Source organism: Amphiura filiformis, chromosome 2 (genome assembly GCF_039555335.1).
Source record: "Amphiura filiformis chromosome 2, Afil_fr2py, whole genome shotgun sequence".
NCBI lineage: Eukaryota > Metazoa > Echinodermata > Ophiuroidea > Amphilepidida > Amphiuridae > Amphiura > Amphiura filiformis.
The window spans coordinates 81,552,494-81,624,582 of NC_092629.1; the positions used below are offsets into that span (position 1 = coordinate 81,552,494).

The window sequence follows — 72,089 nt, forward strand, 5'->3', positions numbered from 1 at the left end:
TCCTCGCTTATAGTGAATGCTTTCCCAAGCCTAATGCTATTATCTATCCATTTCATTAACCTTGTGTTTCGTTTAAATCTTTGATGTAGCCAAACCTCATCCGTGGACAGAGTGAAAAACGGGTACATTTCTTAAAGAGGGCATATCTTCAAAAATTGTGAGCCGATTGAAAGAATTGTTTTGGTTTATTAAAGCTAACGATTTAAGGTTTCTTTACATACCAAAATATATTTGATCAACTTTTCAGAAATAGGTGAAAAAGAGGGCGCATTATTAATTGGATCAATCAGCAACATTTGCAACAAAAAAATGGGGTGAATTATTTGCAAAGCTCCATTCTGATTGATGATTAAAGTGAAGATATCACGTAATTGACCAATCAGAGGCAATGTTAGATCGGCGCGGCAGGTAGTGCTCAGGGGGTTCATTAATAGGCTATTCCAGTTGAAATCAATCCATACATCTGTGGAAGACTTGACCTTAATCTCCCACAAAGGGAGCGTGAATGACTATGAGATTAAGGTCATATCTTCCAAGTGGTGTATGGATGTCAGCTGGCATAGCCCATTTATTTACCAGGTTTTATATGGTCCCCCAGTATCACAGGTGGTCTATCATTCAGCAGTGGATTCTGAAATGCTTCCTTGATGGCCTCATGTGTATTCAACACAACGACATGATAACCGAATACATTCAATCTGAAAATATCTCCGTATTTGCGTGCAGTAGCCTCGAACAATCGGTGTGGTTCCATTGGAGACATGTACTTAGCAAGTACAAGGTACGGCAGTGACCCGAGAATCGGGATACTCCATGGTCCCGGTGGCATGTTGCGTGGTCGTCTGAAGATCCATGATATAATGAGGAATGTTGCAGAACATAACAGAACTGAACGCAGATTTATGTAATCAGAGATGTATTCCCAAACCATAGTTATGAATTTAATACGTGAACGTTGCGTATACTTCTGTTCTACAAAATATCCGTGGTATTCCAAGCCCTTGATTAAAAATAATAAACCTATAAGGCAGCGCAGTGCGCATTATATCGTGTTTTGTGCCTAAATTACTAATAAAGGTCAATCGGAAACCAGTGAGGCGGGTTGGTCCAAACAATACAACTGCAATCAAATTCAACAGTACTATTAACGCACCGCCAGTTCGCCAAAAACAATGACCAATAGATCGGTCTGACCATGAACAGTCAGTGTACTATGGTGGTATATGTGTGGAAAACTGGAAAACCGGTACAGTTCCGGTAGGTCAATCTCCGACACGATCTAGTCCGTATATTTCCGATTTATTCCGTATCCATTAGGTGATAAAGATTTAAGGGAGATTCAGGTTCCTGCCCCAGCATGACTGATGAGGCTCCATAGTAAAGACTTGCAAGTAATAAAGTTCCAATATATTCTAGAGCCCCGCACGGCATGAAATCAAGTTAGGGTAAATTTAACAAACTTTGACACCACAAAATATATCAATGAGTAAATCAGTGTGTATCGGAGGGGAGAGGCTGAAAATTAGAGACATTATAAAATAAGCTGTATCCATGTATTTTCAGCCGTGTTAAATCCGGTTTTTCGAACACATATGCCACCATAGTGCATATGCCACCATAGTGCATATGCCACCATAGTGCATATGCCACCATAGTGCATATGCCACCATAGTGCATGCATTTTAATGCCCGTACCAAGCAGTGTCATTCCAAATCCTTATCTGTAGTAGATAGCATACTTCGTTTGTCATCCTCACCCTTATCAGTAGTAGATAGCACACTAGTATGTCATCCAAAACCCTTTTCTGTATAGTAGATAACATACTAGTATGTCATCCAAACCCTTATCACCAGTAGATAGCATACTAGTGTGGCATCCACACCTTTATCAGCAGTAGATAACATACTCGGTATGTCATCAACACCCTTATCAGCAGTAGATAACATACTTCGTATGTCATCCACACCCTTATCAGCATAACATACTTCGTATGTCATCCACACCCTTATCAGCAGCGGATAACATTCTAGTATGTCGTCCACACCCAGGCGGAGAATGGCATGATCGAGCCGGCAACTTGTGAAACCGCCCGGCCGTATGGCATTTTCCATATACTTGGTTAGTTTTGTGGGGTTAATTATCGAACCCCAACGGTTTTAGCATGTATTTATATTATTTATTAACATAGGCCTATTTGTTTGTGATATTTCACATTATTATAATCTACTACAGATAAATCCTTATCTGTAGTAGATAGCATACTTCGTTTGTCATCCTCACCCTTATCAGTAGTAGATAGCACACTAGTATGTCATCCAAAACCCTTTTCTGTATAGTAGATAACATACTAGTATGTCATCCAAACCCTTATCAGCAGTAGATATCATACTAGTGTGGGATCCACACCTTTATCAGCAGTAGATAACATACTCGGTATGTCATCAACACACTTATCAGCAGTAGATAACATACTGTCATCAGCACCCTTATCAGTCGTTTGTCATCCTCACCCTCATCAGTAGTAGATAACATACTAGTATGTCATCAACACCCTTATCAGTAGTAGATAGCATACTAGTATGTCATCAACGCCCTAATCAGCAGTAGATGGCATACTTAGTATATATGTCATCAAGACCCTTATCAGCAGTAGATAACATAATAGTATGTCATCAACACCCTTATCAGTTGTAGATAGCATACTAGTATGTCATCCACACCCTTATCAGTAGTAGATAGCACACTAGTATGTCATTCCAAACCCTTATCTGTAGTAGATAACATACATAGTATGTCATCAACACCCTTATCAGCAGTAGATAACATACTAGTATGTCATCCACACCCTTATCAGTAGTAGATAGCATGTACTTCGTTTGTCATCCTCACCCTTATCAGTAGTAGATAGGCCCACCGTACTTAGTATATATGTTATCCAAACCCTTATCAGTAGTAGATAACATACTAGTATGGCACCCACACCCTTATCAGCAGTAGATAACATACGGTACTAGTATGTTATCCACACCCTTATCAGCAGTAGATAACATACTACTATGTCATCCACTCCCTTATCAGCAGTAGATAGCATACTTCGTATGTCATCCACACCCTTATCAGCAGTAGATAACATTCTAGTATGTCATCCACACCCTTATCAGCAGTAGATAACATACTAGTATGTCATCCACGCCCTTATCAGCAGTAGATAACATACTTCGTATGTTATCCACACCCTTATCAGCAGCAGATAACATTCTAGTATGTCATCCACACCTTTATCAGCAGTAGAAAACATACTAGTATGTCATCCACACCCTTATCAGCAGTAGATAACATACTAGTATGTCATCCACACCCTTATCAGCAGCGGATAACATTCTAGTATGTCATCCACACCCAGGCGGCGAATGGCATGATCGAGCCGGCAACTTGTGAAACCGACCGGCCGTATGGCATTTTCCATATACTTGGTTAGTTTTGTGGGGTTAATTAGCGAACCCCAACGGTTTTAGAATGTATTTATATTGTTTATTAACATAGGCCTATTGTTTGTGATATTTCAAGCGTTTTAAAATTTCAAAATAATCCCATTCAATCACACGGTTGACGATGACAATTTACTGAATTTAGAGAATGCAATGCGACCACCACCTGTCCACACCCTTATAAGTAGTAGATAACATACTAGTATGTCATCCACACCCTTATCAGCAGTAGATAACATACTTTATATGTCATCAACGCCCTTATCAGCAGTAGATAACATACTTGTATGTCATCCAAATCCTTATCAGCAGTATATAACATACTAGTATGGCATCCACACCCTTATCTGTAGTAGATATTACGGTACTTAGTATGTCATCCACACCCTTATCAGCAGTAGATAACATACCCCGGTACTTAATTGTATGTCATCCACACCGTTATCAGTAGTAGATAACATACTAGTATGTCATGCACACCCTTATCAGTATAGTAGATAGCATACTTTCTCTTCTCTTTTCTTTTCTTTTCTTTTCTTCTCTTCATTTCTTTTCTTTTTTCTTCTGTTGTCTTCTCTTAACTGTCTTTTCTTTTCTCTTTTCTTTTCTTTTCAGGTTTCTTTTCTTTACTCTATTTTTTCTTTTCTCTTCTCTTCTTTTCTCTTTACTTTACTTTTCTTTATTTATTTATTTCCTTCATTTTTCTTTGCAGTAATTTTGATTTTGACCTTTTGCGTGTCTTCCCCCTTTGCGTTGCGCTAGACCTCGCGCCTTTCAATCTATGTTTTCACGCACGACTCCGCGCGAGACTCCTCGCGCGTTTCTGTGCTCTCCTCTTCCTTTGTTTTCCGGCACGCAAAAGGTCATCACTTGATAAAGGTCTATGACCGAAAATTCGTGTTTAATTTGCTACGCAAATAAATTTATACAAATGTGGTTTGACACCAAATATTTCTGCTATTGGACTCTTTTACTTATCATCATTCAAACCTACGCAGCCACTACTTTTTTATTGTCTTATACATACTAGTATGTCATCCACACCCTTATCAGCAGTAGATAACATACTAGTATGTCATCCACACCCTTATCAGTAGTAGATAGCATAGGCTACTTAGTATGTCATCCACACCCTTATCAGTAGAAGATAGCATACTTAGTATGTCATCCACACCCTTATCAGTATAGTAGATAACATACTAGTATGTTATCCACACCCTTATCAGCAGTAGATAACATACTTCATGTCATCAACGCCCTTATCCGCAGTAGATAACATACCAGTATGTCATCCACACCCTTATCAGCAGTAGATAACATACTTTATATGTCATCAACGCCCAACGCAGTAGATAACATACTTACAAGTATGTCATCCAAATCCTTATCAGCAGTATATAACATACTAGTATGGCATCCACACCCTTATCTGTAGTAGATATTACTTAGTATGTCATCCACACCCTTATCAGCAGTAGATAACATACTTAATTGTATGTCATCCACACCGTTATCAGTAGTAGATAACATACTAGTATGTCATCCACACCCTTATCAGTAGTAGATAGCATACTTAGTATTACCTCAAATCACTTTCCGTTCCTTCCTTAAATTCTCTGTCCTTCTTCATATTCTTCAATTTCTTCCCCTTTCTTACACTTCTTCCCCCTGTGCATAAATTGCTACCCCACAATCAACATGCAAGTTGTTGTTTTTCCCTCCTTTTCCCTCTTTCCTTCCCCTTTCCTTCCCCATCCCTCTTAGACTTCCTTTTTGTTCTTTCATTTCCCTCTTTTTTATTTATTCAGGTTTCCTCTCTGTTGCTTTTCCTTCCCTCTTGACCCTTTCTTTCCCCATTTCCTCTTCCTTTTCTCTTCTTTCCTTTCCCCTTCTTTCTTTTTTCCTTCTTTCCTTTCCTTTTCCCCTCTATTCTTTTTTCTTCCCCCTTGCCTTTCTCTTTTTCCCCCCTTCTCGCTCCAAAATTTCCCCCCAGATTTTTCCAGGGTGGGCGAGTCGCCCACCCTGCCCACCCCTAGCTACGCCACTGGGAACACAGGCTACATCAAGCGTTACAATATTCACACCGTTATCAGTAGTAGATAACATACTAGTATGTCATCCACACCCTTATCAGTAGTAGATAACATACTAGTATGTCATCCACACCCTTATCAGTAGTAGATAACATACTTAGTATGTCATCCACACCCTTATCAGTAGTAGATAACATACTAGTATGTCATCCACACCCTTATCAGTAGTAGATAACATACTAGTATGTCATCCACACCCTTATCAGTAGTAGATAACATACTTAGTATGTCATCCACACCCTTATCAGCAGTAGATAACATACTAGTATGTCATCCACACCCTTATCAGTAGTAGATAACATACTTAGTATGTCATCCACACCCTTATCAGTATAGTAGATAACATACTAGTATGTCATCCACACCCTTATCAGCAGTAGATAACATACTTAGTATGTCATCCACACCCTTATCAGTAGTAGATAGCATACTAGTATGTCATCCACACCCTTATCAGTAGTAGATAACATACTAGTATGTCATCCACACCCTTATCAGTAGTAGATAACATACTAGTATGTCATCCACACCCTTATCAGTAGTAGATAACATACTTAGTATGTCATCCACACCCTTATCAGCAGTAGATAACATACTAGTATGTCATCCACACCCTTATCAGTAGTAGATAACATACTTAGTAGGCCCCCCTATGTCATCCACACCCTTATCAGTATAGTAGATAACATACTAGTATGTCATCCACACCCTTATCAGCAGTAGATCTAACATACTTAGTATGTCATCCACCACCCTTATCAGTAGTAGATAGCATACTAGTATGTCATCCACACCCTTATCAGTAGTAGATAACATACTAGTATGTCATCCACACCCTTATCAGTAGTAGATAACATACTAGTATGTCATCCACACCCTTATCAGTAGTAGATAGCATACTTAGTATGTCATCCACACCCTTATCCGCAGTAGATAACATACTAGTATGTCATCCACACCCTTATCAGTATAGTAGATAACATACTAGTATGTCATCCACACCCTTATCAGCAGTAGATAACATACTTCATGTCATAAACGCCCTTATCAGCAGTAGATAACAAACTAGTTTGTCATCAACACCCTTACCAGTATTACATGCATAGTCTGTCATCCATAAAGCGCCAATCCGGCTTGAAATGTTTGGCACAATCGGCCGAAATTGTCGAAAAGTGGCTGAAAAGAACGAAAATTAGGTCGGTCGTTTTGCCGAAAGGTGGGGGGGGGGACGACGTCACCCTGCCCCCCTCCCCCTTCCTGTATTGGCGCCCATGGTGCAATCCACACCCTTTATATCAGCAGTAAATAACATGGCCTACTAGTAGCTACTAGTATACAATATCGTGTTACAAAATGAAAGGTCAAAGGTTTCAACATGTGGTTTATAACCATAATTTCTGAGTTGTAAGGTCTTTATTAATTAATTGTACGGAGTGCACCAATGAATCAGTGGTCTTGCGTCTTTCTTGAGTTACACAGGTAAAGTGGTGTCAATATGGGGTTTAATTTAATACCGGTACGTGAACATGTAGTAGTCCCTTCCCATATTTTAAAATCAATGACCTGTCCCGCAGAGGCCCAGTACCGGTATATTGGCCCTGGGCCTAAATAGGCCCCCTATCGCGTATGTAGACACATTAAAGCCTTTTTTCATTCAGTGCTACCTGCCTAATATTTTTTTAATCATTAATAGGCCTAAGCTGATAAAATAAAATAAGTTGGTGTTTGTTCATTATTATTATTTGGCTATTACGCTAGGCCTACTGATTCTTTTTTTTTTAATTCTAATCACTGTTATAGGCTAAGGCCAAACAAACAAATTTTATTCCATTTTTTATAAATTGGGTATTCTATGATATCAAAATATATATGTAAATCAGTACAATTCTATATATTGGCTGATAGCTGGAACACTGCACAGGCTACATCAAGCGTTACAATATTGCGGTGGATACGGTATAGAAATTGAACAATTTTTTATTTTTATTTTCGGCCAATTTCGGTAAAAAAAATACAAAATAAAATTCAACTTCTGCAATTTTGCTCGAGTAAACGCACAACGTAAATTCGCGCGGGGAACACGAGACAAAACTATTATTTAATTTATTTTCTTTGGCCTTAGGGGGCATTTTAAAGCTGGTTGTTGTTGTTTCTTTCCGACTTTGGCAAATCCTGCTGCACCCTGGGCTGGCTGGGCCGTTTCAGTAATACCGCCCTCTTTTGTTGTAAATCTGCTAGTTATGCGCCATTTTCAATTTTGATGTAAACAATGATTGATCAGTGACTCTGTATCGGTGGCAAAAGTGTCAAATTTATCCACGATGTCGACTTACAATCGCTTCACCAATCAAACAGACAACTATTTCAATATCGAAGACATTTTAGCTTCGCACGAAAAAGTGCCTTGTACCTTAGAACAGCAGCTATACAGGCTTGGATTTCTGAACCAAGGCAACGACAGCGAGCATATCATGCCCGGTACAAAAATGGAGCTTCCGTATTGGCTTGCCACAGGTCTATGCAGTAAGAAAAGGAAGATAGTAAGGATAGACTTACCCAAGTCTTATAAAAAGGGCTACAGAGAAATTCTTACTGCTGATGCAAATGTAGTAGACTTACATAAGATGGGGCCATATTTCTACGCTTTTGGAAGCAAGCTGTTGAGTTTTGAACATCAGGAATCAGAAGATATTTCAGTGGCTTTATTGGAGGTAAGCTTTTAAACTTTTGAGCAATTGACCTTCCTACCATTTTATTAGTTATGTGCGGAAGTTGGTGAAATGCAGAGAGTGACCCTGTCCTGCCGACACAACCGATACTGATTATCGGTAAAGGTAAAATCCCAACTACATGTATGCGAGTACACCTGAGACTCAGTCATGTTTGAGAACTTGTCATTTGACGTCACGCCGATCTGTCATCATTTATCGAACATTGTTACTGCGCATATTGCACGTCAGCATGACGTCAAATGACGAGTTCTCAGGTACTCACAAAGGCTTAGCTTATGTATGGGATTTACCGAAAAGGTCAATTTAATTGAGATGCATCAGGGTCAACAATTTGGTGAGAATCCATTCTTGCAAAGATTCTCGTCAACAAAATTGCAAGAATCTATGGATTATATTTCTTGTAAATATTTCAATTTGTCATACAAAGTTATATTTTGAGAATCCATGGATTCTTGCAAAATTCCACTGGGAGAATCCAAAAGGATTCTTGCATTTGGTTGCAAATTTCTGACCCTGTGCATGACATCGCAGGGAGGAGGGGGGCAATAATAAGGACAATGTATAAGTAATTATATTTCAAGTAAAGTTGTATCACGCACATCAAGTAAAAAATGGGTCTTTTTCACACCGGGCGACGGGCGTGTCGCGGCGTGATACTCGATTATCTCGTTTAGAGGTATCAAAAACAGCAAAAATGGGAGAAAAGGGTAGGCCCTACCGTACTGGCCTTTATGATGATGGTCGCACAGATGCGGGTTACTCAAAAAAATGTAGCTACATGTAAATTTGGCACCAAGATGTAGACAAAAATCTGTTGAATAGAATGGTAAATTCTGGGTAAAATTGTACTCAAAAACTCCTCAAAATCAGTGGTGTGCACAAGGGGGGCCACATATTTGCTGGTATGGTGGGGAAAATGTGGGTACTAGTAATACCAATTACGGGGAATGAAGCAAGACAAAAAAATTTTAGCAGTCTGGGTAATCGAGACCTGTGCCCCCTCCCTTTGAAAACTTGTGGACGCCACTGCTCAGAACGTGTGCTTTTTCATTGGTTTTTCTTCAGGCCTCTTGATTGATTTATCGGTGAAAGGTGTGTTCATCGCAACTCATATCAACAGTAAATACCGGTACTTACATGTAAATGCTTAGGGTTGGGAAACACAGCATATAGTACTTGCTTTGGGTAAATTACGCAATGAAAGATACTTGCTTTGGGTTCTATTTAAAAACCCTTGTACCCAGCTTGGGTTTAAAAAATTATGTAAAATTTTCCAACATTCAATTTTTCCATCAATTCTCATTTCAGACGTTCATCGGCAGATTTCGTCGTATCATGGATAACTCGCAGAATGCTTACAACCAAGATACAAGCAAGCTAACCGAGAAACTAGACGAGATGGAGCGCTCCCTCTTCCGTGCTGGACAGCATAGTCTTAATTCGTTCCAAGAATGGGAAACAAGAAGGATGACCAAGATAGCTGCCTCTGAGATGGTGTCTAGTCACAGGAAAAGGAAACGAGCTGTGCTTGATGAAGGGGACTAAACGTACAAAAGCTTAATCAACCCTTTGCACAGAACCACCATCTTACTACCAGTGGTAGTACTAATAACCTGTACTTGAGTCTTTTAGAGCGGGTTGAAAAGAGAAATTCTGTCTCGTCAGGAGTGTTACATCAGAATTCAACTTGATTTTTTTCATACACCAAGTTGGCATTATTCATACATTACTTTTTATTTTATTAGTGCATTGGGATAGAAACTCAAAAACAAGAAAAATATTTGCCATTGCTTGAACATGTTTGCTACAGCTATCTAATTAGTCAATGTCAGGAGTGTTACACAGAATTAATTAATTGGCAATAATTCAAATTTCTGAAGAAATTACCAGTCTGTTGGTGTTCTTTTAGCCCTGAAACTATATTCCTGAAGCCAAACTGCTGCAATCATGATGTAAAGACCTTCATATTCAAGAAATATGTACATAAAAACATGGTTTTCATAGCTCGACCAAAATGTTACACTCCTGACAATCAATTGTAAGTAATATAGGCTCAACAATAAAATTAAACTAATGTAATTCAATTTTTTGCCCCTTTTTGAGATAGCCATAGATAGTGTCACCAAAAAATTACAAAAACTACTTTAGAAAATGTGATTTAGAAACTTGTATATTTGAGGCTATACAGTTACTGTAGCAAAGTGTCAGGAGTGTTACAAAAACATGTAAGCTGGGCTCGAAAAACAAAAATGAACGTAAGTCGCCTAAATTCTGTGCCTTTTTTGAGAGGGCCATAGATGTTGTCAACAAAAAATTACAAAGACTGTTTTAGAAAATGTAGTTTATAAAATATTTCAGGCCATACAGGTAGTGTACAGTGTCAGGAGTGTTACAGAACTGTACTACTTTGATGGATCCTTACATTAATTTGAAGAACAATGTGATGCTAAAAACTTCAACACAGTTTTTGCACATCATATTGCATGATATAAACTTAAACAGAAAATAATTCAAGATGTTTCTTTTGACAAATAAAAACTTTTGTTCATGATTTCCACAAATTTTTAGGTGTTCAAATGAAAATTGTATTTTTTTTTCCAAAACTTTGTTTCCTTGACAAAAATTCTACATGACTATTTCAGTATAGTGTCTAAGCAATTAATTAAAACTCAAAGAATGACATATTTGCATAATTTTGTCAAAATATAACAAGGAATGACATGGATCTTTTGTGTTATGTTTCTGAAGATTTTGGACTACTTTAGCCTATGTATAAACCAGTTGAAAAAATATATTTAGTAATATTACTGAAGTAATTTTTTTATTTTTTCTTGAATTTAGATATGTTTTGCTTACAATAAGACAATAATTACATCTCTGAACACTGTTTGTAATTTTGACACCTTTGTCACACTTTGGTGCCATTATTTCTGATTATACCCATATACATGTAAGGCTTATTGCAATGCGCATGTACAATGCAGTCTTTAAAGCATGTGTATGATTGAAAGGCATATGCACGCACAACATACACTTAATGCAGGTAGAGCTTTTTTGAGATGGCTGTGCAACTTAGGTCTGTATTAAACTTAGACCAACCAGATCATCAAAACTGAATATCATCATCTATATAAATGTAGTTTTGGACATAAACTTTGCTTCAGGATAGAGGACATTATGTTATAATTTCAAAAAGTCACAGATACCATTTATGTACTTAAGCCATTTGAAGCTTACACCAGTTTAATTTCAATTAAAAATCAGTCGCATAGAATGATTTTGAATTAATTTTTGTGTGGTGTGATCAGGCAAATTCAGTCTGAATTTAGGCATATTTATTTTTCATTTTTTCTACATGTGTATAAAACATTTACAAGCTACATTTTGCAGAAAACCCCATTGAAATTGGACAAATTGTTCCAAAGATATGAGCAGGTGAAGGGCTTCTAAAACAATAGGAAAGATAAGAAATTATCTCCATTTGTTTGACTACAATGTATATCTCAAAATCAATATTCTGACTTCCGACTGATTTTGCTTGATCACATATACTATACAGTGGAAACTCCCTGTGAGGTGCCACCGCTGAAAATGGGGCCCCTCAGACACGACTTTGTCACACAAAACATTTCAAAGGAACGTTTGATTTTGGGAGGGCTAATAGATCAAATAAGGTATTTTAATGTTCAAATTCAGAATTTTAAGCTTATAAAACCCCTAGCTAAGGATTTTTAAACAAACAGACTTGTGTAACTTGTATAACTTCGCTCAAATTTCTCAAAGGTAAAATTATTTATATATTGTGTAGACTGCAGATGGTGTGGGAGATTAAGATCATGTTTGGTGTATGGATTTCAACTGGAATAGTCCAATTTCAGAGACTTAGGGTTGTGAGAGTTCACAGACCAAAAACAAGGAAAATTACTAAAAAAGCTGAAAATCATTGTAAAATTGGGGTAAAAACACTGAAATATGGGCTGAAAATAAAAGAAATCACATAAATCGTGGCAACAAAAAAGGACAAAATCCGCTGAAAACAGACAAGAGATTTTCCAGCCAAAACACTGGAAGTGGAACAAGTCTTTTGTGAATTTTATTTATTTTCAGCCCATTTTCAGGTGTTTTTGTCCAATTTTATGTGCTTTTACAGACTTTTCATGAATGTGTAGTATTCTCACGAATGCCTGTGAAAAGAGGAACTCTCACATGCCTGGAGACTTGGTTTCAAAGGCCAGCTATTAAAAATGGCCATGTTTAGTGTCTGGGGTTATCAGTTGTGAGGAGGAAGCTCTTGCAAAATATTTTTATTTGATGGTTGAGGGATTGATTAACGCAAAACAAGCATGTCTCCGCACTAAGCGACCATTTAAACAGAGTAGTTGGAACTATGGAAGACATGACCTTAATATCCCACAGAGGGGGTGTTATTTCAAATGGAGTCCCATATTCAAGTAACCCCATTTGAAATTCACTCCCTGTGATGAAGATTAAGGTCATGTCTTGAATTTTGTCTTCCATAGGGGGTATGAGTTTCAAAAATTCAACTGGAACAGCCCATTTGCAAACTTAACATGGAATACATCGTCATGCCAATGCGCATGTTCAAAGCCACTGTGTATTCTCCCAACTGCCATGCTACATATGCCTGCTTTGGAATACGCAAAGGTGCGTTGAGAATGTGCACTGGCATGTCGACGCATTCAGGGCTACACTTGCAAATGCAGGAATGGGCTATTTGAGTTGAAATCCATACACCCCCTATAGAAGACTTAGCCTTGATCTCCCTCATATGGATTGTGAATTTATGGGGTTATAAATGGCAGACTCCATTTGAAATCTACACCCCGAATGGGAGATTATGGTCATGACTTTCATAGGGGTGTGGATATCAACTGGGATAGACCAATAATTACCAAATAGATTAATTGTAACATGTCAGAACTCAGAAACAAATAAAAATGAACACTTAGTACATCATACACAATGTATGTAGTTTCGCAGTTTTATTTACAAATTACATGTATATTACATTTTAAACAAATATATATCATGCATTAGGCCAAAAAAAAAGGTTTGTCTCAAAGCTCATGGCACATCATTTGTAAAATCATGAGATTTGGAAAAAAAGAAATGCGGAATTTTTATTTCAAAAAAAATTTTTTTTATAGTTTTTTCAGAAAAATTCGGCGAAAATCAGATTTTTTCTCCAAATACCATTAAAAAAGTCGGGAATAAAAATTTTAAAAAAAATCGCATTTCGCATTTGTTTTCAAACCACTCCTGAGCTTTGAGACAAACCATTATTTTTTTTTTTCTTATCAAGATTCTCAGAGACTTTTAGCCTGCAACCTGGGGCCTGTTTCACAAAGCTGTATGATTGAGCTTATTATTAGGGATGACCAATGAACCATCAACTTGATTAGAACACTCCCATAGACATGCAGGGAGCTCAACTGTGCACTGCTTGCACATACATTTCTAAATTGATCTCATTCTTTTATTTTTCAATATTTTTCTGTAAAATTTTAGGAAGTTACTGCCAATTATATTTTGTAACTATCTTGCAAATTACAGCAACACAACTTATTTTGTTTTTCTGTAAGTGCGAGTCAAAATTGGTCCATCGCCACAGTGCGCTTAATTGCCAGTGGCTGAGTTTAGCACTGCTCAAGAATGGCACAAAATATTCAAATCAGTAAGATCAGGTGAAAAACGTGGCCTACTGAGCTGTAATTTGGCAGAGTTGCCAGTAATACCTCTATCATACCCTCTGTAAAAAGGTTAAAAAATTGAACAAGTAGATCTCGAGTTACAAATTAAATCACCAGCTTCCCTTTGGAATTTTTATATTCCTTTCAAATCATGTTAAGAAGACACCTTTCTGAACATAAATGTGAAGTTTCGTGCTCATTTGATGTATTGTTCACCTGATCTTAACCCTAAACGTTTTCTTATATTTAGGCCTATAACATCTACAACTTGCTGCTGGCTATACCTTGTTTAGGACTTTCAAAAGAAGTACCTGAATGTGCAACCATAACTGTTTCAAAATAGCCCGCGATAGTCATGCAGGTAACTCCGAGGTCAAGCATTGAATTGGTTTGAACAAAGATACTCATAATGTATTGAGTGCTACTTTGGTTTAAATGAGGAATACTACAGGAATACACATGAGCATGATGAGGATAATCTCTATTGTTGTGAATGAGTCAATGACCTTCAAAACTTAAGATTTTGTTTACATACACCTACTAATTGGTCATATTAAACCCAATAACATTGAAATTCTTGGTTGTGAAAAAATAGTTCACCTACTTAGTGCAATTTTGATTTTGTGCCATATCGGCTATCTTGGATGATTTTTGGCAAATGTCCTCTAAATGCATGATTTCAATGCCTTGGTTTGAAAAAATAAGTTATGCCAGTGACTAGTTAAGTGCCATTTCATAAGAAACCCTTTGATACTTTCACAATATGCTTGTTTCATGTTTGCAAATATGTTAAAATAAAGAAATATATAAAGGTAAATATATGCTTATGCCAATTTTGCTCCCAACTGCTATTTTTGGACCTTGTCATTTTATTTCGTTCAATGACCGGTCAGAATGGGAAACTTTGATAATTCATAATTCGAAAAGTTTTTGACCGATTTTGACCATTTAACCACCAAAATACTTCTGTTGATTAGTTCTACTCAGAAAACAATCTTTTGTAGCAATAGGGTCAACATGAAATTTTGATGGTTATCCCTATTATTATTGATAAACTTGCCCTATTAAGGGTATACGAGGTATTGTTGGTCGAAGCAGCCAAAACAACCAATTTTCATTATCTGAATCAATATATTATTGAAAAATAACACTTTGGTGTTTTGCACAAGTTCATTCTACAAATCATATACATGTACTTTGAATACTTGCTTAATTATTGTTGTTAATGAGTTATGTACGTTTTACAAAAGTGGTGTGTAACTCAAAAACCACAGGACCTACAAAAGTATATCTGTGATATTTGAATTCTTCTACACGCTCGCTATAAATTGAGCAATGCAATTTTTGCTAAAGCTCACTACCATTCGCAAGATGCTGTGAACTACTTTTTTTTGCTGCTTTGACCAACAATACATTGTATACCCTTAAATCAATTCAGGGTCAGAAATTTGGCGAGAATCCATTCTCGCAAAGATTCTCGTCAACAAAATTGCAAGAATCTAAATGGATTCTCGTAAATATTTCAGTTTATCATACAAAGTTATATGGCGAGAATCCATGGATTCTTGCAAAATTCCACTGGAGTCGCACTTGGTTGCGAATTTCTGACCCTGCAATTGCATTATATGTGACAAAATCTGGTCAATGGGGGCCAAAGACTGCAATTTGAAATTGTGATAAGGGCAAAAAAAAAAGTTTCAAAAAATACACATCACAAAACTTCAGAACTTTAAAACCAAGTATGCTAGACCTTTTGTGTTTTCAGTATAATAGCCTAATATTTGTAAAGGTAATAATTATAGTACTCAATTGTAACAAATACCTCCTTTGGCCCACATTGAGCAGATTATGTCACATAATTAGATTATTATATAGCTGACCTGTGAGGTTTTTAACTTTTAGTCATGCAGGAATTGCTGTCCTTTGAGGTTTTAGTTCTTCAGGGACAGGGGTAGAATTACATTCCATTGTGCAAGAATCCATTGCTTGTGTATGCTTGAAATGGTTACAAGAATCTCCTTGGATTCTGGCAAATCCAATCAGTTGAATCAAGAATGGATTCTCACTGAAATTCTATCTCTGTTGTGCTTCAGGAGCACGATGATAGGTCAAAATATGATTATGCATTATCAAAACTTCATACACTCTTAGAACCAAAAAGTCAATCAGAAAAGCCGTAAGATAAATACGCGGAGTGCATTAATATTGTATAATTGCACGGGCGTGCACTTCGCGAACTACGCGCAGTGATTTCGCATGTGTTCTCATCGCGTAGGATTGATTTGTTTTCCTTGCAGGCTGATGCATATACATTTGCCCTTATTTTTCGACATTTTTAGTGATAATTTTGTTATAAAATTAGCAAAAATCACGGCTTTTCTTCTTGTGTATAAAATAGGTTAATAAATGTGCATTACTTGTTGCTCGAGAAATTGTACAAAATAATGCACTTGTACTGAGATGTTGCTGCGTCTAATGCACTCCCCCCCATCGGGCTCGTGCATTAGACGCATCAACATCTCAGTACTGCTGTGCATTATTTCGTACAATTTCACTTTCAACAATAAGATGCATTCATTAACCTATAAACAAAACATGCAATAAATTAAAGCCAGCCTCATCCCACACTTTTCTCCAAAAAAGTTGAGACTTTTATACCACCGGAAATATCTGGTTAGGGACAGTTCCAATAATTGAAACTCCCAGCTCCGACCGGGAGTTCCAACAGGTGCTGTGAATGTGTTTGTATGTGTTTAATGTGCATTCACATACCTACTTAGCCGTCGGTACAAAGAAATCGTTGCTTTAAAAATGATTGCAAATTACTAATCATTTTCACCACAAAATATGATATGAAAACACAGGTGAGCAATGTACGAATATATGGGGAGGTCAAACAGGTTGTTTATTATTGTCAATATTAATATTTTGCGACAATTAACACTGAAGACACCCTATGGCACCTGCTACAACTTGAGAACAAGTCCTCAAACGTTCGAAATTTGTAGTTACTACAACTGGGTTAGGGAAGAAATCAAAACTCAACCGCCGGTTAACTAATTGCGGTACCCCATTCCATTGTTTAGAACAATAGAAACTGTCTCCAACCGGACGGAACCAGCGGTTGACCGCTGGTCGAGTTTTGATTTCATCCCTTACGTATAATGTTTATGCTCAAAATATTTCTTGCAGATTGCTTCGCTTTGCAAAAACATCGTGAAATTTGTCTTTACGTTCTGTTAACAGTAATGAAAGCAACACATTATGTCCATGGAGCAATGTAATACACATATCCATGCATAACTCGCAAACACAAAATTGGAATCAAGACGAAATTTTTTAGATTAAAGCTTTTTTCTTGGTTATCTCCCGAAACATGCCATAAAGAAAATGCTAAATGTGGAATCGCAAAATACTTTTTTCCCTATTATACAAAACAATATTTTTCCCAAATACAAAATATATATGTGTATAAAATCTTATATTTACAAGAATATACACTAATTAATGAACCATATTCAACCTAAATAACGCCCCTACCCTAATTAGCACCGTAGATTTGCATCTCATCATGCGAATGCCAACACAATGTACATGTATGTAATATTTAGGTAATAAAAAAAAAAAGATTTACGGGTCCAACCAACCCAGATTTTGTATTTTGAGAGAATTTTTGTTTTGGTAAATCAGCCATTATTAATTTCTACTTATTTTTTTTAATTAAGAACATTTTCAAAATATGTTTGCAAAAAATCATCAATTTTTTCAGATTATTCAAGCTTTCGGTGATATTTTAGGATCATTTTAGCCTCCAAAAAAGTAAAAACCCTACTTGTAATTGTCTGTCCGTAAAACAGGATTTTTTTGATGGCAAAACATGTGTCTGGGGTGCTAATTATGATATAAAATTGGATTGGTTGAGCCCATATTTATTGAATCGAGCTATGAGTTTTAAAATATTGGGCGAGGCGTAGTCGAGTCCAATATTTTAAAACTCATAGCGAGACCAATAAATATTGGGCGTAAAAGCATCAATTTTATCATTATTATGTTTTGGATCCAATATTATCACAACTTGGATCCATCAAAACATAATAATGTTCAATACGGTGCATTAATTTTAGCCTGTAAATACAACATTAATGTGTATACAGTCCAAATTTGTCTTCCGTTGCCAGCTCTGTCAGATATTGTAAGATTTGTATCACACCACTGCCTTGAAAGATCTGCAAAGAAAGAAATAAAACACAGAAATTAAAACATTTATAACCAAGTCAGAACATTGAGCGTGCCATTTATTCAAGGTTGCCAAAAAATTTCAGCCCAAATTGAAGTCGCCCAAATTTTCTCCTAACCATTAGTTTCTATCGGAAAAGAAACTACCAAAAGTCGTTGAAAATTTGTTTGAAAAGTCACTTTTTTTCTTACCCGTTGATTTCTATGGGACAGGAAATTGTCAAAAGTCACACTGAGGAAAAATCCTCAAAAGTCACCCAATTGGGCTCCAAATCGGGAGTTTGGCAACCCTGTTTTTATTGAATTCATTGATTATACTAGACCTTCATATATTGCTGTTAAATTGGATGATTTTGACTACTCATCCTCAATGCAAGGGATTAAGATCATTACTTCCAATCCAAAGCCTTCAGTATCTCAAGGGAAATTACCTAACCATGAGGTCTTCAACTGGTGTGTGAGGTCCCTGGTTCAATTCCTGGTGGAGGCAAAAATCATTAACATGATTCGCTCTCTACATTACTGCATGAATTCTATGAATGGTATTCCGATGAAGACCATGTAAACAGGTTGGAACCAGTGTCTTAGCTAGCTACCCGTTTGCCCATCAATTTCGATGGGGAGTTTGCTCCTGGGACGGGCAAAATTAATGCCTTTGACAGATGCTACATTATAATTGTTTTTTTGACAGATGCTACATTATAATTGTTTTTAGTGGACCAGATTTGCAAAACAAGGCCATAGGAACACATATCCGAACTCTAGCTAAGACCCTGGTTGGACCATCAATATTACTGAAAATTGTTTGCGATTCCAGAATCTTGATTTAGATTTACTCCCAATTCCAGAAATATACAGCACTTAATTATTTGGGATTCTGTTTTGCCATATAAAACATAACTCTAGATCCTAATCCTTTGTTGGAATTAATTAGCAGCAATAAAAGTCCACTTTTAATATTTTGCCAATTTTTGTAAATATGGGCCAACAACATGCATTTTAAGGATGTTTTTCATTTGCCCAACGACTTCCACAAAGACTTATCTCTTTTATTAGTTATAGAGCTAACTAAAAGGATTGAGCTATGTTTCATTCATCAAAACAGGATAATATTTTTTTTATCTGAAAAAATTTATACTGCATTTTTCTGGAATTGGGAGTAGTGCAATGACTCAATACTTTTTTCTTATTATGTTCACCGTCCCTACCTTTATTCTTCCTTCACATCCCATGAAAGCAAGCGGTGTTCCTATTCTTGTCAGGGACATCCCCTGTAAGTAACAAAATAAAACAAGTCTGTTTTGTGAAAATATTATGGCACAAGATGAAGCTATTCCATTTGAAGTCCATGCACCCCTATGGAAGACATGACCTTAATCTCCCATGCAGAGAGTGTGAATTTCAAATGTATATGGGTGACTTCCTTTGAAATCTACACTCCCTGTGTGGGAGACAAAGGAAGTGTCTTCCATAGGGGGTGTAGGGATTTCACCTGGAGTAGCCTATTGACTAGACATGCAATATTGCAAGTTGCGCATTAAAGTAATGCTGGAGACATGCTTACAGGCTAAAGTGCCCATCTCTTTTTCACACAACCCGCTCATTGGCCAAATCACCGATAAATGTACTGATAACTCGGGTTAAAAAAATTGTTTGATCCGTGCAAAAAATTAGGGTAGGTCGTTCGGCAATTTTTATTATTTTTTTACAAACATTTTAAGCTGCTTACAGGCTTTGGAATTTTTTTTTATTTTTTTTTTTTTTTGCAAAAAATATTTTTAAAGTCTAGGGTCGGGCCTATTTTTAGGGTCGGTCGGATTACGCCAATCAAACAATTTTTTTAGGCCTCATGGTGGTTTCTTGAATATCACTGTGCAATGGCTACATGTAGTATATGATGTTGCACCTAGCACCACTTTCCAAAGTTGCCTGCCAAGACAGATCAAACTCAATATCCTACACCTGGTTTTATAATGATTACATGTAGGACCAAGTAAATAAATAGTGCCCACACACCAGTAATTATATCTTTATCTTGTTTGCAGGATTTTTGAACTTAATCATTTTGGTATAGGCCTACATGAATTTTTCAATGTTTGATGATTCATTGATAGTACTAAGGTATGTAACAGTATAAAGTATGTTAACCACATGATATAGGCCTATAATAGCCGAATCATGATATTTCACACACCCCTCATGACTTAATAATTTAGGGGTAGGCCTACATGAATTTTCATTGATAATTAATTTTACTATCCTATAAAAATGTCAAAAAGACTTGGTCATGTCTATGTGGCTTGTACAAGTGGGAGTACCAGATTTTACAACCTACCCCAATAAAAATGCAACTGGCCCAGAAACTGGATCAACATAGGGTGTTAAACAAATCCATATTATTTTTCTATATTTCATTATTTTGACAAATTTTTACTTACCTCGAGATGTATTTTAAAATGGTAGAAAAAATGAGCTTCCAAGGATTTGATGAATGCAGCAATCTCTTCACCACTGACTTCATTAGAGCTGCCATCATGAACGCTGTGAATATAAGCAAAATTATTAAGCATACATAAATTTTGTTCATCAGTTGAACCTTTTATGCAGCCCTCTGATATATACCGTATTTCGTCAAATAGTTGCCCCCCCCCAAATAAATGCCCCCCACCACTTTTTCAACCAAGATGTTTCAAAAATGCCAATATTTCCATGCTATCTTGTGTAGTAAGCTTACCAAGTTGCCCACATGGTCGATAATAGCATCTATTCAATAATTGGCGAAAATCTGGATTGGAAACCCAGAGGTGAACCAAAAGTCAGTGTTTCTAGTTCATAGTTCATCATTTTAGTGTGAGTTTTAAGTTTACCTAATGATTTTAACAGGAATTATCATTCTAAAATTGACCTTGAATAAACGCCCCCACTTGGGAAAATGTAACGCCCCCGGGGGGCGTTTATTTGACGAAATACGGTAAACATATCTATGGCATGTATCCAGTTAAATAATGGGCTATTCCAGTTGAAATCCATACAGCCCTATGGAAGACATGACCTTAATCTTCCACATAGGAAGCGTGCATATAGTGCAGAGTGAATTTCAAATGGGGTTACCTGAATGGGCGACATCATTTGAAATCTACATCCCCTGTGGAGATAAAAGTCATGCCTTCCATAGGGGGTGTATGGATTTCAACTGGAATAGCCTATAGTCTACAGAACACATGTTTTTCATAATAGTCTTTTGTTCCTTTATTTCTGTGCCTTAATGCTATTGTATGCAGTGGTGTAGCATCATAGGGGCAATTGTCCACCAATCAATCTGAAAATTTATAAAATCCCATAAGATAAATGCCAAAAACAGCTTGTGTGCCCCCCAACAGACCCAGTGCCCCCAATCATAGTTGTTGCCCCCCCCATATGATGAGAGGGCGAGATGGCCGAGCGGTTAAGGCATTGCGCTGTCGGCCGGGAGATACGATCGATGAGAGTTCGAGCCTTGGGCTTGCCTTAGGTGAAAATTCTCCTTCCTCCCAAAAAGTTCCTATATGGTCGGGAATCCTTCAATTAAGTTCAGTTTCATCACAGAATTTAATTGTAGAATTTCTTCTCGCCCCATACACTGCTTAGCACGTGCAGATATAAGTGGTGTGTGTGCGATGTCCGTGGTTCGGAAGTCACGTAAAGCCGTTGGTCTCGTGTTCAGGAGGATTCATCCCTGTGCACGTTAAAGTGTCAGAACTATTCGAAAAGAGAAGGGGGATCATCCCCCGTTCTGATATCTGCACTCAGTCCTAGGTTCCTGGACAAAGTTGGCGTTTAATACAGCTAAGTCTGGATATGCCGACTCAACCAAGAAGAAGAAGAAGAAGAAGAAGACCCATTCTACGCCACTGGCTGCATAGGCCATTTTGGATGGTTCTTTCCAGCGAAGCACAGCATGATAACTCATGTATGTGAGCAGTCACCAATAATAACCTGACTTTAAGCTGAATTTATACTCGATCGCTTTTGCAGAAAAGCGATTCTCACGCATGCTCAGTGTTTACTTACATCTCCAGAGCGTCAAGCCGATCAATCGATTGAAATCGCGGAGACAAAAACAACGTTGCTTTTGCAAGTTGAAGAAATCACAACTTTCCAGCGATATCGCTTGACACGTGAATGCGTCAACCAATCATTTTCAACCAACTGGATCTATTATTTTGCTAATTAATTAAACTTTCTCGATTATTAACTTTTGATAATGAATTAATTCAAAGCACTAATTATTGACAGCAACTGATGTTTTAAAAATGTATTTTGAGGCATTTAGAATATTTTAATTGTCGTCTGCAATCGCTATCGCCGTGATAAGTATAAATGCAAAAGCGACAAGCGATGCATCGCAAAATTCGGCGATTGCCCATCGCTTTTCAAAAGCGTTTAATCGCAATCGCTCGGCGATTGAGTATAAATTCACTGGTAGCTTTACAGCCAAACAGAAGCATGATGTAGCGAAGACTGAAGTTAACAGAATTCAACACACAGTGATGGCCAGAAATCAATTGCGCAATTAGAATTTTCTTTGCGGATTATAAAATATGGCTCTAATTTCCTCGCATTTGGACTCTTGGGTCTGTATGCATAAAACAAGTCAGACAAGGTCTAACTTTAGACTTGTACTTTTTGGTACTTACATATACCTTATTCCATATATTTTTGTAAATCATGTTAAGGCTAAATACACAATGATGATGTAACTTAATATTAAATCATTTAAAAAATGGCTACAATTTAATTTGTTGGCCTTTGTTAGAAGTTAAAGAGGAAAAAAAGATTAAAGGGGTCTCCCAAAGTCTAACCTCCATAGTTAGACCAGGTCTAAAGTTAGACATATTCTAACTTGTCTTGTGCATATGGATCTTGGAGTGTACTGACATTTGACTTAAGACTGTGTCGTCTGAGGTTTGTGAACTAAATTGACCCCAAAGATCAAATCAGCTCCTGAATCTATGCAAAGACAGCGCTATAAGTTCCTGGTTCCTTACCTCTCCCACAGAGTCTGTGCATCTTGGTGCTCTACCGTCAGGGTGATTGTGTTCAGTCCTTCTATGTCTTTAGGTACTGTGTATTGTAGTTCTATTGGTTTGCTAACATCCTCTGAGTGAAATAAAATAACACCATATTGGTAACTATTCATAAACTCATGAATATTCATGATGTGAAAGAACCAATGGGAACTGGCAAAGAAAGTGCACCCCATGCATTGATTTATAATTTGTCAATGAGCTATTCCAGTTGAAATCCATACTCCCTATGGAAGATATGACCTTAAGGTTATTAATTATTTTAAACTGTTGTGATTTGGTAGTTCACAGCATCTTACGAATGGTAGTGAGCTTTGGCAAAAACTGCATTGCTCAATTCATAGCGAGCGTGTAGAAGAATTCAAATATCACAGGTATACTTTTATAGGTACTGTGGTTCTTGAGTTACGTTGTAAAGAGGGCTGAAACAACAACACTTTTGTAAAAACGTACATAACTATTTAACAACAATAAATTAAGCAAGTTTGCAAAGTATACGATTTGTGGACTGAACTTTCGCAAAACATCAAGGTGTTAATTTTCACTAATATATTGATCTAGATAATGAAAATCGATTTTTAGGTTGCTTCGACCAACAATACCTCGTCTACCCTTAATCTCCAACACAGGGAGTGTGAATATCAAATGGGGTATGGGTAACTCCATTTGAAATCTACACCCCTGTGTGGGAGATTAAGGTCATGTCTTCCATGAGGGCATATTTATGGATTTTAACTGGAATAGCCCAATGTGGCACATGTACTGTTTTCACTTGTACTGTTGTTCCATGACAAAAGGGTCAGTGATGCCCACGCCACAATTTGGGCACCAAATTGGGCTATTTGAAAATCCCTTGCCACGCCTCAAAATATTGTGTTGCGCCTTGCCTACATTTTTTTCTAGTGTCAGGCTCTGGCAGTAATTTTGATGTATTTTCCTTTTTTTTTGTGCTGAATTATAGAGGATTTTGAGTCTCTGAAATTCAAAATTGCAATTGCCACAATGGGTTTTGTGGCCATATTTTATTGATCAGTCAATATAAATTATCGGAAGTTTTATCACTCAAGTGCTCTTTCCACCCAATTGGGTTATTTTATGTTCTGAATTTGGGTAAAATGGCCCAAATATCCAGTAGTGGGTGCTTTTTTTTATAGTTTTGGGCTACTTGCGAATCATTCACCATGATCATGGCCTGACAAGTCAATTCTCTTCAAGTCAATTTGGGTTCACCTTAGATGGTTTCAGACAGTTAATATATCTATGCCTCTCTCTATTCAAAATCTCAGATATTGATGAAACTAAGGCATCTTAAGTCTTGATTTTTGCTAAAGTACATTACAATCATGTAAAAAAACAGAATTTTAAAAAATATTGCGGGCATCCTCTTCAGTAAATGTTACAATATGGCTATGTAAAACTGCGCAGAGTGGCACACTTTTATCATAGTAGGGCAGATTAAACGTACCTAATCCGGCTCCAGCCCAGATGGGTATAATCCAGGCCAGTTTCATCTGATTGAATGTCATACGTTTGATGTGACAATCAAACTGACTCTGCAGGTAAAACAAAAATGTAAAATAACTTAGTACACAGAAACTAATAATAATAAGTTCAATGGAGCATATCTCAATAGTGGCACTGGAGACATTAGGGCTCAGTTGTGGTGGATGGTCACATACATGGTCACTCACCTCAAGCCATTTAATGACACAAAATGACACAGCCACAGTCCATTTCATTATCAACACACACAGGTAGCATCGCCAGGCTGTCACCCAGTGCCTTATGCCATATATGGTCACTCACCTCAAGCCATTTAATGACACAAGATGACACAGCCACCATGTCCTTTTCATTATCAGAATAGGCAGCATCACCACGCTGTCACACAGCACAATTAGCATCAGCTCACACTAAATGGTAACAGTATTTTTGCCACATGTGGTTACTGATTGATGACTTCTAAACCCAACCACAGTGCCCTGGCCATTTTTTTGAAACCGTGTTCTATTGTTTCGAACAATAGACACCAAACCCATTCAGCAGTTCTGCCACGGCACTGGGTCAGCCCACGGTAGGATTTAGCCTCGGGGGGTATAGCAGCCAACAAGCTATTCTCACCTCAAGCCATTTAATGACACAAGTTGACACAGCCACAGTCCCTTTCATTATCAAAACAGGCAGCATCGCCAGGCTGTCATGCAGGGTCTCCTTACGATTGATGTCAGCTCCAACTGAACACAGTATAGCATGTAATGTCTCCCTTGTAGATGATGCAGCGCCCACGTTCGCCTGCGACTTGACTTTCACTACCAGTTCTACTGCTTCACTATCATCTGTGATGTGCAAACACAAACAAATAAACAAACAAATAAAGTTATTTGATATAATTGTTCGAAACAACTTTATATTATTATCTGAAATTTATTTATTTTGTTATTTATGAATGTTGTGCTATTTTATCATGTTTATTTTCTTGTTGTGCAATTCTGTACTACTATGCTATTTAATTCTGTAATTAATAATTGTATTCACAGCTGGTCTGGTTTTTAAAATTTATATTTTATTATGCTTGTTGATGTATAGGTGTAGTATTTTTAAGCTTTTTAATTTTTTATACTAATTTCATTATCTCGATGTATCATTAATTATTTTATGATTATTTTGTTTTTACTGTAAAGCGCATTGAGGAATCTGCGATTCACAATGCGCTATATAAATGCTGTTTTATTATTATTATTATTATTATTATTGTCTTGATGATGATGATAGAAGGTTTTGTTTCATAATCATTCAAACGTGTCAAGAACTGTTCCATCAGGTATGTTAACAAAACGACTCCGTTCACAAATCTAATCATTATTACCATCAACATGCCGCCGAAAAGTCATGCAGGCAACAAATGTTCACGACAGAATTGAATTGCTGCATATTTTGCAGTCCCTGCTTCAAGGTATTGAAAACAAGGCATCCGATATCAAATCGCAGGCAAAGAAGAGGAAAGCATGGGAGCAAGTTCATGAGGTATTTAATGCAAACGGACCATCCAAACCAACACTCTCCAATCTCCATCGTACAACTAAAAGAACTGTGGAAATAAATGAAGATCAAAGGCAGAAAAAGATGGACGAGTTGACTCAATTTCAAAAGTATTCCAAGGGCACAGGGGGTAGATCTCCCAAAAAGGAGCCTTCACCACCAGACGAATTGGAGGTTCTTCTGGGGGAAAATGCTAGCAACCTTCGATACAAGACCAATTGCAAATGATTCTGATGACAACGCATTTAACGCATCTGACTCATCCAACTTATCAAATACTCCCAGTAAGCCTGGTGCAAGTGTTAATGACCATGACAAATCAGTACCAAGTACGTCAAGTGCACATGAAAATACTTTGCCCCCTATTTCATCACTATTTGGAGAAATATCACAACCTGTGAATAAGGCAAGAACAACATGAAGAAGAAGAAGAACAGGTACAGTTCTTTACATTTATAACCTGTTGCCCAAAAATTGATCTTGCAACTGAATGTACGGTACGGCATATGGAAGCAGGACTGATGTTCATATCATCAGCTACCAGCTTTTGCACACTTCCAGTAGCAAAATATCGTAAGGTTACCAATATTTGTTGAACAGGAATGAGAGGGTTGCTCCTATTTGTTGGCCGTTGCAATTAGGTTCAACAAGATCAGTAAGCCTTAAAACATTCCCTTTACTGAATCAGCAGCGCAATATGGATTTTTTCCCAAAAAGACCAATTTTTTTTGTGTGTTTTGGGGAAAAAATCCATATCTTCAATCTGAAAGGTCAAAATTTTCAATTGATCGTCGGCTTTTCATCCCACCTACATACACTTTAAGTATAAATCATCAGATTTATAAAATTTACTTCAAGTACTGTTAAAATATCAAAAATATCAATTTTTAATGATTTGCCATAAAATGTGTATTACATTTAAAAAAATCAAAATTATTTGATATCAGAAGGACATTCTTCGTATTCAGAATGCAATTTGATATGTCTGATGTGCTCTAATGTCCCACAATAAATACTGTCCAAATGTTCATACCCCACCCCTTAAGTGTATGCTCAATAATGTCGCCAAATTTGCAAACAATAAAGGTAAAATGTATGAATGGAATAAAAGATGGAACTCTATAAATATGTAATAACTATAACTTTCTAAAGTGTAATATTATTGCAATTCACTTGTTTGGTATATTTGTTGTAGCTCATATAACTATGTATAACTGAGATCATGTTTGATAAATAAATGCACAGGGCACCTGTGTATGCTCTGTGGAAAGATTTAAAAAAAAATACGAAAAGATTTACGTCCAAAATAAGTAGGGCATGAAATGGTTTGTATTCTTTAAGTCAGTGAGGCAATCTGGAGCAAGTCCATGAAGACATTTATAAGTCAATAGAATTTTGTACATGTACATGATACGGTACTTAACAGGTGGCCATGGTCTACATGAAGGAAGGTGATTTTATTGTATTTTAAACTTACAAGCTCCATAATCACAAAATTAAAACAAAGGTTTTTCAACTTGGGTTTGAAAAGATTTTAATAGCACTGCTACATTATTTTGCCCTGTGTGAATTTAAAATGGGGTTACCTGAATGGGTAACTCCATTTGAAATCTACACTCCCTGTGTTGGAGATTAAGTGATGTCTTCCATATAAGAGGGTGTATGGATTTCAACTGGAATAAACCAATTGCTAATGCCCTAACTGGTTAAAATAAGCTCAAAATACAGTATAGCAATTGATGTGTGACACAGCTGAATATCTTAGCCAGCTGACTGACCTACAGGCAAAATATCTAATTCTCGATCATGAGAGCTAACTAAAGGATTAGGATTTAGCTATGTTTCATTTGATAAAACAAGGTAATATTTCTTTAATCCCAAAAACTTAGTGCTGTATTTGTCTGGAATAGGGAGCAGCTTTCTGGTTGGATCAAATGAAACCAGATTTATAATGTTATGCATGTCATAATGAGTGGGGTACCTATCAAAGTCAAGATTAGAAGGAAACAGTCTATTCTAGTTGTCCACCCCTATGACATGACCTCAATCCCCCAAACAGGTGGTGTAGATTTCAAATGGAGTCATCTATTCAGGAAGCCCCATTTGAAATTAACACTCCCTGTATGCAAGATAAAAGTCATGCTTCCACAGGGGGGCATGAATTTCAACTGGAATAGCCCAATATTTAACATTATTATGTTTTGATGGATCCAAGTTGTGATAATATTGGATCCAAAACATAATAATGATAAAATTGGATGCTTTACGCCCAATATTTATTGGTCTCGCTATGAGTTTTAAAATATTGTCTCGTCCAATATTTTTAAACTCATAGCGAGACCAATAAATATGGGCTCAATCGATCCAATTTTATATCATACCTGGTGAGGACGCTAGTCCTTGCATTAAACTAAAGACAGCTCTATCACCAACAATGTTCTCAACATCCACTCCTATACCCTTCTGAGATTCCTGTATTCAAGGGGAGAAAAAAGTAAAGCCAACAAATTAGGGACAATTGTCAATAAGGCAACTATAGGTTTTTTTGTTTGTTGTTTAGGTGACACAAAAACAAACTGTTACGGGCCCACCCTGTAAATATGTTTTTTGACAAAAATTCAGAAAATTTTCTAAATATATAATTTGCAGAAAAGTTTCAGATTTGTTTCAAATTTTTCAAGTTAAAGGTCCACCATCTGGAATAATGAACTACATAATTGAGTTATGTGGCCCAGGGCATGTCAGTCCAGACACCACGGAAGTCCAGACAAGTATACAAGTATACAGGAGTGTGATCTATAAGGACAAGGTCACCTACCAGTTGACCAGGCCAACGTTTGTGGACCTTTAAAAAGTTTTTTTTTAATCCAGACCGACTGACTCTGCAAGTTGGAAAGTCTGTCTACCGGGCATATAACAAGTTTTTTAACTTAATGCTTTGCATGCTACCCATAGGCTTTGAGATATTTTTTTCAAAATATCAAGAGTTATCGTAAAAACCACTGAATCAATACTATGCTTGTTTGTACTCATTTTGATGCATTTTCCATGCTGATTCCAAATATGGTCATGCAAATTTTTACAATTTAAAAAAATTGTCGTCTGCAGTCGACACCCACATGGAGGGAGTTAAAAGTTCTTACAGCTTGCAGGAATGCAGACAGGTGCTTGGAGTATTTCCTAAGAGACGCAGCATCCTGCTTGAAGTCAGCTAACGGTGTCACCTGGTAGACGTGCCAAGTCTTGTTCACCAGCTTCTTCAGGTCTGTTTCCGAATCACCACCGACAACTGGAGTTCTTTCTATTCTTCCCATTCCTGGCAGTAAAATTAACAAGATAACTTTCAATATTACATAAATTTGGACAAATCAGATATGCCACTCACTTATTGCCAAAAAAAGCCTAATCTAAAAAAGCCATTGACACTGCCCAACAAGCTTAGCGGGGGTTCTGGCGGGGTTAGGGGACAGCGCCCCCTGAAGCTCCTGGATTTTAGACTTTGGGCTCTCTTGGCATTGATGTCTAGCCATATTTGTCACAAATTTCTAACAGTTTTAAACAAAAAATATCAACTAAAGATATTTATTTGGTCTTACCTGGCATTACCGTACACTGACAAGAGTATAGTCCCACTCCCAATTTCTGGAAAATTCCAGAAATTGTTTTAAAAAAAATTATAGCTTAGATATCATAGTGTCTCTCTAATCTGTGAAGTTATCATTTGTTTCACATTTATATAGTACTCTATTAATGATTTCAAAATGCATTGGATTTGTATCCATTTTGAAATCATTAACAAACTATGACATGAACACAAGACACAAAATGTTATTTTATGAATGATCCTAACTTTAATACATGAACTTACATGGAAGTGCCACACCATTCCTCCCTCTTCTCACTTGGTCGCAAGATCCTTTTTAGGGAGGGGAGGGTCACAATGTGGCTTGGGTGAGTGGGCTTTTTTGCCCTTAGTAACCCTAGAGCTAACATTTACCTCTAGGTCCAGGGACACTCCAAATCCGAAAAAGCAAGTCCAAGAGATTAGGTTTAGGGATAGCATTAGAGACAAGATTTAGAGAATAAGATTTAGAGAATAAAATTAATGACGCGGCAGTGTATCTATTGCCAAATATCTGTGTTATACATCAGGTGATAGATACACAACTGGGTCTCAAACCAATACTTTTATTCTCATTCTTAAACTGATCAACCCCAAAATTATGTTTGGATGTACTTTATGTCCTCTTTTTGTGACCAATTTTATCAAATTCACTCCCCGCACTTGAAGTTGCATGGGGAATCCGTGAGTCCTATTTCAGTTTCACACATACAAACTCAAAATACCGCGCCGGATGCGCATGATCACTGAGCTGTGCAACGGATGTATTCTTTCGCAGTCATTGTACAGTATGTAGTACGAGAAGATGTCTTACCCTTCCCAGAATCTTTTGCAACATGATGCATCACCAAGCTACATCAAATGACACTGTACTATTACTTTGTACAGGTCCCTTTGTTTTCATGCTGAGAATAGACTGGCTAAACATGGGTCGATAGTGAAGTAAGAAACATCTTTTGCAAGATCTGGATACATATCATGTGCTCAGTTCAGGAGGTACTTTCACTAACGACCCATGTTGCACTAAGGGGGCTATCAGGGGGGTGGTCATAAATTTTGGAAAGAAAAATAGGGGGTCATAAAATTTTTGATAACCAAAATGTAGGGAGTCACAAGATGACCACAGATAGTGTGTTTATTTTATTTATTTTTTTTAAGACTGATTTTAATACAATTTTAGCCTGTTTCAGGGGTAATAAGGTGTATCGGTGGTGGGGGAGGGGGGTACAATTTTATTTACGCTGACTTTTTGAAAATTTGGGACCCCCCTTTCCAAAAAAAATGACAGCCCCCTAGAATTTTTTAGAAAGCAAATCAGTACAGAAAATTGAAATGGAAGAAATGCATTGTAAGTTTAAGTGTAAGACAACTTCTCTGGCAACTGGCAGTATATAATATTCTAAAGATGCACTGAAAATTGAAACACACTGATCATTAATTTTTACTCACTTGTGTTGAGTTTTCTTGATCTCGGTGTCTTTGAGTAAGGGGTGTATCGTCTAATCGGCCAGGAAGGCGGTTTGGCATGACTTCTTGTACTAGTATTTGTGCTAGACTGGCTAGTATCAAACCGCACAACCTGGGATTGCGGAGTAACATCCATTGTGACTTCTCTGAAAATATGAAAACAAGTAATATGTCAAATTGTCAATGAGATAGTATTTTAAATATGAAGAGCTTTGTTGCAAAACCCCTTACATGTAATGGTGGATCATTGCTGCGCTCGGGCGCAGAACATCCACTGTCGGAGTTGATGCGCTCGAAAGCAAAATAATAGATTATCTTATTATAATACTGGTGGATCATTTCTGCGCTCGAGCGGAGAGAATCCACTGTCGGAGTTGATGCGCTCGGAAGCAAAATAATTCTTATTAGGCCTATATTAATAAATATGCATGCGTATAATAACTAGTATTAGGTCTAGATTATAATATGCATGCGTATAATAACTATGATAACTCCAAATTGACAGCAAAATAATACATTTTCTTATTAAAATTACGGCGGATCATTGCTGCGCTAATCATGATCCACCGTTACATATAAGGGACTGCGCCCGGGCGCATCAACTCAGACAGTGGATTCTCTGCGATCGAGCGCAGAAATGATCCACCAGTATTATAATAAGAAAATCTATTATTTTGCTTCCGAGCGCAGCAACTCCGACAGTGGATTATCTGCGCCCGAGCGCAGCAATGATCCACCGTTACATATAAGGGACTGCGCCCGGGCGCAGTAACTCTGACAGTGGATTCTCTGCGCCCCCGAGTGCAACTTCTCCGTAGAGCTATTACAATAAAAATATATATAAGAAAATAATTTATTTAGCTTCCGAGCGCAGCAACTCCGAGAGTGGATTCTCTGCGCTCGAGCGCAGAAATGATCCGCCGTAATTTTAATAAAAAAATCTATTATTATTATAAAAATGTAAAAACACAAAATTACAAAAATTACGGTAGATTGTGATATGAACACAATATACAACTTTGCCCTTTGTGCATACCAACTTGTAAAATAATTTTTTCTTGTTATTGTATTTTTTTAATTAACCACGAATGATACAAGCAAAGTTATCACCAAAGCAAATTTACAGCTAAAAGACATCTTTGCAGAATGCACCGTTCATTACCCCAGAGCTTAACCGTGGCCAATTAAAAAAAGTACATGTAGTCACAATATTGCTAAGTTTTAACTGAAAATGAATTCAGAATAGTCATACACCAGTTTTGAAAAAAGCACACCTTGATTTATTTAGGTGTGCGATTTGCAGCACACCTAAGAGCACACCTCGGGTTATCCAGGCGTGCGATTTACAGCACACCTGTCACTTTGCAAAACTCAATGCCTGAACTCATCATCATTACGGCACAAACCGTTTGATTGACAAATGATGTTAGCCCGGGACATTAGACGCAAACTAGTCTTTTTATCTCTGTCTTCAATAGATGGAGCTTCACTTCATTCAGCTTCATGAATCTGTCATGGTAATGGTTGTTGAATTCGACAGACTTCCGTGTAACTACTTTTGACACATTTCACCATCCTAAACACCTTTGATGTTCATAAAATCTGCAATAGAACAGATTGACAATAAAAGGACATACAAATGTATCCTAGTTCGTGTATATTTTTGTTCTTACATATTTTATTTGAATACATTATTACCTGTCAATTTTCAAAACAACCGCGATACTTTTTCCCAACTTCGTCTTGTTGAAGAGGCTCATGGGAAGATTATGCAGTCTCGTTCACAACAATTTAAATCTGAAACATATTTTTCTTGATTATATTTGTTGAATCAATTGTGATATTCTTCAATTTATACTAGCTTTAGATAATCAATATTTTTTGTTTCATTCAATACTAAAACATTAATTTTAATAATGAGATTCCATATTGGACAATTTTACCCTCCTAAAAAGTCCAACATGGCGGCTCCCATGGAAGATGTTTTGTTTCTGAGCGTCTCACAAAAATCATGTAAAATCATAGGTTTGAAGGTTAAAAGCAAATGTATGCTAACCAAAGGCACGCTTATTGCTACATACAAGAGTGTGGGCGAAGGTGGTAGCGAAGAAGGTCAAATTACAGAAAGATTCAAAGGGAACGTTTTTGGCACGGTTGAGGAAATTCTCGTGCAGCCTGGGGATATTTTGGCACCTGGGTGAGTACTTTATTGATAGTTAGAGGTGATTGGCATTTTTGTTTATCATTATGTGTATTCTCTACAAGGAACTGCGGTGCATATAATAATCTCATTCCCTGAGGCTGAGTTACGTGTAATAGATAATTATTACTTCTGTGGTCCGATTACACGCTGGTGATTGGGGATAGCGTAAAAGTGACAAGGTCGCTTACTACATGTACGTGCTGTGCCAACAATCAATGGCCGGAGTCAACAGTCTTGTCAACAAGAGCGTTGATCAGCTAATCAGCATGATTGTTCATCTTTTCTGTGTTTACGCGCGCTCATGTACGCTCAGCGCACAGCTCAGACCACGGAAGTATTAACAAAATAACTGCTCAAAACAAAAACATATCACTTCCAGGAAATGTCAACAAGCCGTTTCGGAAGGAAAGCAGTAGACCAAGTCACTTGTAAGTTGTGATCATGCCATCAGACCTGATCATGATGGCATACATGGCGAAAGCATGTTCAAAGTTGAATGCAAAAGCAGCAAGTTATTTTTTCATTAGATTTGCCTAGCAAAATGTTTGAATTAAAATAATCAAGAGCTTGTGTTATCTCGTCAAGGGAAGTTGAGCAGTATTTACGAAGAAGAAGAAGAGAACAAATTGCATAAAATATCACCATTGATGTACCAGAGAAATGATAGCTTGGGACTTGAATCAAATGCGAAACTGAGCAAATGTGATGCTAGACATCTTGAATCTCACATTGTGAGGTTTAGTTTACTCTACCTTTTAATTTAAGTTAGTTTTTTGCTATGCTAAGTTTGTTTGTTTTTTCCAAAGCTGGTTAAAGTTTAATTATTGTTGCCTAAATAATATTGAACAGCCAATCAACCATTATTACATGTATGCACTGCTAGCTGTTCTATAAAATGAAAGTAATTAAATCATACAACTTTAACCAGCTTCCAAAAAAATTATCAAAAAGCTGAAGTGCATGAAATACATGACTTTTGAATTTAAAATTTTGAAATGAGCCCAATCAATATGTAGCAAAATACCACATCTCAGTTGCAAGCATCTTGTAGTTGATCTGCACACCAATTCTAGAATATTCATCAACCCTGCTCAACTTTTTTTAGATATAAGTATGATGAGGTTTAACCCGCCTGGACACTAATGGTCATCAAACAGCATTTCTGATTGGTTGATAACTTGAAATGCTCATTTCAATTGCCAATTATGACTAGGCTTTAAACTATATTTATGGTCAAACTTGCATAATTGCAGATGATCTTGTTAATCCCCTCCTTGATTGGTTAAAAATTGGCCATATTTATTTTGGCCAATCGGCAGGTGGCTCTCATGGGGTTGATATAGTTTTGTTGTTGTTGTTTTGTTACAGGGCACCAATATTGAAGTATTCAGCATGTCGACACCCTACAGTGATGAAGGACATGTGTGCAGAATGTGGCGCAGATCTCAGAGAGTAAATATCAATCAATTGGTTCTTTAGGCAATTTAGTAGCGTAATGTAAAAACATTTTTCAAATCAGGGGTCAACTCTTGAAAAAAATCAATTTTTTTTAGAAGATTTATTGGGACGAAAATCATTTATTTCATATAAAATTTGGTTGAAATCTGGGATCACTTCTCAGATCCCCCCCAATCCTGATATGTGTTCACCTCTGTCAAAATCCATTTTTTCCTAGGGTCTGGATGTATGATTTCAACTTCAATTCCAAACATTAAGATCAGTTTCGTCAATATCAGACAGGTAGTGAAAGTCTAAAGGCACTATATATGGACCACAATGGCCTCATCCCAATGGCCAATGGCATAGTTCAATAACCTCAATTAAACAATAATAGTGCAAAATTTGACCTCAAGTTAGAGAGTATGAGTTTTAGTACCCAAATTTTCAAAGGTCATTCAATGAATGTACAAATGTATTGGGGTTAAAGAACTGTGCTCCCGATAGATGGGCATGTTGTGGATCCTAATGAGGGGACATTGCAGTGCAATTGTGACATAGCACATTTGTGTTTATCTGTGCATTGTAATGCACACAATATACTGCAAGCTTACTTAATCAGATTTTGACCTCCAAATATACAATGTAGCTATCATAGTCACAACTATTCGGTGCTAACTAATCGACTACTAAACAAGCTGAAGTGGTGCAGCCTGAGTTTTCTTGCCAGTGTCTCATTGGGTGATACTGGGTCACATTGGATAATAATGCTGATGAGCCTGAAAAACTCCACTACATTTTTAAGATTCAAAGTTAACTTTTCTTCTTTAACATTTTGTTGAGCAGGACAGCAGGATTTCCTGGCCAGAGGAAGAAGTTGACGACTGCATCTGTTGCCATGGTGCATAGCATCCCAGAACTCCAGGTGTCTAAAGAGGTCAGTATTGAAGATAATAAATTGTGATAAAGATTTAAGAGAATAGAGTCAGATGCAGGTTTCTGCCTACACCAGGCAATAACATGGATCTTGCGCTGATCCCCTAAAATTTGAGATTTATTTCGTATTTGGTTATGTAATAAAGATATAGAGGATGAGGGCAAGATGCAGGTTGCTGCCTAAATCAAGCAATAACATGGATCTTACACTAGTTCCCTTAAGTTTTTGATTTATTCCATATTTGGTCACATGATAAGGAATTAGGACAAGATGCAGGTTGCTGTCTAAATCAGGCAGTAGCGTACCTGGATCTTGTGCTGATCCCCTAAAATTTGTGATTTATTTCATGTGATAACGATTTAGGGGAATAGAGCAGACTCAGTTTTCAGTTTGATAAAGACACAGAGTCGTTGTGTCGAAAGCTCACATAAGTGAACAAATTTTAGTTGTGTGTAATGGTTTAAACTCTACCAAAACAATTTCCTTTCTAAGTTTGTTTGGAAAGCATCAGTCTAGTCATTGACAGGGACTGCATTTTGAGGAGAGCGAGAGCAATCGATCTGTACTGCTCTGTGCTCTCGTTAAATTTGATAGGAGAGTGATTTTTAGCTCTCCTTAAATTACCATTCTCTCCTTATATTCTATTATAAATTGCTCTAAACAGCTCTCCTTGAAGGCTCCATAAGAGTTATTTAATGCTCTCCTGTAAATTCCAAAAGACATTCCCTGCATTGACCATTGTGGCTGTGTTTCCTTCTCTTTACATCCTCAGGAAGCTCTGAGTTTGGCCAACCAGGATGAGGAGAGACTGCTGAGGAATCGTAAGCTGGTGTTGGTGGTAGATCTGGACCAGACGGTGATCCATACCACGATGGAGAATGTCAAAGCTAATTTACCTGTAAGCAAAGATTCTTTGGTAGGGCTCGAAATAAGGTGGGCCCGAGCCCATGGCTGTCAAAGTTTATTGAGGGCCTACAAAATTTAAGCGTAAAGCCCAAATGCCCCTCTGGCTAATTTCGAGACCAGAGCACACCTTTCTAGCTTGGCTTGGATTATATATTCAAGTCCTCAATCCAAAAATTTAAGATCAAGGGCTTGAATTTCACACAGAAATTCTGGCTTTTATTGATAAAATTAAAATATTTTGTGTGTTGAATAAGGATTTTCAAACAAGAAAGTATACAGGTATTGTGAGGTAACGGGAATAGAGAACATGATGAATAGATAATATGCGGCATATTCAATTTCTAGTTTCAGACACATGTTGATACGACTGCTTTTCAGCTGTGGTACTTATGATCCTAAGTTGTGAAGTTAGGGCCTCATTATAATGGTGGGCTATTATTTATTCAGGCGGCACACTTGATGGCTTAAAGGGGGAGCGATTGCGCTCTATCCATGTCTAAAATAACATTTTCCTTATGCTGTTTTACCGTTCACAGGGAGTCAAACACTTCCAGTTATGGAGCGGCAGTAGACAGCAGACCCCATGGTACCACACAAAGGTCCGTCCCGGATGCAAGAAATTCCTGGAGGTCATCTCTAAGTACTATGAGCTGCACATCTTCACAATGGGGGCTAGATTATATGCACACACTATAGCTGGCTTCCTGGATCCTGACAAGAGATTCTTTTCTCATCGGATCCTGTCTCGAGATGAGTGCTTTGATCAGAACTCAAAGACTGCCAACCTTGAGTAAGTACAGGTTTTGACTTTTGAAAATGGTAGGAGTGCTATGCATCACTCTCCTGAAGCTGCCAGGGGTGTGATTTGTGATTTCTGTCTAGGGATGAGTGCTTTGATCAGAACTCAAAGACTGCCAACCTTGAGTAAGTACAGGTTTGTCCAGGAGAGCTATGCATCACTCTCCTGATGTGTAGGATAGCTCGCAGGGGAGTAATTTCTGTATCGGGATTAGTGCTTTGATCAAAACTTTATAGACAGCCAACCGTGAGTACATGTAAGTACAGGATTTGGCTTCTGAAAATTGCAGTAGAGCTATGCATCACTCTCCTGATGTTTAGGGGAGATATCAGGGGAGTGATTTGTAATTTCTATGTAGGAATGAATGCTTTAATCAAAACTCAAAGACTGCCAACCTTGAGTAAGTGTAGGTTTTTGCAGGAGAACTAGAAATCACTCTCCTGATGTTTAGGATAGCTTGCAGGGGACTGATTTCTGTATTGGGATAAGTGCTTTGATCAAAACTCTAAGACAGCCAACCTTGAGTAAGTACAAGGTTTGACTTTTGACAATTGCAGTAGAGCTATACATCACTCTCCTGATGTTTAAGAGAGATATCAGGGGAGTGATTTGTAATTTCTATGTAGGGATGAATGCTTTAATCAAAACTCAAAGACTGCCAACCTTGAGTAAGTGTAGGTTTTTGCAGAACTACAAATAACTCTCCTGATGTTTAGGAGAGATATCAGGGGAGTGATTTGTGTCTAGGGATGAGTGCATTGAACAGAACTCAAAGACTACCAACCTTGAGTAAGTATGGGTTTTGACTCTTAAGATTTGCAGGAGAGCTATCAGCAATATTTAGAATGATCACATGTGTATCCGCTATTCATGTAGACCTTTTCAAATTAACATTGGAAACGTTCAGAAAACCAGGCCACATGCACCCAGTGATCATGCGTCATAATACGCTGGCATAAATTTACATAAGCGGGCGCTAGTGATACGCATTACATAAAGCGCAACCATGGCAACTAGCATAAGTGCTGCGCCCAACAGCTGCATGATGACCCAATCCACATATGACGTCACAAGTCAACTCTTATTACATACTGACTGACCCTTGTATAAATCAGTGAAATAAGCAATTTTTCAGTTCAGTGAATTGTTAACAAACAATGAGCACGGACTTCAATGGCTTGTTTGTTAATAGTATTATTTGAATAGTAATTTTATAGTTGTACAAGAATTAATATTGAATAATAGTTTAGTATCTTCAGAAAAAATCCACAACAAAACATTTGGGCTGGTAAAGAAATTGGGATTTGGGAGCTAGCAGTCCATGAATGTATCTATAATTGTGTCCATAATTGTGTCCATAATTTTGTTCAGTATCAGTTTAATAAAGGCTAATACGCATATCTTATCTCCAATATTAGACATTTTGCTCAATTTTCGAAGTTCTAGGTTTGCAGTGTCTTCCACACCCTCATAATGGTTATATTTTCATCATTTTACCACAGGTCCATCTTTCCTTGTGGAGATTCCATGGTATGCATCATAGACGACCGTGATGATGTGTGGAATTTTGCGCCAAATCTGGTCCTGGTACGTCCCTACAGATACTTTGAAGGAACAGGAGACATCAATGCTCCATCTGGACTCCCTCCAGGTCTTGGAGCTCCTAAAGAAGACAAAGTGTCATCTGTGAGTGAAAGAACTGTGCAAGAGTCTAAGGATGCCAAGGAGGAAAGTGAAGAGGAGGAGGAAGAGGAAAATGCAACCAAAAAATTAGATGAATCTTCAAAGGTTGAAACTCCTGAGGAAACAAGTGATGTTTCTTCAAAAGAGGAGAAAGACAGTAAAACAGTAGTAGAAACATCAACAGCTGAAACTTCTAAAGAAACAAGTGATGTTTCAAAGGATGACAATGAAATGGAAACCGAGTCATTGGAAGTTAAGGCTTCTAAAGAACAGAGTGATGATGTTTCAAAAGATGAGAAAGAAGAGAAAATGGTAATAGAGTCGGCAACAGATCAGGCTTCCGAAGAAACACCTGATGTTTCTAAAGAGACTGATGAAGAGCCAAAAGATACCTCAGGAGCTAAGGATGAATTGGAGGAAGGGGAACTTGAGAAAACACCTCCTGGTGTAGAAACACCTCCTAGTGTGGAGGATGATAAAGAAACATCTACCAAGAAACACCAGGAGGGTGGTAAAAAAGATGGGAATGATAAACCATCTAAAGACCCTGAGGAAGACTGCTCAGACGATTACTTCTTGCATCTTGAAGATATCCTCATCCGAATCCATTCAACTTTCTTCAAGACTTACGACAATGCATCAAAGTCGCCGTCGTTACCAAAAGCCGATCTTAAAGCAATCATACCTCAGGTTCGTGGCAGTGTCTTGAAAGGAACCCATATTGTGTTCAGCGGAGTGTTTCCGACTAATATGCCCCCGGAGCAGAGTAAGGCATGGAAGGCAGCGGTGGCGTTAGGAGCCAAGGTATCCCCCAAGATTGTACCTAGGGAGAAGGGTTCTGGTGGTCCATCTAATGCAACAACGCATGTTATTGCAGCTAAAGTAGGCACAAACAAGGTGAGTTTTTATAGCTTTAAAAATGGTGTAAAAATGGATTTGCTGTAAAAGTCTTGTGCGGATCCAAAAGTTTTTTGTAATAATTTACTGTGTACCGGTTATAGCAAACATTTGCTGTGTATTGAAGATAGCAAGCGTATGCTGTATAGCAAGCGTGCTGTTTTCTGAAGATAGCAAGCGTGCTGTCTTCTGAAGATAGCAAGTGTGCTATCTTCAGGTGATATCTTCTGAAGAGACCAAGTGTGCTATCTTCTGAAGATAGCAAGTGTGCTGTGTTCTGAAGATAGCAAATGTGCTGTGTTCTGAAGATAGCAAATGTGCTGTCTTCTGAAGATAGCAAATGTGCTGTCTTCTGAAGATAGCAAATGTGCTGTCTTCTGAAGATAGCAAATGTGCTGTCTTCTGAAGATAGCAAGCATGCTGTCTTATGATAGCAAGGGTGCTGTCTTCTGAAGATAGCAAGGGTGCTGTCTTCTGAAGATAGCAAGTGTGCTGTCATCTGAAGACAGCAAGTGTGCTGTCTTCTGAAGATAACAAATGTGCTGTCTTCTGAAGATAGCAAGCATGCTGTCTTCTGATGATAACAAGGGTGCTGTCTTCTGAAGATAGCAAGGGTGCTGTCTTCTGAAGATAGCAAGTGTGCTGTCATCTGAAGATAACAAATGTGCTGTCTTTTGAAGATAGCAAGCGTGCTGTCTTCTGAAGATAGCAAGTGTGCTGTCTTCTGAAGATAGCAAATGTGCTGTCTTTTGAAGATAGCAAGCGTGCTGTCTTCTGAAGATAGCAAGTGTGCTGTCTTCTGAAGATAGCAAGTGTGCTGTCTTCTGAAGATAGCAAGTGTGCTGTCTTCTGAAGATAGCAAGTGTGCTGTCTTCTGAAGATAGCAAGTGTGCTGTCATCTGAAGATAGCAAGTGTGCTGTCTTTTGAAGATAGCAAGTGTGCTGTCATCTGAAGATAGCAAGTGTGCTGTCTTCTGAAGATAGCAAGTGTGCTGTCTTCTGAAGATAGCAAGTGTGCTGTCTTCTGAAGATAGCAAGTGTGCTGTCTTCTGAAGATAACAAATGTGCTGTCTTCTGATGATAGCAAGTGTGCTGTCATCTGAAGATAGCAAGTGTGCTGTCTTCTGAAGATAACAAATGTGCTGTCTTTTGAAGATAGCAAGCGTGCTGTCTTCTGAAGATAACAAATGTGCTGTGTTCTGAAGATAGCAAATGTGCTGTCTTCTGAAGATAGCAAGGGTGCTGTCTTCTGATGATAGCAATGTGCTGTCTTCTGATGATAGCAAGTGTGCTGTCATCTGAAGATAGCAAGTGTGCTGTCATCTGAAGATAGCAAGCGTGCTGTCTTCTGAAGATAGCAAGGGTGCTGTCATCTGAAGATAGCAAGTGTGCTGTCATCTGAAGATAGCAAGTGTGCTGTCATCTGAAGATAGCAAGTGTGCTGTCATCTGAAGATAGCAAGTGTGCTGTCTTCTGAAGATAGCAAGTGTGCTGTCTTCTGAAGATAGCAAGCGTGCTGTCTTCTGAAGATAACAAATGTGCTTTCTTCTGAAGATAGCAAGTGTGCTGTCTTCTGAAGATAACAAATGTGCTGTCTTTTGAAGATAGCAAGCGTGCTGTCTTCTGAAGATAGCAAGCGTGCTGTCTTCTGAAGATAGCAAGTGTGCTGTCATCTGAAGATAGCAAGGAGATATCTTCTGAAGAGACCAAGTGTGCTATCTTCTGAAGATAGCAAGTATGCTGTCTTCTGAAGATACAATCTATCTAAACAAAAAAATGCTATGCTCCCTGCGATTGCTTAGTATGATGCCGTCAATGATTAGGCATTCGGGGCGGTGGTTAGTACACACTTGTGTAAAAATTGAGTTAGCTTGAAATTCCCCTGGACAAGGAACTTACTGCTATTAAATTGTCTTGCTGATCCTGATTGTGAAGGCCTATTGTGGAATGTTTAGGGTGTGCGCTTCTTAGCTGCAAGCCTCTGTGTTGTTGTTAAATGGTTTATGGATTGATATGGGTCCGTAGCGGTCAGCGATAACCTGTAAAGTGTGCCGAGGCTGCTGGATCAACACCTAGGCATTGCGCCTGTGCGTAGCGCGCTATAAATCACTACGCTTTTTTCATCTTTTTTTAAAATCATTTTTCCTGATTGCAATACCATTCCAGGTTCACCTCGCTCAGAGATGCAAGAAGATCCACATAGTAACAGCAGACTGGTTGTGGTGCTGCTGGGAAAGGTGGGAACGCACCGATGAAAGATTATTCATACTGCCTGGTATCAAGACCAAATCTAAGGCTACCGGCAGTGGATCTAGTACACCAGCTAACAGCGACAGTGACGCATCGACGAGGGCGCTGAATAAGAAGCGAAAAGGTACATAATCATTAGGTTACGATTGGCAGTGACCACATGGTAACTACTAGTACATCAAAGAAACTGCAATGGGCTAATTCCAGTTGAAATCCATACACCCACTATGGAGGACATGACCTTCATCTTCCACACAGGGAGTGTGAATTTAAAATGGGGTTACCTAAATGGGTGACTCCATTTGAAATCTACAACCCCTGTGTGGGAGATTAAGGTCATGTCTTCCATAGTGGGTGCCTGAATATCAGCCTGAATAGCCCAATGATTGCATGTATGGGAGAATTTGTAGGCATTTTTGGGAGGTATTCTAGAGGAGCTTTCTGCTAACAAGGTCACTATTTACTATTCTACTAAGCCCAAATAAATGTTATGTTGCCCTTAGGGTTAGACACTATTTTAAACTGTTGCGATTTGATAGTTCACAGCATTTTGTGAATGGTAGTTAGCCTTGGCAAAAATTCATTGATGATTTCATAGCGAGTGTGAATTCAAATACCACAGATATACTTTTGTAGGTCATATAGTTCTTGAGTTATGTTGTAAAGAGGGCTGAAACAACAAAACTTTGTAAAACGTTCATAACTCATTAGCAACAATATATCAAGCAAGTTTTCAAAGTATATGATTTGTAAAATGAACTTTTTCAAAACATGTTATTTTTCAATAACATATTGATTTAGATAATGAAAATCATTTTTTTTGGTTGCTTCAACCAACAATACCTAGTCTACCCTTGAACAGCATTAGATGTCCAATCTTTTCAGGTTCTGGTTTCTATCTTAAATTTAGGCCTATACAATGTACCATTGTTTTCAAATTTTGTATTGCTCCAGTGCTTTTGATATGAGAAGCAAAAAATTTGTATAACAATGCCCTATAGTGTATACACTTCCTATGTGGTTACCACAATTCACATTTTTATTCACACCATCTAAATAAAATATCGCAGATGTTAACTTTGAATAAGTAGGGTTATGAGAAACATATCGAGGGTTGACAAACAGAAGGCCTCAACTCACTTTTGGCCATTTTGAGATTTTGGTACCAAAATACTCTGTAATACCCACAGATTCTTAAAATCATAAAGCCTTAACTCAATCAACTTCCTATTGCATCTATAGCACAATAATACTTGGTCACATTTCACATGCAAAATATAATTTTACTCATTTTTCTCAAAAAGGCACTTTTTGAGTTAAGGCCTTCTGTTTGTCAACCCTCGATATGAGCTTAAACCTCATGGGCACTACTGCCATTTTACAGCGACTCTGATTGGTTTTTAATATGATATATTTATCTTAGTAACCAATCAAAATAGAGGTTTTAGATTCTTGAGGAATTTTATGGTTGATACATGCCATATCGTGTGAGTACTGTACATGTAAGCTTGAAACTTGCATCAGTCATGTCAGTGACGATCGTTAAATTGCATGGACAAAACCTATTTAAATGACTCAAACTTCCATCCATTTTATTGCCTAATTATGGTAGAATTTCATCAGATTTTTGCCTGATGTTGTACTTGCGGGTGTAATTTTGTTGTATTTACCACGAAAATGTCATTTTTCACACTATTCTGTGGGTGCCGCCATAGTAGTAGTATAAAATAAACACCCCCCTTTTGGAAACATGCAACGCCCCTGGGGCATTTATTACAGACAATACGGTATGTGAGCCCAATGCCCATTGAGATAGCATGACAATCATAAAGGGTTCACAGTTCTAAGTTCCCCCTAAGACTTTTAAATTGAAAAGTTTTTTAATGAAATTGAACAATTACAAACGTTATTGGTAAGTTAGGCACACCTGGTCACCTAGGGGTACGAAATTTTGTGTCAAAACAAATTTGATGTGAAATCCCCCATTCCCCCAGGTAGTAATAGTGACCGATCCAAATTAGCCATACATGTAGTGTATCTGCACCACAGCAAAAGGTCTATCCCCTCATGCTTTGCCGTACCATAATAGAACTGCATGAAATGATTTTTAGGCCCAGCTACAATTTTATAATCCTTATTTCTAGAAATCATATATACAAAAAGTTTTGATGACATATAATATGCCAAAACAAGGTATTGTCTTAAACATACAATAAATTCCACATATAATATTATAAAGGCTTCATTTTAAACAACTAGTCTAAAAAAAGCTAAAATTGATAACTGCAAATATATTTTTAAAGATAATATACAATGATACAATTACTTATAGAAAAGAATATCACATTTTGGTCGGTCACATCACATACAGACCAAAAATTTACCATTTTTAGAAAAATAGTTTCACATACAGAGCTATACCATGTTACACAATGTTACTTGAAAGATTGGCGTGTAGAATTCACCAAAATTAAAACTTAGATTTACAAGTTTATTCATAATGAATACCCTTTGAGGAAAATTAATTTGACATAAATAAGTTTGAGGCTAAATTTTAAACCAGAATTGTATAGCTCTGTATGTGAAACACTTTTGTCCATTTTCGTATATATAGAATGATGAACATGTTTTTCCCAATATATTTTCAATAGCTAAGAATTTTCCTGCATGATGGAGTATGGTGCCTGGAAGTATATGTGAGATTGAGAATCTATATACAAAATACAAAAAACTGTGTGGAGGTTAGTGTCATAGTGATCTATTGAATAGGTTTCAGCATCATGGCCGATGCCTTCAGAGATTGCCAAGATGATTTCCAGTGATACCAGTGCATTCCTGTGTAGCCTGATGCAGGACCCAGATACCTGCCATTCAGGTTGGAGTTAGTACAGTACCAATACCACCAGGCACCTTGATTAAGTTGAGCACAGTTACCACTATCCCAGGAATCATAGTCCCTATCGTAGGTTGTGAAAGGCATGTTGTAATTATAATGCAAAGCGTCCCCTGCAGTACCACTGTAGGTCCCATAATTCACTAAAAGTCTATTACTGTAGGTCCCATAATTCACTAAAAGTCTATAATTAGATGCTTCATCACCAATGCTAAATGGCTGATAACTCGCATAGGCTGTGTCATTGCTAAAATCCTGTAGCTGTATCATCAGTTCCCAAGATTGACTTAACAAGGAAGTCAGAAGGTGAACACGTTCCAGCCCCAACCAAAATTCTCCATCTAAGCTCCCAAACCCTTGCGAGTAATTAGACCAATTCCTGTAAAAATCAAGCGATCCATCAAATCAGCGCTGGAATACAGTCCAACCACCGCCATTGGTTTCCATTTCACAATATACGTCAAATGATGAGCCTTGATTAGGGGTGATTGTGTAGATGCCAGAAGGGTAATTGCCAAGTGAAGCAAGATCAGAGCAATCCTGTATAAAAGGAGCAGGTACTTCAGTAGAGGTCATCTCAGCTGCTTCAGTTGTCACCTTGGCTTCTGCAGAGGTCACCTCAGTTTTTCCAGTGGTCATTGCTGCTTCAGTGAATATCACAGCTGTAGAAGTCTGTACCAGCGGATCTTGAGTGCCAATATCTGGGCAATTGATTTTCTCACACAATATTTGTGTGTTCAAAAGTTCAATCTGAGTAGCTTGCTGGTCTAGTACATTTGGTAATGAACGAGAAATGTCTTCAAGAGTTTCTTGCTGCTTCTCTAGCACAGATGCTACAGTATTCATGGTGGATGACATGTTCTGCAACTGCTGAGTTTGCATCTGCAGGAGAGCTGCTACTTGGTTGAAAGTGTTTGCCATTTGAGTTTGGGTAAGGCTGATCTCATTCAATGTATCAAGAGTCTGGGTTTGTGCTGCTACCATTTGCATCTGGGTTTGGTCTATTCCGATCAGGGTATTTTGAGTCTCAAATTGTGCCAATAACATTTGCGTCTGGGTTTGATTTATGTCAGTCAGAGTGTTTAGAATCTGCTGTTGAGTCACATTCATCTGAGTAGCAGTGCTCAAAGTCTGACTTTGAGCCTCAGAAATCTGAGTCAGAGTGTTTTGGTGATTTTGCAGAATAGTCTTGGATTCCTCATGGATATCTTGCTCAGCTTCAAGTTGACTACTGACTACTAGAAGTACTGATGATATGTTAGTCGATGTAGCATTCACATTCCCCAGCAGAGAGTTGGTCTGCTGAAATCCAGGGCCTATGGCTGTTATTTGACCATAGACACCACCAAGTGTTGCCATAGAAACAAAGAAGATTACTGCAAACTTGATCATAAACACTGCCATGATGACTTACCAAGTTGTAAACTATTGTACATTTGTCTGTAAATTGCCTATAATCACTTGATATATGTTCGCTGTAACATACAAAGTGCTGAACATAAAATGCTTGAAATCTAGGGTTAACGACTAAATATATGATGTATTTACTGTTTCCCGGTTCATGTAAGTTCAATTCTATTGTGTATAGCTACACAAAACAATTAGGCTATTCCAGCTGAAATACATAAACACCCTATTTACGACATGACCGTAATCTCCCACAAAGGAATTAAGTGTGAATTTCAAATGGGACTACCAGAATTGGTGATTCCATTTGAATTATACACCCCCTGTGTGGTAGATTATTAAGGTTGTGGGTAGTGGGTGTATGGATTTCAACTGGAACAGCCCATTACTAGACATTTTTGTGCTCAGTTGATATGTTATGTTCAAATATGCTGCGCCCAAAAAGTATCCAAACACTTACGGTTAGCAACTATTTTAAACTGTTGCGATTTGGTAGTTCAAAGCATCTTGTGAATGGTAGTGAGCTTTGGCAAAAATTGCATTGCTCATTTCATAGCAATTGTGTAAACGAATTTAAATATCACAGATATACTTTTGTAGGTCCTGTGGTTCTTGACATGTTGTAAAGAGGACTGAAACAACAACACTTTTGTAAAACATAACTCATTAACAAAAATATAAATCAAGCACGTTTTCAAGTACTTATATGATTTGTAGAATGAACTTTTGCAAAACATTAAAGTGTTATTTTTCAATAATATATTGATTTAAATAATGAAAATCAATTTTTTTTTGGCTGCTTTGACCAACAATACATCGTGTACCCTTAAAACAAAAGCCATATGTTAAAGACACTAAATTGCAAAATAAAGTAGTTGATAGATGGAGAATTTTGTTCCACTAAGCGGCTTGATGCTTACTTATACATATAGCATGGAAATTTTAGCATTTTGTAAACATGCATCTTGGTTGGAAAAAAAATGGTGGGGCGTTTAAAAGGGCACTTCTTGATCCACAGCCTCATCCCCCCACTTTTCTCAAAAAAAAGTTGAGATTTTTATATCACTGGAATACTCTGGCTACATAATGTTTATGTACAAAATATTTCTTGCAGATTGATTCGTTTAGCAAAGATATCGCGAAATTTGAATTTCGTTCTGGTGCACCAGAACGAAATTACAACGTATTGTCTATGGAGCAGTGTAATACACATAATCATGCATAACTCGCAAACGCAAAATCGGAATCAACTGAAATTTTGGGAATATGCTTTTTTCGTGGATATGTACTGAAAAATGTCATAAAAAGAGGATGCTAGGATCACGAAATACTCCTTTAATACAAGGGGCGACTAATAGAGTAAAATATGGTACTTCCAGTTGTACCACAATTCACCACATTTTTATTCACAACCTCTAAATGAAACATATCTAGAGCATTCAATTTTACTATACTTTGATCAGCTCGTAATCGGTGGGAATTATTAGGCTTTTACCACTACGCCGAAAAGTAGACCGACTTTAAATATAGTTGACCTGTATGGTCACTATTGTTTGTGTTTAAGAAAGTAGACAAAGTATAGGACTTCAATTAATAAATTGTGATACTTCTGGCGAGATGTCATGAGACTATTCTCAAAATAAAATATATCGATATTAATCCGCAATTTTATAAGGACCGCCGATTACGAGCTAATCAAATTGTAGGGTAATTAGAAAAATATGAGATTTTTTTCTGATACGAAAATCTCAGTTTTGATGATGAAAAATGAGCGATGAAGCTGTCTAATGGGTCACATCCCTTAAAAGGAGTAAAATTGTGAGGGTTGATCGATCGGTTTGCAGGTGGTTTTTGCCAACAGACAGGTGATGTATTCAAGCCCTGTACAAAGATTCAAGAATGTTCATTGATTGATTACCATTCAATATACCACCACAATGACACTGCTATTGGGCTATTCCATTTAAAATCCACACTACCCCAGGGAGTTTGAGTTTCAAGTAGAATAGACAGTTGGGTAACTTCCCAATTGAAATACTCACTCCAGTTGTGGAAGATATAAGTAAAGCTATAATACAGGGGGAATACAGTATGGGTTTCAAAATGAATAATCCTGACCAATTACATTTGAAAAACATACTCCCCTGTGGAAGATATTTCCAAAATTTTCCACAGGGGTAATGGATTTCAAATGGAATAGCCCATTAGAGGTATTATGAATATCTTGATTAACTTGATTGATAACATGGTTTTAGATCAAAAGTATAATTGCAAGTTGATATGCTGGTGGGTAACAGGTAAAACACAGTAACTGGTCCAAGCCGATACAGCCGACCAGTTGATCAAAAAAGCGCAATCCTGTATGCATGAATGATAATTAATAAAATCCGACATGAGTTATTGTCAACAGATAACAACTTTGAAATACCACCTTCTTTACCTTAATTATCTTTTTTAATTTTCATTTTTTTCCAAAGGCACACCAGAGGGTAAATCAAAACAAAAGAGGCCAAGATTTCAGGGTGATTCTGGAATCGACGAAGCCACAAGCAGCTCCGGCTCTGGATCAAAGCAGCGACCAAGCCTGTCCAGCGAATACAACCCATTGTATAGCTTCTCATCTGAAGATCTCCAAAGTATGGATAAAGAAGTGGAGGACATATTTGGTGACAGCAGCAGTAGCGAGGAATCGGACACAGAGGACGGAAGGAGCAACCAAGAAAGCCTCGGCAGCGTTACGCAGATGATTTCATCATCGAGCGAGGAAAGCTTAACCGGGGAGAATCCCAAAGGATGGAGTCCAAATAGACACAAATTGGACAGTGACTCGGATCATGAGGTCAAATGTCATGATGATAGCGGGGATAGTACGTCTTCACCGGGAGTGAGCAGTGACGACAGGAGCAGTGGCGATGAAGACCTGATGGCTGAAGCTATCGATGATCTTCTGACTTACAGCAAAGTACCGACTGTGGCGGAGAGAATTAACCTGCAGAAACAGTAGTGGTAATGAAGGGATCAATTTTGTCACTTTAGGTGATGAACATAGACTAATAATAAGCAGATGGTGCACCAACTAGCAGAGTCCAGCATCATCTGTTAATTAGGGCCCATCGTTCCACAGAGTGCAATGAGATGAAAATACTATGCCCACTCTGCACCTGTTACCGGATATTTTTCAAAGCACATCTTTGACATATTTGGCATAGTTTTATAGATATTGCATGATTTCTTTAGATTTGGATAGAACAATCGACCCTCGTTAATATGCGAGACATTTCACTGCACACTGGGACCTGTACCTCTGTAATGTGGTGGTGAATCAAATGTGATCCTCAAAACATGTCGTAAACCCTCCCGAAAACCAACAGGAGGGTAAGGCTGAACCAAAGTGACTTTTGTCCACCAAATCTATATCTGATAACATCGGCCAATATCCAATACAACATTTTATTCAGGCATGGAAAGTGGCAATAAAAAAATCACAGAAAATTTGAAGTTTCTCCAAAATTTACCATTTTTGCGGACATAGTTTGGCTCCATGTGTTTGTAAAATATATATACCTATTATGGGAAACATGACCTTAATTGCCCATATAGGAGGTGTAGATTTCAACTGGAGTCAACCCAACCATTTTGAAATTCACACTCCTGTGGAAAATTAAGGTCATTTCTTCCATAGGGGTGTAGGATTAGCCCATTTGCTGTTAACTTAGGGGTTAATAAAGAGCGTAAATAAATGTTCTTTTCTGCTTAAAGGCCATTGCGGTATTCGCAATCACAATTTCAATTTTGGGTGTAATTGTGTTTTGTTTTGGTTTTTGGGTTTATTTTTAGTTGCAGTATTTCTCCGGTTCCACTTGAGTAATAAGTAATTTCTTTTGAAAAAAAAACCAAACATTTATTTTAAAAAAGTATTTTTATTGTTCTATGAAATCACATTTTTTTGCGTTTTTTGGCTTCCAAAATTGTGTTTTCCCCCTGTGCTTCAACTTCGTCCGAATTTATAAACAATTTTAATTTGTTTACACTTGCGCTGGGATCACTGACTGGGTCTTTAATTGTATATGGCTTATTCCATGAAGTTGGGACACATTACAAATTGGGAGAATTTTATAGTATAAATGCAGTTTAATATTTCTTATATGAACCTTTTCTCCTCAGTTGATATTTTCTAAATAGATATGAAGTTTAACTTTCATGTAAAAGTTACTTGAAAATTGTACCTATTATATTTTTATTTTTACGGGCCATTAAGTGGTTGGTGTCCAGCACTTTTTAGGGCAAAAAACGTGACATAGAAAAAGCAAGTATGCGGAATAAAAATAATTTCAATTGTAACATCAAACAGTCACAGTTTTACATAATATTACATGAATTAATGTTGGTAGTAACTAAAAAGTACATTTAAACAAAACAGAAACCAGTCAATTAAAATTTATGGGATGTCAAAATGAGCTTCCCGATGCTACATGCGGTGTCCAGAAAAATAAGTGTAGCATCGGTATAACAGCTCACCCACAGCACATACATGTATCATTCAAATCAATTTGTTTTGTGTTTTTATTGATGTAAACGTGTTTATAGGAAATTTGACCAGCATTTGTGCCTAAGCTCTCAGTCGTTTTAAAATTTCGTGAGAAAATGTAACTGTGGTGTCCACGTGTAGCATCAGGAGATTTCAAACCATTATACTTGCTTACAGCAAGGTCAGTACACATACTGACATGAATGGACTTATTTTAAGATGTGACTGGGTAGGGGTTTTCAAGGGAACTTGATTTGAGGAGCTGCTATTTTACCAAAGAGTAAATATTTTGAAAAAATGGTGCGGTGTCCATGTAGCATCGGGATGTAGCAACGTGATCAAAGTATAGCAGTGGGAAGCAAACAGTTAAAATTTATGTAATTTCTTCTTATATTTTGAAACTAGATGACAAACAACTAAACATATTAACTTTTGAGGGCAGGCAACCATTGTAAAATATTTATGTGTTCAATACAAATTTTTATGCACTATCAGACACGGTGTCCATGTAGCATCGGTACACAGTTTTGTCAGTTTTATGTATTCACCAGTTTATTAGGTATCCTTGTTTTATTTTTTCTACAACTTTTAATGTCCGTAGGCCCAAATATAATTTTTAAATAACTTTACCACAAAGTATGATTACTTCTTGTGCAAAACTCACAATCCTACCGATTCTACAGGACACGGTGTCCAAGTAGCATCGGTAGAATTATGTTGAATTTTTGCAACAAAGGCAAGTTTTTTTACTTCTAGTTTCAAAATAAACTACCAGCTGTGAATCTAATACTTTCTGAACCATCCTAGGTAGCTGCAAATATATTCCTTGTGAATTTTAGATACAAAAAGAAATCAAACATAATTTTGAATAGATTTACCTGTCATCCTTCATTTTTGATGCCTCATAACTTTTGTTTCTGATTTAAGATAGTGTAATTGGTAATATTATGCGAATTTGCCATGGTAGGACATCATAAAAAAGTATTTTATTAAGACATGTTATGGACAGTATGTTTAAAATAGAGAGAGCTAGTATAAAATGGTGTCCATGTAGCATCGTGATATTTGCCTCGACTACTGAACAACAAAGCACTTCCACAGAAATTCTGTACTTTCCAATGTAAAAAGATCACTTTTTTGTTGAAGTATGATAGTTGAAGTAACTAAAACACACATTACATTTAGAATTAAGTCATTTTGAAATTTTGACCCTTATGTCACACTTTGTGCCCCAACTTCATGGAGTTAGCCATATGCCAAATTGCCAAATGGGCCATATGGGATCCCTTGACAAACTGAAATCTTAGACAAGTAATAAAGTACCCTACCATACATGTAAAAATCCCACCAGCAAATAAGGGCACAGCTAGGCACCAGCCCTTAATTATTGTTGGGATTTTCAGAGGAAGCAGCTTTTCTATGTGGAATTTACCCTAAGGTGCCCATGTGTGCCATTCAAGGTAAATTTTTATGATATAGGGTTACACATGTACCTCGAGGCTTGTTGCAATTTTACAGTTTCTCAGGATCAATAACAATTTTTGGCTAAAACCATGTAAGGTTACATGTGGTTTCCACTGCCCTACCAAATCCATACACCCCCTACATATGGAAGACATGACCTTAATCTTCCACGTTAACATTAAGGTTGTGTCTTCCGTAGAGTGTATGGATTTCAAACGAATAGTCCATTGGGGCCTCAAAAAGCACGAGGGATATATTAGCCTTTTCGAAGTATGGCATACACAAAAGGAGGGAAGTGGGTAAAACCAGGCAAATTCAAAAGACTTTTAAAACCAGGTGGTGAATGCCGTGTATTCTCTAAATTCAGTAAATTTCCTTTGTCAGCCGTGTAATTGAATGGGATTATTTTAAATTTAAAAACGCTTAAAATATCACAAACAAGTAGGCCTATGTTAATAAATAATATTAATACAAGCTAAAACTGTTGGGGTTCGATAATGAACCCCACAAAACTAGCCTTCAAATTAATTAAATGCAGTAAAATTTGATTACTGGGTGAGAGTCGCTGTGACGGTTTTAAATTTGCTGTGTTGGTTAGGCTCCGATCACTCAGTGTGCAAATTGAATGGCGCGTACCAGTGATCACGGCAGCTGCGAAATTCAGTCCCGATTTACTTCCGTGTTCCGATTGTGTGGATAGTGCCATACGGCTGAGCAGTTTTGCCGTCTCTCTCTATCATGTCATCCGCCACCTGACTTTACCCACTTCGTGCAGCGCCATTTTATTGTGTCTGCCATATCTCGAAAAGGCTAATTGACATAAAATGTTGCTAAATTAATTTAACACAAATGATGTTATATCCATGCAAGGGAACAAACCAAAAGCTTGGGAATGCTATAAACGGAAGTCCTTAGTGGGAGGGGTCAGAAAGTTTTATTACATTTGTCCAAAAACCTAGTTAAATATCGGTCAGAATTGATCTTTTGGATTGGAATCTTCAGATTTTCCATTATAGAGAGGAAAGTGGTGAGCCTCCAAATGAAAGCTTTTTCATTCGTAGGACGTCATCAAGCTTTTGGTTTGTTCCCTAAGTGTTGTTGAGATTGGTCTATATTTTGTTTAAAAATAAGTTCATTTGTGAGCAATTTCAACAATGTTTTGTGTTTGTATTTTTGTTACATTATATTTGCTCCATTCTTTCTTTTGACCATGCGGCCAGGGTCAGGATTTTGTTTTGCCGTGCGAGAATCAATCTTGATTCTATTTGCGGGAATCATTTGATTCTTGCAAATCAACTTCTGTGTAAACTATAAGTTTGCGAGAATCAACTAGGATTCACACAGATCTGTTTACAAGAATCTTTATTGGGAGATTTGATTCTCATATTCTCACCGAAATTCTATTAAAGTTACTTTAAAGCCATAATGTGTGATTTGCTTCAGAGCGACGCCCTCAATTTTACTCGGATTTCTACTTTTTGCACAATTATAATGCCCAGTGGTATACTAAAATACCACGTAAAAGACTAAGCCTGAAGTACTTAGTAGTAAAATTTATTCAGAGTTCAACGATCGAGTGCTTGCTAACATGTACCGTGAATGTTAGCTTGTATGTACACAAGTCGAGCGCGATGCTCCGTGCAGTTAATGTAATACGATCGGCGAGCATAGTACACTCTTAACACTCATTGTAGGCGTTGGAATGAAATCGCAATTTTCTTCGTTATACCTCATTTGTTTGGCTAGGAATTAAAAGGGGATAATGTGATCAGTGAAAACAAACATTTAAATAAGAATCTATTCTTTATGCAAATCACACATTGCTTTAGCCTTTTTTTTCAGATTTTTACCTCCAAATAGTCATCTTTGTCATCATAGTCAAGACTATTTGGTACATGCCAGCAGGGATTGTCTTTTGGAATTTTCAGGAGAGCATCAAATAGCTCTTTGAACAAGTTCATTAGGAATGTAGATTTCAACTGTAAATTTTGTTCATTTTGAACAATTCCTACGAAAAACGAAGTTTTTAGCTCACGTTTTAGTGACGTTTCACCAGTACGCTAGTGGCTACATCATTACTTTCTGTAATAGCTGCCCTATCTTCAATAGCTGCCATTTACATTTGACAATTTCTGCATTGTATATTGTACACACAATCAAGGCGAACGAGTCATCTGTCGCCAATATTGTTTTAAAAATATTAGCAAAAACAGCGTTTTATGTTGTTTTCAGCCATTTATAAATTGCTCATAATTTGGTAACCAGATGTATGATTTTGATGGGTTTGCAATATGCATCAAAATGTAGCATGTTATATACATCTGCCAAAAAACAATGGCAAAAAACTTCTAATTGAAAATTGGGTTATTCCTTCATGTAATTTTACACGAAATTAGGGTTAGGGTTAAGGTTAGTTTAGGGTTAAGATTAGGGTTAGGATTATGCTTAGGGTTATGATTAGGCTTAGGGTTATGATTATGCTTAGGGTTAGGATTAGGGTTAGAGTTACGATTAGATTACACGAAATAATTACATGAAGGATCAACCGAAAATAGCTGACATGCGAGTGATGAGACTCATTTCCCTTGATCATATCACATATGACCTGGCAGATATTGCAGGTGGGGCATCATTGCACCAACCCTTTGAAAAATAAATATGACTCATTTGGGATGAAGTGTTTGGGAACTATTTTGAGGTGTAGATTTTTGAAATCGACACTACCCCTGTGGAAGATTTTGGAAATATGTCCCAGAGGGAGTATGAATTTCAAATAGAATTAGCATATAATTTCAATTTAAAATGCATGCTTCAGGTTGAAGCTTCCTCAGAGGGTGTATGAAATTCAATGTGCTAATTCCATTTAAAATTCATACTCCCTCTGTGGAACATGTTTCCAAAATCTTCCACCGGGGTAGTGTGGATTTTAGATGGAATAGTCCCTTTGGAGGGAACTGTTCAAAATCGGTGGATTCTGGTAGGATATTATTGAACCCAATTTTGATATAAAATTGGATCGATTGAGCCCGTATTTATTGGTAGAGCAGAGCTATGGGTCTTTTAAAACATTTCAAAACTCAAATTGAGACCAATAAATATTGGGTGTAAAGTATCCAATTTTATCATTATTAAGTTTTGGATCCAATATTTTCACACACTTGGATTCATCAAAACTTGATAATGGGTGATCATGGGCTGATTTGTAGCAAAAATGTAGAGATTTAGGGCTATTTGGGAGCAATAAATACACCATAATTAGTCTGTGTGAATCAATGTACAGATTACTTTTTATTTTTGTGAAAAAACTTTACACGAGTAATGTATTATACATGTAGAATGTACATAATAGAGTGTAATAAAATGTCCACCAAGGGCAGCTGAAATGATAGACTATGTCATAGTCGATTTTTGATAAATAAAAATGTTATTAATCATGATGAACGCATTCAGTTGAACTCCAAATTATACTGATATTTATTACATCAAAATACTAGTATAAAATGGTTATGAAAAAGTTTATATACCGTAACCACTCGGATATAAGCCCACCCCCCTAGATGGCAGATTTCACTTCAAAATGGGGTGGACTTATACCCGGGGAGGGGCTAGTACTTGAATTTAGAAATAAGAAAAATCATCCCCGGGAATCATCCCCATTTGTATATGCCTAATGCACAGTGTCAACACCCTGTATTATAAATATTGTTTCCATATACAGCTCAATACTCCGTTGAAATCAATATTCTATTATTGACACAGATAAAGAAAGTTTACATATGTGTTATAGGGCTTGCACCTGGAACTTAACTGAATGGGCTAAACGTGTTCCTTTGTACCTATAAAGTAGAATTGTAATTCTCAAAATTACATATCAATTTTTACATTGGATTTCAAAATCTTTACTTTTAAAATGCAGTAAAAGATATCCACAGCAAGCTGCAAGGCCCCGCTAATCAGTGTACTGCTTTTCGAGTGAGTGTACTGGAAACAAAACCCTGGTTTTACCTGAAAACAAATTGATTTTCTTGTAATAGAAACATCATATGGGGTACTAGAGCATGCACAAATCGTAATAATGTGTAGAATATAGAAACTCTGTGTGTATCTCATATGATAGTCATGGTATGCCTAGCCTGAGTCGCTCGGCCTATCTCGAACAAAATCGCGATGCGTAGCTGTTGAAAAACGAGAGGAGTCGCTGTACTATCACGGCAATTTTTGACACGAAGATATAGGGATGATGACGATGTGTAATGTACCAGTAATTTCTATCATCTATGTCAATTTCTTAACATTCTAAGTGTGGAATGTTAATTATCAGCTGATATTTTTTCTTTATTTGTTCTTAAATGTGAGAGAAAAGCATTGATTTGATTTAAGAACTTGGCCAAAATTTAGTACTGGGCTTATAGCCGAGTGCACCCTTGTTCCCAGAATGTTTTGAAAAAATAGGGGTGGGCTTATACCTAAAGGTGGGCTTATACCCGGGTGGTTACGGTAATTATATTTGTGACAGTAAAAGTAAAGTATATGTTGGCTTCTATTATTGAATGCAACATATCATAATGGCATAATTATAATGGCACTTCAATACTGAACAATTCTAATTTTAGGATCTGCCAGTTTATTATCCGAGTTAAAAATCGACTATGGACTTTCACTTTTAAGCAGAACTTTACCCGGGACTTCGTTCTCTAAAACACACTGTCAATCATACTTGTTTATCAATCAAATCTAACCACAAGACTAAGCATGGTGGTACAATACGCGCTAGATGCGTACGTTCATCAACTTTCGGCGCCAGCACAAAAGCGCTGCATTCCCTAGATAGTACCAGTACGTGTCGGGAGGATTTAAACAATAACGAGATCTGGGCGACCAATCACAAGCCAGATTCATTTGAAGATGCATTACATCATGACCAATTTTAGTTAGGCTCTCCATAGAGTCCCGTGTTAAAAATGTTAACCGCAATCCAAAGTCAGTAGTCCACTTGGGAAGCTAACAAACAGAGGGAGTACGGTGACTGAAAAGATCAGATGTGAAAATCTATCAATTGTGCACAAATAATTGAATCAGAGTTTTAAGCTTAAATGTAATAGCCAGAGTATGCACAATTGGCAAGTGGACTACGGAGAAGTCTACTGAAATGATGATACAACTTTGTCTGCTTTACAATGCACAGTTCCCTTCAGATCCCTTCAGACCTCTATCTGCCACTTCTGGGGGTTCAGTCAGTGCAAAATAGCTACTGTAAAAGTGTAAATTTTCGTGCTACATTTATTTTCGAGCTTTTCACGCTCCAGTCCAACCTGCTACCAGTAAATTAACAACACATGAATATATTCCTTTTGTGTATAGGTCGATGTAAGGAAACTTTCGCGAATTTAAAAACAAGGGAAACAATTAAAAATGGGCAGAACGCAAAAGTTAATCGCGAGAAAACTTCCACTTTTACAGTATACATTATTGCTATAGCCTTGATTTACTTCTCTGGACTTGCTTTGAGTTCACAGAACTTATTCGAGCATTATTTTTAGTATGTGTCACAAGCATTAATTTTACCTGTTCTAGAAGCAAACTGCATGTCCAAAATCAAAAAATTTGTCACTTTTGAAATGCTCAATTTTTCCATTCAATTCGGAAACAATGTTGGATCATGCCAAATGAGGTATCAAAATATGCAGAACAAAATTACTAGGGGTGTAAATTAACAGTTATTTGTCACTCTTATCAGTTTAAATGGACCACAATCCGGTAGGTTAACTGTGTAAACAGGCCCTGGTGTTTTCAACATATGTTAAGTTATAATTTGTTTTATGTCATACTCTACATGTAGTACGGTAATGATTTCAAAATACATTGAATTTGTATCCATTTTGAAATCATTAATAGAGTATGACATGAACACAAATTATAACTTTGCATATTAAAAACACCAGGCCCCCAGGGCTTATTTTTTTTTTTTTTTTTTTTTTACATTTAAACGGTTAGTGATTTTCCTAAACGGATAGTGCATTTACGGTCAGTTAAACGTGAAATGTGTAAATGTAGACACCCCTAAAAATTACCCATCTACTGATTACTTGATAGTACTTTAGGTTGAGTGTCTTTAAGATATTGCTTCAATTGTTTAAGTATTTGGATACTTTTTGTGAGCAGTATGCAGATTTAGCCCAAATTGAAGTGTTATTTTGGATGGAAACAATCTGAAGACAGTATTGAACTTAAAATCCATGAGCAAGTAAAATTATCCTCTGATGACATGCAAAATTTTCCACAGCACACTGACGTCTCAAAATTCAGTTTAAAATAGTCAGTCTTTATTCAAATTATTTCATACAGCAGTTCCTTCTTGCGCTTCATTTTGTTCCTCAGTTCTTTCCGCTGCCTTTGCCATCATATTCTCATCCCATTCTCCAGGTCGACTCTCCCAGTACCCATCTTTATAGCACTTAAAAGTCCTGCGATGGGATCTGTTACATCTCCCAAGCTGTATGATACGGTCAACTTTGAAGGGAGACTATCTCTGTACATTTTGGATGAAAATTTTGCTCTTTAGCATCAAGATGAATAGCTTCAAATTGAAGTTCTTCACTTTTAAGCCATAGCAAAGTCAAATTATGATCACAGTCTTGATGTAACTACACTGAGCTCAAAAAGAAACTTATAATTTTGTACAACTTGTGAATCACAAGGTCATATCTTTATAAAATACTGTCAATCAAAATGAACCAAAATTACACACAGGATTACCTTAATACTCTACTCAAAACACATGTCAGTAACCAAGCAGTTGTCCAACTGACACAACAGCAAAATGCACTGTCATGGAACAGCTTCCTGGACTTCCTCCACTTTCACAGCCCAACATTTGGCACCCAGCACAAAAAATCTGTGAGAATGCACACAAGATCCTTGCACAGATGATAAAACGGTGCTGCTTTCTGCTTTTCATACACTTTTTCATGAAACAGGGCTGGGCTGTGAATGTGGTCCAGGAAGCTGTTCCATGTCAGTGCATTTTGCTGTTGTGTCAGTTGGATAACTGCTTGGTTACTGACATGTGTTAAGAGTAGAGCATTGAAGTAAATCTGTGTGTAATTTTGGTTCAATTTGATGGACAGGATTTCAAGATATGACCTTGTGAAAAATTATAAGTTTCTTTTTGAGCTCAGTTTATTTATCTATTCCAGATCCAGTGAGACTTAATTAATTTCCCTGGACATTTGGATGCTTTGAAAAATCAATAACGGCCATAGCCCATAGTGCAAACTTTCATGCCCCTTCCAGTGAACATATTGACCTAATCCTACCCAGGACAATATGCATGAAGTGTCACTGGAATTGAAACACATAATAGAGCTCTGCTACTCATTTTGCATATATGTTAAAATCACTGACACACATTTTATATGCCATAAAATTCCTCATGTAAAGTATTCCACAGCACACTGATGAACAGAGTTTCAAAAAATCTCAAATCATTTCCAATGCTCATGTATTTCATACAGCAGTTCCTTCTTGCGCTTCATATTGTTCCTCAGTTCTTTCCGCTGCCTTTGCCATCATATTCTCATCCCATTCTCCGCGTCGACTCTCCCAGTATCCATCTTTATCGCACTTGAGTCCTGTTATGGGGTCTGTTACATTTCCCAAGCTGTATATGACACGGTCCACTTTGTGGGACACACGTTTGGAGACTTTCTCTGGCATTTCTTTCAGTAACACTACATCACCTTCCTTGGCTAGTCTTTCTTCATCACGAGCTAGGACTGTTCTTCTTCTGCCGTAATACTACAGGAAGTAGAAAGAAAATGATAAATGAGTGTATAATGATTTAGTTTTATGTAGTAAACCTTTTCTTACTTTGAGATCTCTAGCATGATAGCTACGCATTCAAGGCTAGGCTATCATTTTCGGTAGATCAGTGTTATCATTGCTATTTTGATGAGTCAACTGTATCTGTAAGAGCAAAGGTTGCCTATTTTGAATAGTCTAAAATTGAGTTGAAGTGGAATTGTAACAAAGTTTCTGATACGATCGTCTGTTTGCACATTGTGATGATTGATGAGCTGTCATTTTGTTCCAAATTTTATTGCTTCATCGATTTTGTACTAGATTTCAATAGCATTGGACTCTAGATTTGAATGTGAAGCTATCAGTGAGCAAATTTGAAGATCTAGACTTCTCTAGCAACCATGTGTAATAAACATACCCCTTTTCTTCTGCAGTCAATTTTATTGGGTGTCTACAAATGTAGTCTAAGTTATAATATGTGACAAGATCAAGGGAAATGAGTCGAAAGTCGCTAATAATTCTTTGGAGATATTGGCAAAGAAAGTGTTAAAATTATTTTGTTTTATATTGTTTTCAGAGATTGATAAATCGACGTAACTTCACAAAGTCATATCAATATGGGGTTTTCAGTTTCTGAAAGCTCTTAATGTCTTCTTTAGAAACACATGTAAAATGTATTTTTGAATAGTGTCGACATGTGACTCCTTCCCCTTGATTATGTCACATAATGTCATCAAATGTCCCTATTCAAAAAAAAAAAAAAAAAAAAAAATTGGGGAATTGAAAATTATTATTCTACTTTACCAAATGAAACACAGATAACTCCTAACCCTTAAATTAGTTCTGCATTCTGAACTGGCAATAAAAGTCAAATTATAATATTTTTGCAATTTGAAGGGAAATGGGCCAAAAACTTGGGACAAGTCTTAGCATTCAAAATCTTGAGTATACATGTACATTATGTAAAAAAAAAAAAGGAAGGTTTTATTTCAAACTCTAATGGTGACCCACAGGTCAAATTGCAAGAATTGTACATTAAACACACCTAAACAGACACAATGCAATTTGCAGGCAGCAGCTTAATCAGCGCCAATATTGCAACATTGAAACAAACAACTATACAAACATCCAATCCAACCCAACCACATCCCCCAGTAGGCAATGAGGATAAAGTGCCTTGCCCAAGGACACAACATGTTGGCACGAGCGGGGCTCGAACTCACAACCTATGTATTATGAGTCGGGCGCCTTATCCACTCGGCCACCATACACGTGCTCCCCGCAGTTAGCTCATAATTTCAATATTATGTTATTTTTGATATTGTTGTTAAATGAAAAAGATTAGAAAATAATTTTGTACTTGTCTTTGGGCTTGATTGTCACAGCATATTATTAAAAGCATTATTTTCCATCATCAGGACATGTCCTACTATAGTAATAATCCACATGCTTAAATATATATATGTCACATGCGTATTACGATACGCCATGTTTTAACTGAAACTGAAAGTGAAAGGAACCTTGCAAAAGATTTATATGTATAGTCGACTAGTCCGAGTCGTGGATAGTAGATAATAGATTTCTTGATCAAAGTTCAATTTTTAACTTTTTTAAAGGCATAATATAATAATAAATATTTATGGCACCTTTTTAGCTAGTCCGAATAATCAGACCCAGAACAAAATGTAATTTCTGACATGATCGTGTACTGGGTCTGAACTGTTTCCATGAAATCTTGATGGCAAATTGGACAATAGAAGCACATGGTTCTACGTGACAGCTTTTTAATCCCTATTCAGGTTACGTGAATCACGCTATTGTGGACCATCCTTCCGATACTTGAGTGCTTGGACAAGCGGAACGGTTTTTTGTCTACCTCTCTGTTTGTAAACAAACCAGGAGGTCGAAATCGTCCTCCTCGCCGAATACGAAAGTCAGCGTAATAGTACGGCACTGCTTTTTAGCTTACCGGTACATTACTACATACATGTATAGGTATGAGAGGGAAACCTCAGTTAACACATTTGCTAGTCAGCCAAAATGGCCTAAACCGGCAATACATATTTACATAGAAATTTAAAAGAACAGCTAGCTCAAGGAAACCTACAAGGCTACATAAATATGTTGTCTATACTTCACTTGACCCAAATATATGATATTTTTTGGTGATGAGACACTCGCACATGAAATTTTAGAGGGATTTTGATAGCAGTTCCATTAAAAAAAGCTGCTATCGTCATGAGACTAAGATCTAGAAACACCCCAAAATGCTGTTTTGGGGAATTTTGCTAGCAGAACAGAATCTTTTTGATGAAAGTCAATCTTTGACAAGATGTAATTGTATGTAACTTTGCTACGAAAAGTGCTATGACAAAAAGGTTTTCAGTTTTGGCTTTCTTTACCCAAGGGCTTTAATTTGATATATAAAATGATGCAGTTTGATGGCAAATTTGAATTCACCTGGCATACCTACTACATACATGATGTGTATGTCATGTCATGATGTATGATACACATATTTTTTTTGCTTTCTTACTTTCATTACATATTTGTCCAATTTCAGTCGATTAACTTCACATTTTGCTACTTTTGACAAACTGGTACTCATAACCTTAGCCAGCAAAAAGTGTCCAACCCGTCCTCCTGACATTTTGGTAACTGCACAGGAGTAAATTTCGAAATAACTGAATACTTTTTGATACCAATTCGGAGTTTCACGTTTTCATGCAGTAAATGTTGCAAAAAGCTTGTCGTACAAACTATTTCACGCCCGTCGTAATAATTGGAATAGTCAATTAGTCTTGAAGGGGATTAGATTTAATTTAATATTAAAAACCAACCATTTTTTCTTGCATTCAACACAATTTGCTTCCTATACTGATCAGATAACATCTTTGTTTATGAAATATGTAATGGCTTTAAAACTATGGAAGGAAAGGGGGCTCCATTTTACGTTCATATTTACGATTTATGGACTAAAATAAAATTTACTCCCTGTAGCAGTAATAAAACAAACTTCCCGGAAGAGCTTCATTTTGCACTGAAAAATAGGAAATCAGCTGGCTGGGCAGATAAGGAACTTTGTGTTGTGTGAAGTTGTGCTAAAATTTTGGAGACCGAATTTGGCAAAAGAATAACACCATGGCATCTGCTGAAAACGAGAAAGGACTGTCAATATTTCTAGATGTAAGTTATCACATTGCAATGCATATAAAGCATGCATGATGAAACTGCAACTGAAAGCTTACACGTCATTGTACAATTTCAATTTGTAAGCTTTCAGTTTGTAATACAAACCCTTGTCATGATAAAAAATATTATGTAAAGCTTCAGTTCTAATCTAATCTATAGAAATACTGGACAGGACCAATTGGTATCGACGTTCTGTAGACATGTACATTTGCTGGCAGAGAAGAACAACACTTTTTACATTCTGAGAGCGTAGACAGGGTACAGGGACTACAGGGCTGTTGTTGTAGTAACTACAAATTTCGAACGTTTGAAGACTTGTTCTCAAGTTGTAAAAGGTGCCATAGGGTGGCTAGAGTGTTCATTATTTTCATTATAAATGTCGCAAAATATTAATATTGACAATAATTAATAACCTGTTTCACCTCTCCATATATTCATACATTGCTCACCTATGTTTTCATATCATATTTTGTGGTGAAAAATGATTACAAATGTGTAATTTGCAATCATTTTTTGGAGCAACGATTTCTTTGAACCGACGGCTAAGTGTGTATGTGAATGACTGAATGCACATTAAACACATACAAACACACACCCGGTCGGAGCCAGGAGTTTCAATTTATATTGGAACTGGGTACAGGGTACATTTTGTAAACACTTAAGGGCAGAGTAATGGGAGAGAACATGGACCTTTTCGAGGTTCATTATTTCTGAATTGTATGTCCAAAGTATATAAAACTATACATTTTTGGAAAGGAAATGAGTCAAGGAATCCCATGGTGACGTCAGATTTGTTCAAAAATATCAAGTTTTGAAAAAATCACAAAAATCACTTTTTTCCCCAATTTTTTGTGACAACTTAGAAAAAAATCCGTTCGAGTAAAAAAAAAACTCAGTTAGCTTTTCATGAAGAAGAGACATGAACTTAGGGAATTTTTTTTTATTTTTTTGATATTCGTCTCTTTTTTAGAAATAATGAAAAAAACATGTGAAAAAAACCATTTTGTCACTCTATTAAGCTAAAAATTGCACATAATGGTGTATATTTTTTTTTATAACAAATATTTTGAAAAAATTAAAAAACCCTTCCCTAGACTTTGATGTACTCTAAAGGATAGTGCAAAAAGTTTACCATTTGCTTGCATATTTTTTTAGTTATCTTGTCACAAAAATCGCGCAATATTGTCAAAAGTGAACTCTGAGAAATCGACGTTTTAGTAAAAAATGTCAAAATTATGCACAAAACGTCCTTAAATTTTAAAACGGTAAGACTTTCACACTTGTAAAAGCTGAATCTGGTACATGGTCTTAATATGCATCTTTTTGCACCAATGAATCTATAATGTCTGCTTTTAGTGCACCAAAATTCAAAATAATTAAAAAATCCAAGTGGCATTTTGACTGCAAATTTTTGTTTTGTTTACACCACATTTGCTGGCGTTAACAACATACCGAATGCGTCTTGACTGCGTTGGACATACGCCATGAGAGTTAGCATGGCGTCACGCTGACGCGAATCGCTAGCGTAATCACAATATTTCGCATTCGCGCATTTCTGACTCATTATTTCCCGCCAATTTACTAAGCTGTCTTGAGCCATGTGACTTTTTAGAGTTGAAGAGAGTGAAATAAATCAAGCAAAAATACGTATAAATATTAGCAAGTTGTATTTTATCAGTTTCAAGTGATAGAATACATCTTAGTGTTGATAAATATCAAAAAATCTCAAATTCGGTCGTGGACGAATGTGTCTTCCATTACTCTGGCCTTAAGGCAAGCTTGGTGTACAGCACAATGATTGCCAAAATGGATACTTGGAAATTACTGATATTTTTTGAAGCCTGGTACATGTACTTTGTCATATAAATTATGTTTTCTAACTCTCATCTTGTTTTGTTTTTTCATTTTGAAAGGTTTTCAGAAGAGCTGATAAAAATGGTAAGAGTTTTTAAACATGTGTTAGTATTTTAATACATAACTTTAAATTTAATGTTATACGGTAGTTTGTGTAATGTACATGTATTTATGATGTGGCTAAACAATTTGACCACCCCTCTCAACCTCTCCAGTGTTTACCTTTTTTAAACTCAAAAATGGTATACACACAACATTAGGCAGTATAGAATTAATGTTTTGGTTCTTGTCCCCTCCCTCCTCAAATTTCTGGGATTTGTCAGATTTTTGTATTTTTTTTTAGATTTTTCAATATTTTTTTGAATGAAATCTTCATACATTATAAATAACTTTATTGGAGAACAATGATCACTTCCAAGTCTTTTTGTACTCTAGGGGGCTTTTCCCTCATCTCACGTTTGAAAAAAATATAAAAAATGTCATCATCGTTTCCTCGAGCACTGTTGGAAGAGACCAAAAACTATTGTCAATGCAATGCAAATTTTACATTGAAAAAAAAATAACACCTCCCTCCCTCCGAGTTTTTTCTAATTACAACTCATGTGTTCATTTTATAATAAAACAAAGTTTCCCCCAAAATAATTAATTCAACATGAAAGCGTGTTTGTGTGACCAGGCACAGGCCTTACCATTCATGACAAATTATGCATTCACACTGAACTCGTTTTCATACCAGTCTTTAATTACGCTTCTGTAAAAGTTGTAAAATGTTTCACATGTAGTTGACTCCTGTCCAAAGTAAGAAGAGTAATGTTGTTGAATTCACGTTTCATCACTTAATGTTATAAATCTATATTTCAGATGATAACTGCTTGTCAATGGACGAGTTCCGTTCCTTCTTTGCCGACGGTGTGCTAGAAAATAAGGAGCTAGATGAACTCTTTCATGAGATAGACACACACAATACCAATAACATTGACACTGGAGAACTGTGTAGTAAGTTGATATTAAAAGCCCCTCTCCCTCCCTTTATTCTCAACGAATTTCAACAAATCGGATCTTAACCCTCACACTGGACCCTGCTTTTTGGGATCGGAAGTCAAAGAAGATCCGAAAAAGTCAAGGAGAAGAAGAATTTTTGACTTGGCACCCCCCGGGATTCGAACCTTTGACCCCTCGCATGCCAAGCACACAATCACGGACCGGTAGCTACACAGGTTATTGCTGCCCGGCCAGCAATTCCGTAAGCATATAACACGCGGGGTGATTTCAGCATCGCAGACCCTGGGATTCATGCATGCGCAGATTTTTTCATCGTAAGATTTTGTAAGATTTTTGGGGGTTAGGGTTAATTCAGAACTACTACATGTAAAGGGTGCAGGTACTGGCTATGTTATAACTTGGTACTATAATTCTTTTGTGGTCTGTACTACTGACCTAATTGCTCTAGCTTATATTGGAAAACATGTGAAGGAAATTGATAGTGAAATATTCCAGGGATCAAGTTTTCAGGATTAATCTTGAATTCCAGATTTTTTTTTCATCTTCCCCTCGTAAGTCTGTGAGTAATACCCTGGAAATCTGAACTCATAAAATACACAGAGCATAATTTAGTGTCAGAACTTTGCATAGCAAAATTGTGACTTAGGTTTTATTTGAATAGTAATAATTATGTATAGCAACATGTGTTTGTGTGATTGCATAGTGGCTAGATTGTGTAGCAAAATGTGATGCAATACCGGTTATATTATGCCCTGTTAATAGAGGTTATCCACTTTATTCATGCGTGACTTCTAACAAAAGGCACTGGTTCCCGTAGTATTCCTCATTCAAACCAATTTGATACACGACCTCGGAGTTACCTGTGTGACTTTGGCGGGCTATTTTGAAACAGTCTTCGTTGCACATGCATGTATTTCTTTGGTATAGCAGTCGCTGATAGGATACATGTATGCAGCTTATAGAACACGGATAACCTCTATTAGAGCAACAACTTTAGAAAATTGCGAACCATGCATTGATTGTGTATCTAAAGTCTGCACAAAAAGTAACTCAGCTGTTATAAATACGCCTATAGCTTCAGAACTAATAATTGTTTCCGCAATATTTCTACATAGAAAGAATGACGATTTATTTACGCGCATTTTGATACACCATTTGTCAAATGTCGCTCAATATTAACAACACAGTAGTGCTTTTAAAGAAAAATACCCGAATTTAAAAGTTGCAGTTTACAGCGATCAATGGTTTTTACACAAGCATTGTGGCACGTAACACCCTCCATTTATCTTCGCGCTGACTTCAAATCAATACAAATAGCTGCAACTTTTAAATTCGGGTGATTTTCTTTAAAAACACTGCTGTGATGTTAATATTGAACGAAATTGGACAGATGGGGTATCAAAATGCGCGTAAATAAATCGTCCTTCTTTCTATGTTGAAATATTATGGAAACAATTATTAGTTCTGAAGCTATAGGTGTATTTACAACAGCTGAGTTACTTTTTGTGCAGACTTTATATGCACTCCCTTCCCCCCTTCAGGGCTTGTGCATTAGATGCATCAACATCTTATTTACATGTACACATGCTTTATTTTGTACAATTTCACTCCCAGCAACTGATACATATTTATTAACCTATAACTAAAACCTTGTGATATCTGGTTAATGGTACAATGGATTATTCCATTTAAAATCCACACCCCCCCCCCCCTGTGGAAGATTTTGGAAATATCTTCCACAAGGGGAGTAAGTTTTTCAAATGTAATTGGTCAGAGTTAATCATTTTTGAAACCTATACTCTGTATGGCTTTACCAATATCTTCCACAACTGGAGTGAGTATTTCAATTAGAAGTTTCCCAATTGTCTGTTTGATTTAAACTTATACTCGCCTCTGTAGAAGACTTTAGCTAAATCTTCCACCAGGGTAGTGTGAATTTTAAATGGAATATACCAATATTTATGTCTTGCAAACAAGTTTCTGTATAAAAGTACATGATTTATGTTTCTTTTTGTAGCTTATTTTGCTGAACACCTTGGACCATACAAAGAAATCTTTGCAGCCATGGAAGATCTCAATGCTTCGGTGTCTGCAGCATTAGTTAATACTTCACAGGTATGTATGTATACTGTACAACATGACTACGGCACCAGAAACAAATTTGTGACACGATCAAGGGAAATGATGTCCCTAATATTGATTTTGAGATATTAACAAAGAAATTGTTAAAATTCTTTTGTTTTATATTGTTTTTAGTGATTAATTAAATTATGTAACTCTGCAAAGAAAAGTCGTATCAACATGGGGTTTTCAGTTTCTGAAAGCTCTAAATATCCTCTTTAGAAACCTATGTAAAACTCATTTTCGACCAGGATCGACATGTGACTCATTCCCCTTGATCATGTCACATTTTTTGGATCGCTCATCAAGGCTGTTTCGATGCATGCTAGTTAATAAGCTAACAGTTAAAATCCATACACCCCCTGTTGAAGACATGACCTTTCAAATTTCAAATGGGGTTACCTGAATGTGTGGCTCCATTTGAAATCTACCACCCCTGCGTGGGTGATTAAGATTTTTTTTTTATAGGATTTGTATGGATTTCAACTGGAATTGCCCATTACCAGGACATATCCTAGTTAAACAGTGTGAGCTATCCTATGATCAACTATAGACAAATCATTTGTTTGATTCAATTTGTTTATAGGAATATCCCAACAAGTCTTTTCAAGAGAAGTTTACAGTGCGATTCCTGTTGAAGGAGATCCTCAATCAGTTGGGTTCGGTCCAGCGATCTGTGGATGCTGCCTCCGATCATTTAGAGAGAGATGCCCTTTCGAATCGGTAGGTATTTAAGAACAATTCTCTCCTCAAGTAAGAAAGCAGTGTCAGTAGACAGATAGCAATTCTCTCCTCCCAAGCATGACCCTATAAAGAATACGAAAGCAGTATCTGCAGACAGATAAAAAATCAGAATCAGACTCTTTTGACTTGGGAGGTTTGGTTGACTACAGGTCGGTAGTCGGAAGGGGTATTTAGTCTGAAAACCCAACAACTTAGTTATAAACCCTAACACTAAACTTCACCCTAACCTTAACCTAATCCTAACCGTAAACATAACCCTATCCCAAAACCTAATCATATCTCTAATGCTAACCATAACTCTAATCCTAACCTAACCCTATCTCTAACACTAACTCTAATGATAACCTTAAGGGGGTACTACACCCCTGCCCAATTTTGTGCCTATTTTTGCATTTTTCTCAAAAATTATAGCACATTGGGGACAAGTAAGATATGTATATTATAGGGGCAAGGACTACAACTACTGCACTGGAATGTTATTTCAGCACAGACAACAGTTGTGGAGTTACAGTCAAAAATGAGGGAAAACCAATATTTGATCAATAGATCAATAACTACTCGCTTTGAATTGCTGAATTTTCAGTAGAGTAGTTGTAGTCCTTGCCCCTAAAATATACATATCTTACCTGTCACCAATGTGCTATAATTTTGAGAAAAATGCAAAAATAGGCACAAAATTGGCCAGGGGTGTAGTACCCCCTTAATGCTAACCTTAATGCTAGCCCTAATGCTGATCCTAACTATATCCCTAACCTTATTCCTTATCCTAACATAAAATGACCTAAACCCTAACTTTAAGTTTAACCCTTTCTGTACTAATGACCCTTCAGACTAATGATCTGTAGGCCTACCTGTTTGGTTGATCAGTCAAATGCAGTATCGATATGTAAATACCTTAAGGTGGCACACAGGATCACTCAAAGTGGGAAATTTTAGACATTGTTTTGTATTGTATCTTTAAAAGTAATGATGATAAGTGCATAAAAGTATACATTTTCAGAAAGGAAATGACACAAGGAATCCAACTAGCACGGCAGACTAGTTTTTGAGAAAAGCGCCAACTTACTCTAAATACCAAAATTGACGAAAATTGCATATTTTTGATCTAAAGACACAAATCTAGAAAGTGTTTTCTCAAATTTTTGAATTTTTTCTTCGCTTTGAAAATATACCTTAAAATATCCCAGATTTTGGTCAAAATTGAAAAAAAAAAGTCAAATTTTGATCCTTTTTGACCCATATTTTTAAAACAAAGGAAAAATTCAAAAATTTAAGAAAACACCTTCTAGATTTGTGTCTTTAGAACACAAACATGCAATTTTCATCCATTTTGATATTTAGGGTAAGTTGTTATGGCGGACTGAAAAAAATTGGCATGGGAAATCAATTTTGACGCTTTTCTCAAAAACTGCTCATTTTTGCAGAAGTCTGCCATGCTAGTTGGATTCCTTGAGTCATTTCCTTTCTGAAAATGTATACTTTTATGTACTTATCATCATTACTTTTAAAGATACAATACAAAACAATGTCTAAAATTTCTGACTTTAAGTGATCCTGTGTGCCCCCTTAACAGCAGATACCACATGTTTAGGCCAAAAAAGATAGTTTGCTTGTCCTCCACAAAATTGTGTCGGTCGGTCAGGATTTTTTTATTCACTACTGTGTAGGTATGTAAGCAATGGACATTGGTCATTCACTTCAGAACTTCAATACGCAAGGTACACCACATAGAAATGGAATGACGGCATCCTTACAGGCATAAGAACGTTGATGCAGGAATGGACAGTTATAAATGTTGTAACGAGCTTACAGTACGGTAATGATTTTATTCTGAAGAAAATGTTGTTGGCCAAATTTAGCTTTCAAATGAAATTTTGACACAGAAAAAGTAATTAAAAAAACATTAGAATTATAAACTATAAACAGTGGATGGAGGACAAGCAAACAAATTTTTTTTTGGCCTTACCTTCTACAGATCAGCACTTATTGAAGAACTTATAATGGGCTATTCCACTTAAAATCCACACTACCCCTGTGGAAGATTTCATATGGAATTAACTCATTAGGTACAAAATGTAGTCCCATTTGAATTTCATACACCCTCTGAGAAAGACTCATCCTCAGGGGTAGCGCGAGCACAAAAAATAAAGGGGTCCAATTTAATTTTTCTTTCTGGACCCTTTGGTACATGCAAAACCAACATTTAAGGGGTCCGATGAGAATTTAAGGAGTCCATCTGTCCGAAATTCTAAACTTCGAACTTGTCAAATATTCAGTGAAATTATTAGTGTTGTTGGCCTATGGTGATTCAAAAGATTTACTGATCTTTTATTTTTTATTTTTAATTGATGATTTATACCACCGTGCATCGTGAAATTAAGGAGTCCATACAGTTTTTATCGGACCCTTTGGTCACTTTCAACTTGAGATTTAAGGAGTTCAAAATGGGCAAAATAAAAAATAAAGGAGTCCCTGGACGCGCAAACTCCTTAAATGCGACCCCTGCTCATCCTGTAT

At 37.0% G+C, this 72,089-nt stretch overlaps 5 protein-coding genes across 5 annotated transcripts in view; 3 read left to right on the forward strand and 2 right to left on the reverse strand.

Annotated features, from left to right (window-relative positions):
* The first annotated feature begins 7,842 nt into the window (after window positions 1-7,842).
* LOC140146690 (DNA replication complex GINS protein PSF3-like) lies at window positions 7,843-12,480 on the forward strand. The gene is made up of 2 exons (XM_072168563.1): window positions 7,843-8,293; window positions 9,623-12,480. Exons 1-2 carry the CDS (start codon window positions 7,904-7,906, stop codon window positions 9,857-9,859), a joined length of 627 nt encoding a protein of 208 aa, XP_072024664.1. The 5' UTR covers window positions 7,843-7,903; the 3' UTR covers window positions 9,860-12,480.
* Window positions 12,481-18,117: 5,637 nt separating this feature from the next.
* LOC140137306 (centromere protein L-like) lies at window positions 18,118-33,208 on the reverse strand. The gene is made up of 10 exons (XM_072158951.1): window positions 33,154-33,208; window positions 31,438-31,601; window positions 29,510-29,682; window positions 28,748-28,838; window positions 25,449-25,663; window positions 24,793-24,880; window positions 23,289-23,400; window positions 20,700-20,802; window positions 19,470-19,532; window positions 18,118-18,251 (listed from the first exon to the last, which is right to left on the reverse strand). Exons 2-10 carry the CDS (start codon window positions 31,589-31,591, stop codon window positions 18,165-18,167), a joined length of 1,086 nt encoding a protein of 361 aa, XP_072015052.1. The 5' UTR covers window positions 31,592-31,601; window positions 33,154-33,208; the 3' UTR covers window positions 18,118-18,164.
* A 207-nt stretch (window positions 33,209-33,415) lies between these two features.
* Window positions 33,416-50,714, forward strand: LOC140146692 (RNA polymerase II subunit A C-terminal domain phosphatase-like). The gene is made up of 8 exons (XM_072168564.1): window positions 33,416-33,652; window positions 35,027-35,110; window positions 35,942-36,032; window positions 36,805-36,930; window positions 37,475-37,728; window positions 39,240-40,317; window positions 42,484-42,691; window positions 49,345-50,714. Exons 1-8 carry the CDS (start codon window positions 33,417-33,419, stop codon window positions 49,869-49,871), a joined length of 2,604 nt encoding a protein of 867 aa, XP_072024665.1. The 5' UTR covers window position 33,416; the 3' UTR covers window positions 49,872-50,714.
* A 5,414-nt stretch (window positions 50,715-56,128) lies between these two features.
* LOC140146694 (small ribosomal subunit protein uS17m-like) lies at window positions 56,129-63,393 on the reverse strand. Its single transcript, XM_072168567.1, has 2 exons — window positions 63,196-63,393; window positions 56,129-60,656 (listed from the first exon to the last, which is right to left on the reverse strand). The coding sequence occupies exons 1-2, from the start codon at window positions 63,307-63,309 to the stop codon at window positions 60,366-60,368; spliced, it is 405 nt and encodes a 134-aa protein (XP_072024668.1). The 5' UTR covers window positions 63,310-63,393; the 3' UTR covers window positions 56,129-60,365.
* Window positions 63,394-63,683: 290 nt separating this feature from the next.
* The window catches only part of LOC140146696 (N-terminal EF-hand calcium-binding protein 1-like), a 28,940-nt gene continuing 20,534 nt past the window's right edge, over window positions 63,684-72,089 (forward strand). The window contains exons 1-5 of the mRNA XM_072168568.1: window positions 63,684-63,845; window positions 65,765-65,789; window positions 66,567-66,701; window positions 68,725-68,822; window positions 69,415-69,551. Coding sequence (XP_072024669.1) covers window positions 63,801-63,845; window positions 65,765-65,789; window positions 66,567-66,701; window positions 68,725-68,822; window positions 69,415-69,551 — 440 coding nt within the window. The 5' untranslated portion in view covers window positions 63,684-63,800. The remainder of the gene's footprint in view (window positions 63,846-65,764; window positions 65,790-66,566; window positions 66,702-68,724; window positions 68,823-69,414; window positions 69,552-72,089) is intronic.

Bases quoted from the DNA above. Each gene is read 5' to 3' on its own strand.
- LOC140146692 (XM_072168564.1), top strand. From the start codon at position 33,417: ATGGCGGCTCCCATGGAAGATGTTTTGTTTCTGAGCGTCTCACAAAAA. The intron at 33,653-35,026 runs GTGAGTACTTTA...GTTTTGTTACAG, and splicing joins GGGGATATTTTGGCACCTGG to GGCACCAATATTGAAGTATT. The intron at 36,931-37,474 runs GTAAGCAAAGAT...TACCGTTCACAG, and splicing joins ATGTCAAAGCTAATTTACCT to GGAGTCAAACACTTCCAGTT.
- LOC140137306 (XM_072158951.1), bottom strand. From the start codon at position 31,591: ATGGATGTTACTCCGCAATCCCAGGTTGTGCGGTTTGATACTAGCCAG. The intron at 29,683-31,437 runs GTGAGTAAAAAT...TTTTACTGCCAG, and splicing joins ATCAAGAAAACTCAACACAA to GAATGGGAAGAATAGAAAGA. The intron at 25,664-28,747 runs GTATGATATAAA...TGCACATCACAG, and splicing joins AGGACTAGCGTCCTCACCAG to ATGATAGTGAAGCAGTAGAA.
- LOC140146690 (XM_072168563.1), top strand. From the start codon at position 7,904: ATGTCGACTTACAATCGCTTCACCAATCAAACAGACAACTATTTCAAT. The intron at 8,294-9,622 runs GTAAGCTTTTAA...TTCTCATTTCAG, and splicing joins TTTCAGTGGCTTTATTGGAG to ACGTTCATCGGCAGATTTCG.
- LOC140146694 (XM_072168567.1), bottom strand. From the start codon at position 63,309: ATGTCAGGAGGACGGGTTGGACACTTTTTGCTGGCTAAGGTTATGAGT. The intron at 60,657-63,195 runs GTAAGAAAGCAA...TACTTCCTGTAG, and splicing joins TGGACAAATATGTAATGAAA to TATTACGGCAGAAGAAGAAC.